A 63,195-nucleotide genomic window follows, 5' to 3' on the forward strand; every position below is an offset into this window, starting at 1 on the left:
TGAGTAATTAAATCATCAGGATCAACTGGTGAGCCCGCAAGAGCTAACTGATCAGCAATATTTTTCATTTTACTTAAATATTCCTCCATCTTCATGCCATTCTTCCTAGTCCGATGAAGCTCTGCTTTGAATACCATCACTCGAGCTCTAGTTGACGCACCTGAAAGTGAGCGAGCACCTTCCCAAAGGGCACGAGCAGACTGACAGTGGAGAAGTTGAGAACCAACTTCAATGGTCATCGTATTTCGGATCCATCCAACAAGAAGACGGTCTACAGCGTGCCATTCTTCAAACTCCGGATTAGGCTTCATTCCTGCACCATCAGGGATGAGACGAGACGGAATAACGTCGCGGCCATTAATATGGCCTTCGAGTTTGTTGCCTTCAATCAGAGGCAGTACCACAGATTCCCATATAAGATAGTTTCCTCTGTCCAACTTGACTGAGGTAGCAGTTTGGTTAAAAGAGCTAAACAGGGGATTAATCTTTGAGCCAGTATGAACGGTGATAGAGGTCGGCGAAGACGTATTGTCTGAGGAAGCAGAAGAAGAGAAAGAAGACGCAGCCATGGAAGCTGAAAAAGAAGCAAGAAACGCAAAACGAGCGAGTGTTGCTCTGATACCAAGAAAGAAAAAGACAATGATTGGCTATAGAAAATGTGCCAGACCTCAATGCTCGGTCAGGGCTGGTGCTGTATTATATATAGTACGAGAAACGGTTACAAAGGGATTCAAGGATGGTGACGTGTGGCATGAGAAATATCTCCTATACAATGGTAATGGCCACGTGTACACCTAAAGAATATTCTGGAAAGATACAGATAATTACAGTAATTAAGAAATTAGTCTCATGCTTTAACATAGATAAATTCTTCTCTAGCACGCTTGGTACTTGCAAGGGTATGATGCTCCAAAAATCTAGCCAACAACCTTTTTAAAGATTTAGTATTTTAAATTGATGTAATATTTTATATTCTTTACTGCAGCAATATTATTTTTTGACCCACTTCATATCCAAAAGATTACTTAACACTTTCACGATCTTGTCTTATGTTCCACACTAAAAGTGCTATATGTGTAAAAAGACTTTCATTTTACTTCAAAAAAAAAAATATGTATAACGACTTTCTTATAATAGACAGTCTATTACAGTTATAACCAATGATTTTACAATCGGACCATTCGACTAGTCAGACCATCAGCTACTCATGATAATAGCTCGGTTTGAGCCATAGAATCGTTTGTGCTATCAAATCCGGTTGGATCGCTTGAAACCGGGCCTTGGACCAAAAACTGTTAAAAAATCACAAACCGAAGCGATTTTTTTATGAATCAGACGAGTCAAAATTTTACCCATTTTTTTCACTTCTAGCCCTAAAAATCCCTTGCTTCAACTTTGGAGCTCAGACAAGAGCATCAAAGACGTGGAGTTCTGCTTTTGCTCTGCCGCACTCACGAAGTCATGATTCCACCCATCATCCGTCGTGCATTCAGCCATCATCCGTTGCGATTCCATCCATTGTCCTCCCTTGCGAGTTTTTTCTTCTTCTTGGGTCCAGAGAATCCACCCGAAAATCTTACAATTTTTGAGGTAGTTGTGCTTTTCCTTATATCGGGTATTACAATGGAAATAGTCTTGTCCTCAATATCAAGTTCACGCCTTTCTTTCTCACGGGATGCTTGGTTAGGTTCAGATGTTAAACTTACAACTTTATATCTGAATAACTTGGCTTGCGGTGATTGGCGTTTTTTGTGAATCATGTAACTTGGCTTTGGTTCTACAGAACTGTTTCTGTAGAATTTTCTACTCCAGCATAATGTAATCCATGGAAAGCTAAATTAATGTGTATGTTAAATCAAATCTGGAAAAGCTATTAATTATATGTAATAGCCATTCCATCCTATGAGTTCTACTCTAGCCAGCCCTCGCAATAATGATTTCAAAGATTCTTCACAAAATGCATAATGCTGTGAGATAAAATAACAAGCATCTTATTTTTTTTAATTTTATTTTTGATATATGTTGTTTGTGAATTAAAGTCTCTAATAATTTAGCTTGTCATATGTTAACTATTTGACTTCTTGTTGTTCATCATTCAATGTTCTGTTGTTTTATGTAGTTTGTTAACTTATAATTAACTTGAAATATTTGGTTTTATTTTGAAGTTATGTAATAATTTTATATTTATTTCTTATACCTATATCATTAAATATATACCTATATATAATATCTTTTTTAATTTAATTATTATGTCATTTGTTTGACTGTTAACCCATCGATTGGACCATGTAAACCATGAATTGGTAGCTTTTTCAGTTTGATGTCTAGTCTGGTTCTGTAAACATTGGTTATAACCACTGTTTTGAAAACCGGACCGGACCGGCCGGTCGGACACCGTCGACCGGTTTAGTTCAAAGGAAAAAATTGTTTTAAGAGTTGAGCTAGTTTGAGCCATTTCGAACTGGCAGTCGGACCGGAAACCGGATCCGGTTTTCAAAAATCAGATTATTCAAAAAAAACTTTTTTTTTATTTTTTATCAAATTTTTTTTAAAAAATGACTAATTTTTTTAATCATTTGATATTATATTGTATCATATGGCTTGTTAAGTCATGATAAACTTAAAATATTTGATTTTTTTAAGTTAAATAGCAATTTCATATGTATTTCTTATATTTAAATTATTATATACATATATAATTTTTTTTAATTTAATTATTACGTCACCAGTTGGACCATTGGTCCAACCGGTTGAACCATGCAAACCGTAAACTGCTGACTTTTTCGGTTTAATGTTCAATCCGGTTCTGAAAACATTGGTTATAACTATAATAATTGCATGGTATTTGACACACAAAATATGTGCTGATTGTCAGTAGGAATATAATACAAGATCGATAAATTAAAATACTATTTTCTTAAAAGAAAAAGAAAAACATATATTCTTTCATAATATTCTTCGAGATATAATTTCTTCACTGCTTCCTCCACCCAAAAAGTAAGTCTCACTTCAACACAAGGCTCGGTCTGCATTTAACTTCCGCGAGCTAGCTAGCTAGACCGGTTCGGTCAACTTGGTATGCATGCACAACTTTTAATGTAGCGCATGGTTATGAAATCACTCTAAACATGACCTATTCAGAGAAAATTTAATATGTAATAAATCACATCCACTTTTAAGATATTTGAATTTGATGAACTCTGTTTTTTTCCCCCTTTGCATACAGTAATCTGACTATGGAGTTACTATTAGGAATCAGCCATTATACAAATTTGGATTAGAGTTCTCACTAGTGGCTTGGTCCTTAAAGATTTTCTCCCAAATTTTAACCCCCAACATTACAGATAAAATATGTTTTAGGGCTAAATCTTGTGCCACTTTGCCAACTCGCCCCTTTTGAATTAATGATTTTTTTATATTTCATAACAAAAACTAATCCGATAATGATTTGATCTATAATTTATAAAATTATAGGATTAGATCCCACTATCAATAGGAGGATCTTGTTATAAGTATATGCTAACATATATTTGCACCCTTCAACTTTTATAATAAAGACTCGATGGAATTTTTTTTTTAATATATGTATAATTTTAAACCAGGTCAGAACCGGGGAAAAAATGAACCATAATATTAATTGTTATAGGGGATGTGTGGGTCCGACTCAAAATTGATGGTGGGGCCTGGCCTTCTCCAAGCGTGTTTAGAAGAATTTTCAACTTTGCCAGTTTACGACGAAGCTTCAAGCATGAGGTCCAAACCAATCAGCTTGTGGTCCTAATCATTTCTGGTCCCATATTCCCAGTATCAATAGAAAATTCAACGTACGGTCCGATATTCAACTTTCAACACAACTTTTCGCATTCCACGTTGGAGTCAACCCATGTTGATCACACCAGCGTGTTGTTCGAGTCTAATGCACTCACTCTCCATTTGTGTGCGTTTGTGTACATATATAGACCTTCACATGCAGATCCAGCAGTTCCAGATTCGAGTAAAAAAACATTCCATTCTTTTCCCTTCATCATCACCTCCGACAAAGCAAAGAGCAAGTTTACTACTGACAGATATTTCTCAAAAACCCTGATTTTTTTTCTCCTGGTATATTTTCCGATCAGATTATTATAATGGGCAATTACATCTCCTGCACTTTCATTTTCGTGCCTCCTTTGATGACGAAGAACATCGCAAAGGCTGCGAGAGTCATCTTCCCCACAGGTGAAGTGAAGCTGTTTAAAGAACCTGTGAGTGTAGCAGAGCTCATGCTTGAGTGTCCCAATCATTTCTTGGCCAATTCTCGTTCTCTGCAAATCGCGCATAGGTTTTCTCCTCTTGCTGCTGATGACGACTTGGAGCTTGGCAACGTCTACGTCTTCTTCCATATGAGAAGAGCCAACACCGTTGTCACCGCTGCTGACATGGCAGTGATCTTTGTAGCCGAGAGCCTGAGGGTTAAGCGGTTGACTGGCGGCGGTGCGGCGAGGGCCTGGGTCCACTGTGGCGGTGAAAATCAGTCGCAGCAAGAACTCGTGGTGGTGGAGAAGACTGTTCCAAGGTTGAGCTTGGACGGAGTTGACTTAGGGTTTCAGTATAGGATGAAGTGTTGTAGGTCAAGGAAGCCAATGTTGGAAACTATAAGGGAAGAACCATTTTGTTCTAGATGAACCAATTGTTTCGCTACAACAGATAGATTTGGTGTAATAATGATAAAGAATTCTAATGAAGTTAGCCAGCTTATAGGTTTGAATTTTTGTTTTCTTATTTGTCAAAAGAAAGAGTAAATTAAATTTAGGGGCTTTAGCATATATAGCCAATATTATGTAGCTAAATAAAACTAATAGCTCACCATTTTCTAAATTAAGAGAATGGCCGATCTACTAATTTTCCTCAGGACCAAAAGACGAAATAACCCTTAAAGACTACAATACCCTAATTGCCTTTCTCAAACGAAAAACTTGGAGACCTGGAGATGGCATTTCGCTTGTACAACACGAAGACCTGGAGGTAGTGCTATGCGTTTGGACTGTGGGCGAAGAAATTGATAGCATGCAACGAAATAGCTGCCGCCGGTGGACAAACGAAGTCAAAGATTTAGCAAGGACACCACACAAATGCTAGGTGAGGCAAACTGAAGCTCTGCATTCATATGGGAAAACACACAAATGCGAGGCAAGGTGAAGCGAGGCAGACTTGCTGTTATAAATTCAGTGCCAAAAATCAAAAATGCTGCCAAGCTAAGGAACAATTACTGCTACAGTTTCAGGGTGAGGAAGTCCGGTAACACTGTGTTATTCAAGCCAAAGTTCAAGCGAGGATTTTGTAGATATTCTGTCAATGGCGCCAAAGAGGAAAAATCATCCTACTTCATCAGGTATTTTCGCAGAATCCTTGATGTGGGGTTGTATATTAGATGCTTAGACCTCTTGATTTCTCTGTTATTCAGAGCTGAAAACACCCTACCCTATATCGAAGTAACGATTGTTCAAATCTTATTTTCCATCATAAGAAATTATGACATTGAGCATCCCCATATCTACAAGATGACATAGTGTTGGTAAGTTATTACTGATATTACTTATCAATGAGATACTATAGTATATTAATGATATACTAATGTTAATTAGAAATACGAAAATGCCATCAATGAGATACTATAGTATATCAATGATATACTAACGTTAATTAAAACACGAAAACGCCATACTCCTTCACCTAAATCAGATCAAACTAGGTTCAAAAAAAATTACAGACGTCTTAGCTGATCATAGAAATCAAATACCCGAAATAAAAAATATGAACAGTGAGAAAATAATATGTTTTGTATTCGAAATTCAAGCAAATTGCATGATCAATGACAACAAAAAATAGATTAGGAATAGATAATTTATTGATTCAATGGATATATTACTTAAATATATGAAGATGATGGAAATTCGATTATGAATGATTCTCTTCAACCTCTGGAAAAATGAATACAAGACAATTTCTATTCGATAATGCAGTTTTCTGTTCAATATGATCACAATGTCTGGGGAGAAGATAAACAAGAGAGGCAAGCATTATACAATAAGATATGTTCTGCGATCCCTGATGAAGATGGTGAAAATAACCGTCTGGATGAAGAAATAAAATCAAATAAAATCAGATAAAAATAACATTAGTTATTAAAAATAACCTAACGGATTTGAGGACAAAGGAGTAAAAACACATTGAATTTATTTTTGAATGGACCATATTTCAAAATATTCAAAAAATTCTTCCATAATTTATGAAAGTTGTATTTTTTGAAGCCATTGAGCAAATTTTCTCTTAAATTTATCTCAATTAAATTTTATTGAAAGCATATAAATTTTTTTATTTAAGTCTGTTTCTTCTATTTAGATTTACACATTGTCATCTAAAACTAAGAAAATATTACATAAAATTTCTCTAAATTTTATTAAATATAGGCAATTTTTTATTTTTAAATAATACACAAATATTCTTTAAAATTAAAAAATAGTCTTTGTGATTCAGGTAAGATTTATAAGATATTTTTCTAGTTGATTCTTTATTTTTTGAAAATTTAATTTGTGAGGGAGCTTTGAAAATAAATGATGAAAATTTGTGAAATTTCAGTAAAACTTTGGAAAAGAGAATATAATTTTGTAATGAATAAATAATAATCTTTCTGATACATATATATATATATATATATCGTATGTAATTTCTCAACATAATTTGGACAATGTCAACGTAATTTACTCAAAAAGTTAATGAAAGCATTGTGAGTTGACTGGTTGACTAGTGTGTTTATCTTTCTTTTTTTTAAAAAAAAAGTATTAATTATGACCTCCCTCGTCAAATTCATGATTGGAGAACACAACCATAACCACATCCCTTAAATAAACGTACATTTAGCCTCTTTTTTAAGATAAGCATTACTCCCTCCCTTCGTTAAAAAATATAAAATATTTTTAATTAAATTTTATGTTTTAATAAAATAGTTACTTATTTTTAACTAATCTTATCTTTTTATATTTATCTTTATTTAATAAAGTGTTTTAGTCTAAAATAAAAATAAAATAATTTATTCAATAAGGCACTTTTAAAAAAAATAATGATTACATATTAAAAAATTAAAAATATCTTATATTTTTTAACGTCCAACTTCTTAAAAAGTATTTTATATTTTTTAATAGAGGAAGTATATTTTTACACTTTTTTTAAGATTGATGGTGAAATTGTATATTGAAAATAAAAAGCTTCTATCAGTACCTTGTTCGGGCTATTATTGAGAAAAAAAATAAAAAGTATTCTAAAGAGAAAGGTACAATACATAATTTAGATTTCATTAATTTAGAAAATGTAACAAATTCAAAAACATTTTATAGATTTTTTCATTCAAAGAAAAATGTCAACCCGTTTCTATTTTATTCTTTAAAATTATTAAACCCACCCTATATTTTTCAAAAGTTCTGGGAGGTCACTGTTTTGAGCATGAAAGAACGGATTCGAATCTAATTACCTGCACAAATAATCTATTTATTCAATAAGTGTTGTATATAGCATGGTAACAACTATCAATTTCATTCGATGATTGTAAGCAATTCTAACATATAATACTCAAAAAGGCATTAATTTTAAAATTTTGAAGGGGACAACATACATGAACTCGTGAACTGTATTTTGATCTTGAGAGTTGTTTTGAAATTTTAGAAAAAATATATTTTCATGATTTTCTAATGTTGACAAAATTCAATGTTTATAATTAAAATATTTATTAAATGAGTGAATTTAAGTTACTTTCTAGATTCAAATCCTGAAAAAAAAAAAGTAACATTATAAATGACGTGGACTGCCATTAAAGAGCTACGTGTTAACGTATTATACCTCAAAACCATTGTTTAATGGTAATTTCCAATTCTTTTTTCCTATGACACATAGTCCATCAAAAGGCATTGGCTTAATGATTAAGATCTACACATACACACTTGTATGTTTGCAGTTTGCACACATATATGCATTTACGAATGCGACGCGCGCATACTGACACATAGAATTTTCGTATTTTATTATATTTCAAAATAAGTCATATTTTTTATGATTTATAGTAAACACCTTTATATATAATATATTGATATTTTTTGTTATTCAAATCATGGTGTTTGGTGATTAATTAATTAAATTATCATGTAGTGTGTTTATTTATTAGTTTCTGTAACGTCTAATATATCAACCGAACAAAAATTGTCCATACTTTTCATTCATGTTATCCTTTTTCCACACAGTAATACTATCGCAAGGATTTCATATATACGATTTTTTTGGCCAAGATTTCATATATACGATGAAACTATAGTTTTCTGGAAATTCAATTCTTTAACTAAAATGTATTCTTATATGAAATTATAGGCTAAAATATTTTACTTAAGACAAATAAGTGCCAGACCACTTTAATTAACTGTTGTTATTAATTTGATGGAATTATATTTTAAAAATATCTTAAAATTCTTAAAATATACTCCCTCCATTCAAAAATATAGGCATGTTTTGAAGAGTTTGATGTTAAAAAATATAAGACATTTTTAATTTTTCAAAATATAATCAATACCTTTTTGTTAAAGTGCCCTTAATGAATAAACTAATTTATATTTATTTTAAGATGAAATAGTCTATCAAATAAGATAAATATAAAAAAAATATAATTAATTTGAGAATAAGAAACTACTTTATTGAAAGATAAGATTTAATTAAATATGTTTTATATTTTTTAATGGATGGAGTAAATTTTTAATGTATGTATGTATGTATGTGTTCTCCCATCTATGTGTCTCTCACTCTTTCGATTTTGTGACTGAATCTCAATCCTTAAATAAAGTAAGCACTGATGCCATGTGTATTGAAGATTAAGAGTACACCTGGGTACCTTTTCTTATTAAATTCCTTAATCAAAGGCATAACAATCATAGGTTCATGTGGGCTCTTTTCATTTCTTTGTTTCATATTATATTTGTTAATCAAGTGATGTGACATCATTAGCTGAGATTTCACTCATAAATTAATACTTCTTTATTGCCACTTTTCCTATTTTTTATTCTAGTGGAAAAATCAAATCGAAATGCAATATCTGAAAAAAGATTTGTGTTTAATTATCTTTGGTTCTATACATTTATACCCCAAAAAAATTTTTGGATCTATGAAAATAAATAAACTACACTGTTAGTTTTAATGGAATATATAATTATCAGAGTTTATTATTCCTTATCACAAGCAATATATTCTTAAGTTTTATTTGAACTATTTTATATGCAGATTGTTGTAATAATACACATTTATATTTAGGTGACTTTTACTCCGATTCTCAAGTGAACAACATTAGTGAAATGAATATATTAAGTGATGAATCATAAAAATCACAAACACAAAATATATATAGGTTATCTCTTGTTATTGAAGTTAGCTAGGCATCGTCAAAACTGATCTGGTACGTTTAAAAATTATAATTTAATTTCAAACTTTGCGATGTTCATGTTCTTCAAATTGATTTGATGTACTTATTAATATCTTTTACATAATTAACAACTTTTCATATTTCAAGGCAAGCGTGTGATTGTATAAATGTATAGACAGGAATCGTTATGAGCAAGAGTCCAGCCATACTGCTCATGGCTTGCTCTCTCTCACCATTCTGTAGCTTAAGCCAAGCTTTTTGCAGGCACAATCTTTTCCACTACCCCAAAATGAGAGCCCAGAAGCTCAGAGATAATGGTAAATATAACAACTGCTAATCTCCAACAAATCAGATCTCCATCAGTACTTGATTTATTTCTGTTTTCTGTCTATATAACTTTCTGATCTTTTTGCAGGTGAGTCTGGAAATATTGTTGATGCAAACATGAGGGTTTTGAGAGAGAGAATGAGGCACGTGAAGAAGAAAGAGATGGCGATGAGTACAAGAGGGTGGAATTATAAGCAAAGTTATGATGATCACCATAATATGCACAAGAGAGAAGCTGTGATATCAGAAATTGCAGAGACGATGGGTTTGGCTTGTGGTGCAATTGGACTTGTGTTTCTCAGTGGTTCTCTTTGCATCTTCCTTGTGTCTTTCCTAATTTCTCATCATGTGTAAAAATTAATAATTTGTAAGTTTAGTACCAAACCTTGTATGTTTGTTTTGTTTGGATTTGAAGGAGAATCATCTTGATATTGTAAATTCTCAGAAGCCTGTGGAGTCTCATTGCTTATAAGGAGGGGGAAAAACAAAAGTAGAATCCTTTGGAGTTTGGGTTGATATATATCCAATGAATTCTCCGTTTTGAAAGGAGGCATATTATCATATTTGATTTCTCTTACATGAAGAAAACTTATTCCATTTGATTAATTTTTTTCATCCGAAAAAAAAGACCTTAAAATTTGCTGAGGGTTAAGAAAATAGATTTAAATTTTTTAAAGTTAAGATTACTGAATTTATGTGAAGTTTTTTTAGTATTTTCTCTCATTTTATTATTTTAATAAAACATAAAAATATTCTCTCTTTCTTAAAAAAATAGAGGATTCTCAACTTCTTGGATTTAAATCCTTAAAAAACATTTCATATAAGGATAATCTAATTGATCTCTCTTTTTTTTTTCATTCAATTTTTTTGGCTTTCTAAGGTATTTTCAGAGCTTACTGCTATACAATTAATCACTCCAAAAATTTGTGTCATTTAAGGAGTTATTCTTTTCAAAGTAATGCTTGCCATACACACCTTTACAAATCAAACTTTAAAATAATATTTAAGAAATCCAAACCACTATGATATGTGTTATACACTTAGTTTTTTCGTTCAAAATTTTAAATGACCAAAAGTATATATGGATGATATTTTGAACTTGGCTATGGCTACTTGCTTTGATTAAGTCAATGTTTGATTTAAATTTAAGTTCTAAAGAACTCAAGCTTTATATTAGGGAGGGGGATGAGCTGGGCTATTTGATATGCATTTCTTTGCTTCAAACTTGTCTCCCGTCTCCATACAATATAAATGTAGATAATTACCATTACCAATATCAATGACATAGGAGGATTCAGTCCTAAGACTAAAGAGATTAGCTTTAAAACTTAAGCCCGTTTGGTTCAATCTCTCTCTCCTTTGGAAAAATGCAATGCAATGTAATGGGATGTAAAGCGATCTTAATATCAGTTTGAAATGGAGAGATGGTAATGGAGTGCAATGAAGATTCATAGGAAGGGATATGAATAAGTATTGCCATCATTTTAGTAATGATGTGTAATAGTCATTACCATGAGCCTATTAAAAAGCTAAATACTTTCATAATGGTAATGCAATATTGATTACCATTGCACATGTCCAATGTCATTGAACCAAATACTATCATAATTCGTTGTGATGGTTCAATGTTTACAATATATATGGGCAAATATTTATAGATTGAATTCGAAGAGATTTCTTAATTTGAGTAAAAGAGATTTTCTAGAAGGTAAAAGTTATTTATTCTTAATGAATCTTTTGTTCTGATATATATATATATATATATATCACATAAATCCTCTTTTTCGCTTTATTTCTCTCCAACTATACGAAAATATATAATCACTTTTAGGACTACAGAGGCTTTTGGGAAATCATTTTGTTTTATTTACTTTTTTTAAAAAAAATTGAGATCTTAGTGTGGAACTGCATAGCTTTAAAATCATTTGAAGATAGAAAAAATAAATTTAATTTCATTCTACACTCAAATCATCATCATAGGAAATGCATGCATGGGTACAGCTCATGGTCTCTAGTATTTTATAGACCATTTAAAAAATATATTTAGAAAAATAAAAAATACCAAAATTTCCATTTACCCAGTATTATGTGCAATATTTTAGTGTGCACTACACGAGATGATCACGTTATTACTTATTTATTTCTTTTTCTCCACAACTTTAATTTGGCTTTTCTACACAGTACAGACCATGTCTCTCTCTCTCTAGTTCGTATAATGGGAGTATGATATTAAGAAAAATTCTTGCGTGGATCAAGAGCACTCCATGCTCTATTCAATCAAATTGCACAATAAGTTAATTAAATAAAATCATATGTACTGTTATTTTTAATGACTTTTTTTTCGTAGTAGAATGCTTATTTAATTTATTGTCTTTATGTGATATAAATGAGTGGTAACATATAAAATTAAATGAATTTGACATGAAATGTTTTTATTAAATACTATTCAAACTTGTTGCTCCTAGTCCATGCAATAATTTCTTACTTAGAATTTTTAATATTTAAATCTTGATGTACAAAGATCATAATTGTAGGAATTGATTTGTGGTAAAGTCATATTTTTCTCTCCGCTCACTATATGCCTAATCGTAGTTTATAACTGGAACAGGGTGACGACTAATTTGAAAGATATTAAAAACTATACCTATTTTTAGAGACTAATTATTAATTGAAGTTGTTATCAATTTTTAACATATTTATTGTAAGGTTTTCAAATACTCATTACTAGCTTTTGTGAAAATTATTACCAATAAATTACTTAAAATAAAACTGAAAACTCTTTTAAAATGCAAAGTAATAACTTTTCTAAATTTCGATTAATTAATAATAAGTTTCAAAAATAACATTAATTAAAAATTAAAGTTTATATATGATTTATCCAAAGCCCTTTAACTTAAAATTTGTAAGAATAGAAAATTAATGTCAAGATCTTATGCAAAAATTGTCCAAACCCATGTCCTAGCCACCATATTGTATATACAGTGAAATAATGGAGAAAACCCAGTAAGTGGAAGAATGTTGATAACTCTCGCAAGTAAAAGTGACATGCACCTATACTCACAATAAGGTGGTAGAGTACAGGTGAGAACCAATCTCATTAGGCCAAAAAAACCATTTAACTTTACATCATTTTCTATTATATTTAATTAATTTTGTTATTATCTGATCAATATTTTGTTGAATGATATGTTTTCATAATACAAAACGAAGAAATAGGGGTTTAATTGTTACTTATACAGATCAAGATTTATAATGATTAAGTGATAAAACCTCCAAAAGCATGAAGAAAAAGAGAAGACTTTGACTTTATAGGTTTAATAACCTTTTATTTATTCTCTTAGAATATATTGTGAAAACTATTGAAAGTAAAATCATTAAATGAATGGTAAGAATGCATCTATTAAATTGTCTTAAGCTCATAATATCATAGATATTCATTGTCAAACATTTAAAATGCGTCTATGCTAAAATGTCTTATCCATGCTTGTTCTATCATGAGCACATGTGTGAATCAACCTTCCTTGTGCACTATAAGATTTAATGCATCCAATTCAAGCTTGAGTTAGAACTAAAAATCACTTGAATTAGACTTTAGAAGCATTGCTCAACATTGTAGGTCAATCCACGTGTGTCCTAGACTGGTCTTACTTGTGCTTAAGCCATTTGTAAAGGCAAGTCTTGTCTACATCATGGTTGACTCTAGATTGAGATCATACTTGAATAAGTCATTAAACTTATACTTGCTTCTATTAACTAATTTTTGTTTGAGTTAGTATTTTATTCATGCTTAAATTATCCTTATACAAGCTTGAAATGTTCCTTAATCCGCGCGTGACACCCTAATGATCCGTACTTAAATGAGTTCTTACACCTAGTTTCTTTTAAGCCTGATCTAGAGAATCTTAAGCCTTAACAATATAATTCAAGATTAATTCAAAAGTGACTCAATCGTGATTTGAATCATAGTGAGCACATTCCAATCCATGCTTAATTCAGTTCTACCCACACGTGTATGATCTCACAGTAGAAGTTAGGAGTTTCTGAACTCTAAAACATACTTGAATCATAATCACACTTGAACTAAACTAAAGTGAACCAGATCATTAAGCCTTAAGTTAATCCACAAATGTTCCCTTACTCATCGATGCGTGAATGATATTCTAACAAGCATTTAATGCACTTCGTAGAATAAATGCTTTTTCTTGTAAACTTTACTTTTAGACATCTTCAACAGCCATTTCACTTATCCTGAGTATTTCTAACATCTCTTTTAATCTAAACTATAAATAAGACATCATTTAAGTGAGTGGGTAGTGATTGAACATGTATTGAATCCCATATCATTGAATTCTTACCTAATTGCATTCATTTCTATGTGAAACTTACTCTCATCAGTTTATAGGCTTTACATGTATTAACTACTCTCTTGAGAGTTTTTTAAAGCATGCCCAAACTATTCTTATTATCTCTTTGAGAGAAAAATCTTTAGGAAAACACCTTCATCGTGAATTAAGGAAATTGTTCCCTTATCTTTATACAAAGAAAAGTTTTCTCGATGAAGGTGAAAAGAGTAAGAAAGAGACTTCCTTGTAGACAAGTGAGGTTGTTCTCTTGTGTAAGATACTCATCGGTATAGTGAGAAACTTGTAGTGATTTACAAGTAGTTAAATCAAATTTATGATTTGTACTATAGCAGCAAGCATCTATTGAAATTTGTGTTCTTAGAAAGGAAATTTCAAAAGTATTTTGAGAACTGAACATAGGTAAGTGATTGGACTAAACTTGGATAAATTCTTTCTCCAGAATATGTATCCATACTCCTTATATTCAGCTCATTATTACATTCTTGCACACTCTCTTGGTTCTTTGTTTATAAACTATCATTTACTTTACTTCATGGACAATATTTTGACAAACTGATTTTATCTTCAATATTTATTTTAGTTTTCAAGAGTTTAAGGATATCTTGTAAAAGCTTTTCAAGATCTTTGCCACAAAAGTATTTGAAATTATTGCAAACTTATTTGATAAATTTCTTGTTGCACCATATGTTTCAATTAAATCTTGAGAAAAGTTTTAATTAGTTTGAAAATTTACTTAACACCCACTTCACCTCATGTTTTGGATGTAGTTTCCTGATCTTATGCATTTTCTTTATGAAAAGTAGTAGGGATTTTCTCTTGAGGTTTTTTTACGTGAAAAGTGAGTATTTATAAATAAATCTTACCAAGAAGCTAGAGTAATTTCAAATTTCAGCAGTTATTATTACTTGTCTCAGATCTAGGGCCCATTTGTTTTAGTTATTTTCATGAAAAAATCATTTATTTTTTTAAAAAATATATTTCATGAGTTTTATTATGAGCCAGTTTGTTTTAGATTATTTCATGAAAGAATAACTTATTTTTTTAAAAAAAATTATTTTGTGTTTTTTTATCTCTACAAAATAAATTTTTTTTATAAAATCTCTAAACTATCTAAAAATTACTTATTTTTAATCTTAAATAAATGTGCGCCTAATTAAGAAAGCTTTTTTCCCCCACTATCTAATATGCTTTTACCATAATACTAATGAACAGAAAATGAGAGAAATAACCACTTTTAATTAGACCCGACTATATTTAAATTTGGTTCAATCATGCACATAGCTATGTGAAAGTACTTTTATAATAAAAAAAGTAAATATGAAAAATGAGATGTCATGAATTGATTCATCGGCAGCTTTCAAGTGGAATGAGTACAACATACATAGATACACACACGATTTGTGGCTCAGGATTACTTTTTAGGCAGAAATCCATACTGCCAACTACATGCCTACCTGGCAACAAATTTGTCGACTATGGCATCAAAATTTCTATTTGTTGATCTGCTATTTTTGGGGAAAAAACATGTCATGATGATTCAAGCCACCAAAGGAGCAAAATTAATCCATATTATAATACTTTCTTTTAGTTTATCATATATGCCATCACTGTAGATTTAGAGCATCAAAATTTTATAATCTTCTAAAGATTTATATGTTGATAAAATTAGACACACTTTTTAACATTATACGAAATTTGAAATGATTTACAATTTATAAATAGCTAGATAGTGTATGTGTGATGACCTATATCTATCTATCTATTTGGTAATAATAAAAGGACAGGTATGATTAAATGATGATAATAATATGACAAATAGTGTATAGTCTGCTCATGTCTTCTTCTTCTATAAGCCTGTTTTCTTCATTTTTATTCAGCTTTTTTAGTTATGAATATTTAAGAGTAAAAGAGTAAATAGGCTCTTAAACTATATATTTAAAAATATTTAAAATCCTAAACTTATTAAATGTACAATGTTCCCTTTTAACTTTTAAAAATAATACAATCTAACTTGATAGTAGCCCCCATCATTAATAAAAATTAACTTTAATTATTAATTAAAAAATAAAAGAAAATCAGATCAAAAATTAGAACAAGGATTAATAAAAAAAATTTGGTTATTTTCTGTATTTATTGGATCTTTGTTTGTAATTTTTGAATCTTTTTAATTTTTTTGTCATTTTTAATCAATTAATTATTAAAATTAATTTTATTAACAGTAATATTTATATTACGTTTTTTTAAAATTGAAAAAAATTATACATTTAATTTAATGAGTTTAAGGTTTCAGATTTTATCTATAATAAAATAAAAATATAAATCCCTTTTGCTCGTACGGGATTCGTTCCGAATCTGATAAGGGGGTACATCACTTACAAGTGTCATCAAGCCATGCACTCTCATCACTAAGAAGTCCATCCCAAATCTTATCCTTCATTTATTTATAATGATGAGTCATTATTAATGGTGAGAAATTCTTCATCAAAAGAGAGGGATCTCACTGCCTTTGTTCTTTCTCAATCATTATTTTGTGTAACTGTTGACAATGATATACTCAATATAATGAATGAAAATTGAATCTAATATAAAAGGAATTATTTTATCACAACACAATAAATTAAGGTTTAAATTTTAGATGAAAAATATGCTTATATTTAGTATTTGATGGTATCTTCAATAAGATTATTTTTAATAGGAAGATGTATGTGGATAATAACAAAAAAAAATGATATGCTCGATCCATAATACATAACTTACTTTTTACTAATTTTATGAGAATTAATAAAAGTAGTTAAAATTAGTTAATACTCTCTTTGAATTATAATATAAAACATTTTTTAACATTATTTGGTCCAAAATATAAAATATTTGATAACTTTTATATTTCTTTTTTTAGCTATACCTCTACTTCTTTTGTTATTCTTTAAAAAAAATCATACATTAAAATTTTAATTACTATTATCAAGGCTTTTATATAAGATATTCAATAAGGGTATAAATGAAAAGATGCGAACATTTTTACGAATTTAAAATTTTAACTAATATTATTCATAAATTGTAAATTAATTAACTATAACTTATATTGTAATCCAGATAGAGTATTAGTTAATATCATTAAAATGATAAAAAAAAGTATGACTACTTTCTAATGTTACCTTCCAATTAAAATCAATCCATCTTACCTTTTGTCTTGTTTCCCTTGTTAATTAGAAAAAAAAAAGGTCAATCTGTCTTAATTATTTTAATTTTAATGCTTTTTCTTATATAATCTTTCTCCACAATATAATTATTAATAAGAGCATTAGTGAAAAGGAAGAATTTAGTGCTACTGATTTTTTTTTAATGATAAGTGCTAGTGACTTTTTTTTAACTGTCTCACTTTTACATATTGGACCAACACTAGCTAGCTAATAAAAAAAAAATGCTTAGTGACACTAATACTTATGTAATTAATCGACAAAAAATTTAAAGTCAACATGACCCAAAAAATTAAAAAAGAATAAAAGGATCAAAAGACAAACTATACAAGGAACCAACATTTGCTTCAATGGGAACCTATGAGAAATTGGCCATTTTGCTACTCCTAATACAGTTTTTTTTTTTTTTTTGATGAATTGGCGGAAGCCAGAATAAAATGATGAAGAAGAAAAATAGTTGTTTTGATTTCTCTGCCATTTAAATTGTTTAAAACAACATTTTCATTAAATTTAATTATGGAATAAGAGTGTTAATTAAGGGGAGAGGATGAAATAAATTAATGACATACTCTATTAGAAAATTTAAAAATAATTTTAACATGTTAGTTATATTTCTTAATCTATGTATTAAAAATAGAGTAAGAAATAATTCAAAAATATCATGCAGATCATTATGTAATTAATCGACAAAAAAATCACACATAGCCCATACCATATGACCAAATAAAAGAAATAGCTTATCATTTTTTAAATTTTAAAAATGAATTTTTTAATATTTAGTTGATATGTAATTTATAAAATTGTTCTTTTAGAATTATAACACTCTACTTTTTGCAAATATTAGAACAAACTCAAAATGTAAGAAATCAAACAAATGAAAGAGATAAATGCGAGCTATAGTCATGATAGTAGAAATAAGTAGATCAAACTCGAAGATGGAAGAAAGCAGAGCAGTGTGAATGAGCCACAATCACGATAGTGAGAGACAAACATGGGGCTAGAGACATCAACAACACTTGATGGAACAAAGCATGTTGGCAAGGAAATATAGCTACAGAATTTTTTGCAAACTATGTTTGATCCATTTTGGAAAATGATTATGTATTTTCGTGTTACTAATATGCATCCTACATCATTTATATATGATTACATATTAATAATAAACAAATTTATGTTTAATTGTCTAGTTATGTTGATTCGCAAGAGTATAACAGTGACATATTATTGTATATAACTGATATACTATCATAAATTAAAAACACAAAAATAACATAGGCATTTGCCTAAAATAGATTAAACTAGATTTGTAAAAAAATTCTAGACATCTTAATTTATCACAAAAAATTAAATACCAAAAATAATAAAATAAAAAATTATGAACAATGAAAGAATAATATTTGTTTTCTGTTAGTAATGCAAATAAATTTCATGATTAATGAAAACAGATAATAGATTATGAACAAATGATTTATTAATTCAGTGAAGATATTACCCAAATAAATGAAGATGATAAAAATTCGATGATAGATAATACTCTTTAACTTTCAAAAAAAAAAATACAAGACATTTTCAATTTGAATCTTAAACTATGCAATGTAGAATGCAGAATCTAATGATGAAGTTTAGTCTTCAATGTCAAATTTTAATTTCGTAATATACTAGGAAAAAACAGAGACGGCGAGAAGAAAAGTATTGACATATATAAGACTTCCCTCCTCTACTGTGAAAGAACAATTGTGAATGTACAATTCAGTCAATTAAAAATTAGTTACAGGAGATATATTATGTTTTAATAATGTATTTATTCTGACGACGAAAAAGAAAAATCACATCTAATAAATTTTATGAATGAGCCATATTTTAAAATATTTAAAAATCTCATTTATAATTTATGAGAATTATATTTTTTAAAGTCATTCAGCTAATTTACTCAAAATTAAATTCAATTTGACACCAAAAAATTAAAAAAGAATAAAAGAATCAAAAGACAAACTATACAAGGAACCAATTTTGAAATAATGCGCCCTTTCATTTGCTTCAATGGGAACCTATAAGAAATTGGCCATCTTTGAATTAATCAATGTACCTTCAAACAGCTAGGATTTAATTATAATTATAATACATATTTTATTGAGATAAGATATGGTTTTAGTCATTTTCATTAATTTTACTTTATTTTTTATTCCCTAAAATTTATTTATCCGTCCTCTATTTTTTGAAATATAATAAAAAAATTTCTTCCATTTGACACTATCACAATGATGGCATGGCACGCTTGCACATATGGTTAACCCAAATTACTTTAGGATTTAGTCATTTAATTACTTATTGCTAGTTTGTTCTATCCCAATAATTTCTAATTTTTACCTCTATTTACCCCTCATTTTTCTCCTATCGGTATTTGTAATGTTCTCATGTTAAGAATGAAGAGCAACTGGCTGCTCAAAAAAAAAAGGGATGAATAAATGGGCGATGGGGAGTGGAGGACAACACATTGACTCAAGTTGACTCATAATCTCTTCATCACTCCATAAGTTCTCCATATAGAATATGCCACAAACACAATTTCTACTTCTACAATGAGGGCTAGAAACGGGAGAGAAAACAAATCAGAGAAACCGTAAAAGACACTACACTCGCTCCACTCTAAAATAGAAGCAATTTTTGGGAAAAACATGTATGCCAATTATTCTCATAAAAATGTATATTATTTAGTCCCAATTATCAATGCACTATATATGATGAATAAAAAATACATTTACACAAATATCTAGGTTAATAAATATAAAGGGTAAAATGAAATTTTTTTACATGTATTAGATTTCTTTTGTTTTGAACCAAAATTAACAAAGGAAAAATGCTTATATTTTAGACTGGAAGAAGTATTTTAATTGAAAATTATTTAAGTTTATTGGTTATTCCTACGTTAACTTTATATGTTATACTTTTCACAGCCCGCATATATAGATCCACATAGTAAAGATGAAACATCAAGTCCTTACTTATGCAATTAGAGCTAGTCATATTTTAAGCTTCAATGATGGGATACACACAAGTTCCTCTTACAATAAGGTGCAGTTTCATGTTTTGCAATTAGTGTCAATCCCATTTTAGACTTTAATGATTAGACACATGCAAGTCCCTAATGTAGTCAGGGACAATACCACTTTAAGCTTTAAACTAAACTTTTCTCTTGAAAAAAAAAAAAAGTCTTGCACAATTATAGTCTTCTTTTATTTGTTTCACAACCTTTTCCATATTGTAGCATAATAATAGCATGAAGAAATTTGTCGAACCTAACCAAACAAACAAAGATTGCTTTTGAAAAGAATTCCAAAAGATGATATAAAATATTCAATTGAGACAAGGTTTCTATAACTTCACCTAGTAACCCTAATAATAATTAAGTTCCCAATAGAATCTAGTCAAACTGCTTATAAATTGATAATCCAAAACTTAAAAATATAAAGTACAAGACTTGTATACTTAACCTTATATATTTAATATATTTATATCCAATGAAATCATGACAAGTGGATCTTAATATGCTATTGAAATGGATAACAAGAATTTATTATACAATAAATAATCTATAAAAGATCAATGTATCATGATTTAATTGGAAATAAGCACATTAAGTATTTGAGTTTTTTTCCAAATATAATTAAATCCCTATACAACTAACTAGTGCCATTTATTGATTCAAGCCATCGTTGGCCTCGACATAAATGTAATGCTTTTTGATTTAAGTACAATGATCAATATATAAAATATAAACATATACTTTAATGATAGCTTCCAGTAGAGGCATCAAAGATCACAGTGGTCATTGGCTATTTAAAAAAGGAAAGATATGCATAGAAAAATGAAACTAACTAGTATCCTTTGTTGATTCAAGATGCCATTAGCCTTTGCATGTATGTAACCCCATTCAATTCTAGCACTTCGATCAACAATTAAAAAAATTCATTAGAATAGGCTCTAGTAGAGGTTAGAAATCACGGTTGTCATTGGCTATTAGGAAAAAAGAGATGCAAATCAACAACATAAGAAATATATACATATGCTTTATAGGAACAGTTTTCAACTAAGGTATTAGGTATTAGGGATCACAATGGTCACTGGCTATTAGCAAAACAAGATATGCATAAAAAAATGAAACTAACTAGTGTCCTTTGTTAATTTAGACCACTATTGGCCTCTATATAAATGTAAACCTGTCAACAATATAAGAAACATATACATATGGTTTATTAGAACAACGTTCATTGGAGGTATCAGGGATCACAATGGTCATTTACTGTTAAAAGAATGAGAGATGTAGAGAAAAATAAAACTAACCGATGTCCTTTGTTTCTTCAAGGCACCATTAGCCTCTATATAAATGTAACACCATTTGATTCTAGACATCAATCAATAACATAAGAAATATATACAAATGCTTCACTGGAACAGCTTCCAATAGATAAACCAAGGATCACAATGGTTATTAGCTGTTAGAAGAACAAGAGATGCGGGGAAAATTAAACTAACTGGCATACTTTGTTGATTCAAGGCACAATTGGCCTTTACATAAATGTAAACTTATTTAATTCTGGTACATCGATTAAGAAATATACACACATGATTTATTGGAACAGCTTCCAGTAAAGGTATCTAGAATCACAATGGTCCTTGGCTGTTAGAAAATCAAGAGATACATATAAAAATAAAACTAACTACTGTCCTTTATTGATTCAAGCCACTGTTAGCCCCTGCATAAATGTAACCTTGTTTGATTCTAGGACGTTGATCAACAATATAAGAAATATATACATATGTTTTTTTGGAACAGCTTCCAATTGAGGTATTTGGATCACATTGGTCATTAGCAATTAGAAAAACAAGAGATGCATAAAAATGAAAATAACTAGTGTCCTTTATTGATTCAAGCTACCATTTACCTTTGCATAAATGTAACCCTATTTGACTTTGAGACGTTGATCAACAATAGTAATATATACATATGCTTTATTGAAACAATTCCCAATGGAGGTATCAAGGGTCACAATGGTCATTGGCTGTTAAACAAACTAGAAATGCATAAAATAATGAACCTTACAAGTGTTCTTTGTTGATTCTAGCCATTGTTAGCCTTTGCATAAATGTAACCCTATTTGATTCTGGGATGTTGATCAATAATATAAGCAATATATACATATGCTTTATTAGAATAGTTTCTAGTGAAGGTATCAAGGATTATTGTGGTCATTGGCTACTAGGAAAACAAGAGATCCATAGAAAAATGAAACTAACTAGTGTCCTTTATTAATTCAAGCCATTATTGGCCTCTACATAAAAGAAACTTCATTTGATTTTGGTACACCAATCTACAATATAAAAAATATATGCATATTCTTTAATGGAACAACTTCTAATGGAGATATCAAGGATCATAGTTGTCATTGGTTGTTAGACAAACAAGAGATAAATAAAAAAATGAAACTAACTAGTGTTCTTTGTTGATTTAGGCCACTTGTTGGCCTCTACATAAATGTAACCCCATTTGATTATAGGACACTGATCATCAATATAAGAAATATATACATATGCTTTATTGGAATAGCTTCCAGTGGAGATGTCAAGGATCACAATGGTCATTGGCGGTTAGAAAAACAAGAGATGTGTAAAAAATGAAACTAATTGGTTTTCTTTATTGATTCAGCCCACCGATGGCTTTGCATAAATGTAACCTTGATTGATTTTAGAATGCTGATCAACAATATAAGAAATGCACACATATGCTTTACTCGAACAGCTTGAAGTGAAGGTATCAAGGATTACAGTGGTCATTGCTATTAGAATAATAAGAGATGTATAGAAAAATAAAACTAACTAGTATCCTTTGTATCATCAAGGCACCGTTGGCCTTTGATTCTAACATGTCGATCAACAATGTAAGAAATATAGCGAAGAGAAAGCCACCAAGTTTAAGAGTTTTCCATTTGAAAATTAGTCATAAAGAGGGAACTTTTCAACATTCTAGTTTATACAATGATTAAAAAACTATTATCTTTTCTGAAGTTGTTTCTATTTATCAATATTTTGTGTTACCGGGGGAAGGAAATGAATGTGCAATCATTATAGGGATGTCACAAAACCAAAGCTTTTGATTTCGGGTTACATTGGCTGGCTTTGAATTTTGTTTGGCTAGGTAGTAGATTTCGCATTTCCTGGCGGATTCTTTCAAGGTTTTTTCTCTTTCGAGATGGATTTTATTCATCAGAAAAGGATGGTGCTTTCAACCTAAAGGTTTGGTAGTTGAGTTTTGGTTGATGCTTTTCTTCTTTGGCTTAGGCTTGTTTTTTATGAGTTTTACGTTTTTTGAAAGGGTGAAAGTTCCTAGATATGTTGGCTGTCTAGGCTCTTGGCTACTATCGGTGGTTGGTGTGTCCCAATTGACTACAATGCTTCGATTTTTTGGATCTTGGCTTTTGGGTCGCTTTTGGTTTTCTATGTAGGCTTGGACTGGATCCTTCCAGTTGCAATTCAAATGGTAGTTTAGAGAGAGCTGGTAAATGTTGTCTAGGTTATTGTCTTCACAGATTTAGGCTAGGTGTATACTTCTAACTAATTCTTTAAGGTATCTTTCTTGGCTAGATGGGTAAGGATGGTCAGCCATATTCTTATTAAACAATACAAAAGTATTATTTTATAAGCTAGGCTCATCTAATGAGTTTCAGGGTGGATTTGAATTCGCCTATGTTTTTTGCTATTTTTGAGATCCTTTCCTTTTTGGAAGAAGAAGACTCAGGGGCTTGTCTATGGGCAGATATGCTAGAGTTTGGTAGTTCAATCTTAAAAGGTTCTCTAAATGAGAGGGTTCTTCTGTCGTCTTGGATGATTCGACTATGTGTCAGTTGTCGCATAAGGGTTTTCCTTTTGGGTTCATCTAGGTGAATCAAGGGTTTGAAGAGTTTGTCTATACAGATCTTGTTGTCATTTTTGAAAGTTATGCTATGGTGACTATTGGTAAGGACGTAGTTGATTTTGTAGGTGACTGAGAATGGATGATTACCAGGGTTCATCAGGTTGGTTCTACAGAGTTTGTACCAAGGGTTATGCTTTGGGAATGGTCTCAGTCTTGGAGACAGATTCCATTTTGAATGTTAAGATCAAACTTGATCTTTCCTTCAGAAAGGTTTCCAGATCCTTTGGCTAAGATGCTTTCAGAAAGGTTTCGGATCCTATCATCTCTGAGTTTGAGTTCTATAGGGGTGTCTATTCCTTCGGTGAAGTGCTTTTGAGAATGATTTGCATGGTTGAGACATGAATCCAGGCTATCTTTGAGGCTTTAGTTTTTTTCTATTTTCTGGAGTCTTTCTAAGATGGTTTGGACATTAATAACGGGTATGACTACATTACCTTTGGTTTGTTCAATAGGAATGGGTTCTTCACCATACATAATACCATAAAAGATGACATTATTACAGTTAAGGATACCACAGAGCTTCTTCATGGTTGGGATGCTGAAATTATAGGTTTCAGACAGATTAAAGTTGGAGTTTCGGATCTTGGATCGGTCTACAAGGATATCAGTAAAGAATGATGATGCAGATTCATGGTATGCAACAGGTATAATATCTTCAGATGATTCAAGATATAAATCAAAGGATTTAGAATGCATTGCAAGGGCAGAATTCATGATAAACACACAAATTTTATTTAATGATAAAAGATTACAAAGAACATAAAGAGTACAAGATTAAAACAAGATTACAAGGAATAAAGAGTGAAAGGATAAAGAGTACTCAAGACTAAACAGAGTATAGCTACCCATACTCAACAACCCTCCAAAGTATTACCTCAAGGCTAGGGAAGGGAGACAATCGTCTCGACCTTAAGCTGAGCTTCCAAGCTACAACTCTCAATCTTTTCCAATTTCCCCGAGTCTTGGGCATTCGCTTGCTATTTATAGACTCATAGAAAGGGCTTCGGACTCTTACATTTCCCCTATTACCCTTACATTATTGCAAAAGTAAAGACTACAGCTGGAAAGAGTTGTTGTAATAGTAAAAAGTGGGTGTCGACAGCCACTTTCTGACTTCTCCATGTGCTCCTGTCTTCTGCTTTCGGTGCGTGGGTCCCATTTTTAGGTGTTGGTAGCCTCGGGTTCTTCGTAAATGATGTCGTCTTCTCCTGCGTCTTTACTATTCGGGCAATAATCACAAAAGTGATTTTCAAAAGGCTACAGCAATGAGCAGAGTTCTTGGTTGATTTCCAGAAGAAGTGGGGCCAAGATTCCTTTCATGGTTTCGAAGGGTTCTTCGAATTTGGCAAAAAAGTTGGATTCTTCCTTAGTTATTTGCCTGTTGATGTGTCTATAGATGATAATGGTTGGACTGTAGTAGGCGACTTTGACATCCATTTTCTTTCCTGGGACTCCTACTTGGCGAGAGGCGTTGTGTGTGCCTGAGAGTGTTTTTGTAAAGAGTTTTGGTGTAGGGACGATTTTTGGAAATTCATCTCTACAAGGATAGTTGATGGCTCCATTAACGCCCAAAAATCCTATACATAACGATGAAACTAAAACTGAAACATCTTTAAACACAAGGTAACTGCTGCAGGTTCTTAAAAAGAGTTCACGGCCTTTTCCAAAGTTTTTATCATATGCCTTGAGTGCTTGTTGGAGTCGTAACAGGAATTCACTGATCATATTTAGATTAAAGTAAATAGTATCAATTAATCCATGCTGGAAGTAGTCGGATACTGTGATGGGTGTTGCTCCTACGAGGAAGACTACTTTTGGGAGGTCTTGACCACAGTTCTTGGGGTAGAAACTCATGGTTGTTTGCAATTCTCCATAATTAATAATAGAATCCCAATAGCGTTTGAATTTTGGTTCGGAAACCTTCTTCATTTCCACCCTCTCAGAAAAGGTTGGAATGTCAGTGACTTTGATTGGAGTTCTTGGGGGTACTCGTTCAAGTAACGTCTTTCGGTTTATGGTTTTGGCCGGTAGAGAGTCTGTGGCTACAGTTTTGAATCCTTCCTGCTTAAATGCATCTTGGGCTTCTTTCAGACTATTGTAACTCTTGTGAATTACATTTTTTCCATTGATGTGTTGGGCTGCAATGGACCAGTCTGAATAGACTCCTTTGAAGGATCCAGTGAAGATGACATAGTACTTCTTTTTCCTAGAGACTTCTTCTTAGGCTTCTTTTTGCTTCTGAGCTTGGGCTTCTTCTTCTTTTTCGACTTCTTTGGCCCAAGTAAGCTTCTTGGGTTCTAAAGGGGTTTCTTTTGGCTCTGCACATTCTTCCTTGAATTCTTCTAGGATGCTGACATGGCAGTTTTCAGCGAGAATTCTCGTAGTGGTGAAGAGCTCCTTTTCTTCGGCTTTGATTTTTCGCAATGTCTCCAGAATCTACTTCTTTTGATTCTATTTCTGCTTTAGAGTGCTCTGCATTTGTTTGATTACGGCTTCCATTCTCAAGTTAATGTATCAGCAAAACAATTGTTTTCGGATTTGATGTAGGATATATATGGCTGGAATTGATGGAGTTTGAGTTGCCACCGAATGAGTCTTCCTTTGCCATAGTCTTCCTGTGATTTGTATCTCCAGAATCCTGTAACATATTTAGAATCAGTTCGGAGTTTGAATCTTGTTTGAAAAAGATCCAACTTCCATTTTTCGAGTACACATAGACAGGCTAATGTTTCGAGTTCCTGAATCGTGTAGTTTTGTTCAGTTTTCGAGAATGTTCCTGAGGTATATCAACATAGTCAAATACTATGTTTATACTCTCAAGAAATCTCTCTGTTGGATGATGATAACATCCGGCAACTGTTCAAGACTTCAGTGCAGGCTTCTGTGCTAGCATTATCCAATGGATTATGCTTGACTTCTGTGCATTTTTCAGAAATTGGATTTCCATACTTGTCTAGCCCAAGTGTGTGTTTTCCATCAGGTAATGCCAACATACAGCTTGCCCATACTTCTTTCGAAGCATCGGTTTCGACTAGTATGTAGTCATTCTCTGTTGGGTTGTGCAGATTAGGTAGATTCTGTACTGATTCTTGAATTTTCTGAACCAGTTCAGTATCTTCCTGTGTCCATTTCCAAGGGATTTTATCAGAAAGTTTCTTTTGAAGATTTCATCTTTCTTTGGCTAGATTTTTTATAAATCCCCAGTCTGCTATATAATTCAAACAACCTAAAAACCTTTAAAGTTGTTTCCTGTCTGAGATTTCAGAGGGAAAACTTTGAAGTTTTTCAGATATGTGACTAGCAAGATCAAGTTGACCATCTTTAGATATTTTAAGTCCAAGATATTCAACTTCTTCTTGACAGATTTTGCATTTGGGTTTTGAAATGATGAGTCCTTTTTTCCTGCATCGTGTTAGTACAGATAAGAGTTTATCATAATGGTCTTCCTGTGAGTCTTTAGTAAAAAACAAGAATATCGTCAATGTATGCAAGGCAAAAAGATTCTAAACCCATAAGATTATTATCCATGAATCTCTGAAAGATTGAGGGTGCCTATTTGAGTCTAAATGGAAGAACATTCCATTCATAATGCTTCTGAGGTGGACAGGAGAATGTGGTTAGTGGCTAAGTTTCTTTTAAGAGTCTAAACTGCCAGTATCTAGATTTGGCGTCTAGAGTTAAGAACCATCTACATCCCTTGATTTTCTCAAGTATGTAGTCCTTTCTCAGGAGTTTATAAGAGTCTCCAATCATAGCAAGGTTCATCTCTTTATAGTTTATGACCATTCTACATTTTCCTCTTTTGACTTCATTGTGATTTTTAACATAAAATGCGGGTGCAGAATGTGGACTGTGACTTGGCCTAATAATTCCTTTTTCAAGCAAGTCTTGGCATTCTTTGGTGAATTCTTCCACATCTCTAACAGAATAGGGGATTCTATTTAGGACATTGACTTCCTTTTTTAGGTCTTTTAACCTAATGGTGACTTCCATTCCATTAGTTGAATCTAAAGGGTTATCACTACAGATTCCTTCTGGAGTGGCTTCTATGTTGATGTTGAATAGAACGAATCCTAAGGCATCCTTCATATCCTTATAGATCATTCAAAGGACTTCTTTTAATCCTATGATTCGGGTGGTGACCTTCTTTCCTACAATGCATTCTAAATCCTCTGATTTATATCCTGAATCATCTGAAGATATTATACCTGTTGTATACCATGAATCTGCATCATCATTCTTTACTGATATCCTTGTAGACCGATCCAAGATCCGGAACTCCAACTTTAGTCTGTCTGAAACCTATAATTTCAGCATCCCAGCCATGAAGAAGCTCTATGGTATCCTTAACCATAATAATATCATCTTTTATGGTATTATGTATGGTGAAGAACCCATTCCTATTAAACAAACCAAAGGTAACATACCCATTATTAATGTCCAAATCATCTCAGAAAGACTCCAGAAAATAGAAAAAAACCAAAGCCTCAAAGATAGCCTGGATTCATGCCTCAACCATGCAAATCATTCTTAAAAGCACTTCACCGAAGGAATAGACACCCCTATAGAACTCGAACTCAGAGATGATAGGATCCGAAACCTTTTCGAAAGCATCATAGCCAAAGGATCTGGAAACCTTTCTGAAGGAAAGATCAAGTTTGATCTTAACATTCAGAATGGAATCTGTCTCCAAGACTGAGACCATTCCCAAAGCATAACCCTCTAGTACAAACTCTGTAGAACCAACCTGATGAACCCTGGTAATCATCCATTTTCAGTCACCTACAAAATCAACTACGCCCTTACCAATAGTCACCATAGCATAACTTTCAAAAATGACAACAAGATCTGTATAGACAAACTCTTCAAACCCTTGATTCACCTGAATGAACCCAAAAGGAAAACCCTTATGCGACAACCGATATATAGTCGAATCATCCAAGATGATAGAAGAACCCTCTCATTTAGAGAACCTCTTAAGATTGAACTACCAAACTCTAGCATATCTACCCGAGGACAAACCCTTGAGTCTTCTTCTTCCAAAAAGGAAAGGATCTCAAAAATAGCAAAAAACATAGACAAATTCAAATTCACCCTGAAACTCATTAGATGAGCCTAGCTTATAAAATAATACTTTTGTATTATTTAGAAGTATACACCTAGCCCAAATCTGTGAAGACAATAACCTAGACAACATTTACCAGCTCTCTTTAAACTATCATTTGAATTGCAATTGGAAGGATCCAGTCCAAGCCTACATAGAAAACCAAAAACGACCCAAAAGCCAAGATCCAAACGATCAAAGCATTCTAGTCAAGTGGGACACACCAACCACCAGTAGTAGCCAAGAGCCTAGACTGCCAACATATCCAAGAACTTTTACCCTTTTAGAAAACGTAAAACCCATAAAAAACAAGCCTAAGCCAAAGAAGAAAAGCATCAACCAAAAACTCAACTACTAAACCTTTAGGTTGAAAGCAACATCCTTTTCTTATGAATAAAATCCCTCTCGAAAGAGAAAAAGCCTTGAAAGAATTCGCCAGGAAATGCGAAATCTACTACCTAGCCAAACAAAATTCTAAGCCAGCCAATATAACCCGAGCCATAGGAAACCATGAAATCACAGGAAAATACCATCATGATTGGAAGACAATTCGGATAATCTAAGACAAAGCCAAAGAAATCCTAAATAGGTTAGACTGTTAGCCTCAAACTTCCGCACACCGTTTTCTCTGTCTTAGGTTCAAAAATATTTACATATAGGTTCAATACAACGTTATATGTTCAATAAACATATAGTTTTCTCAAGGTTGGGATGGCTAATTTTTTTAAAAATATATTTATAAATTATATTGAGAATTTATATCAATTAATATTCTTAAAATATTTTATAAATTTATAATTGTTAAATAATAAAATTTGTATGATTATGCATTATTTGTAAGAAATTAAAAATGATACAAACCGAAACTATATGTCATGTAATTTTTAAGGAAAAAAATCTGATACATTATTAATTTTGATAAAGAATTACTGAAGGTTTATATTTTTGATACGTTTCATATATTATCACATTTTGAATATTTGGATAGATATAGTAATGTGTAAATTTGAAAAAGATTAAATATTTGACATGTTTAAACTAATCCTATAAATTAAAATCATAAAAAGTTAAGAAAAACTAATCTATAACATTTTATAATATTATAAAATTATAATATTTTAACTAAAAAGTATAATATGTATAATATAAATAATTATTCTCTTTTACCACGAAGATAATTGTTAAAAAATAAAATGAGGGGTGTATGTGGGGCTGAAGTGGGGGAGGCGGGCAACATGCTTGAAATGAGGGGCTGAAGTGGGGAGACGGCCACCTTGGGCTGACGTGGTTCTGCCTCTCGACATTCTAATGCTTCACGTAATCATTTTTTATTAATCTTGTTGATTATATTAAAAAATAAATAGCTGAATTTGTAGTCTCAAATACCAACTATTCATGCTATATAAAACTATTAAAAAGAAAAAAAAAAGGATAAACAGTAAAGTAACATGATACATACCGTAATGCCCAATGTTGGGATTATTAAAAGACAATGCTAACTTCCACTTAATTGTCGAGCATGTGCACCATATAAGTATTTTCTGTGGCCCACAAGAAAATGAAGAAAGTTACCACCTTGAGTTGTGAAGGCAAATAGTGTAGTCTATCGCAGCCGTTCTGGAAGAATAATTGTAGAAGTAACTCAAGTCAAAAACACAGCCATTAATCAATTATAAATGTGGACAGCTGGGGCAAAGTATAAATGTGTGCCTTAAAAGGGGCATGCTCTTCTTCAGAAGCCAAGGTTTCCTTTGTCTGCAAATTGGGAAATATTTCCAGTAGTGCAGCCATATTTTTCTCAGCACATTTATATCTTTCCGGATCCTCTAACCAATATTGCCAGCAGAATACAGTGGGCATTGGAATGCAGGATGCCTCTAATTTGGCTTCTCAATGATCGTGGCCTATTTCACAGGCTTGGTCAGCCCTCACTAGCTCATTGTGCAGTTTTGTGTCTCTTAACATTTGATGCAAAAAATCCTGATCTTTTTGAAATAATTCACTGATCTTCAACTGTTTCCTGCACATTTTGATGAGTCGCCAAATGTTATGGTCTACGTAGAATAGCAAGAATTTCTAGGTGATGGGAATCAGAATAAATGGAAAATCACATATTGAAGTGATGGAGAATCTTGGATCTGTTTAGGGGGAAACCCAATTAATAGTGCATTTACGATTACTACCTACCATATATTAGCATTTTCTAAGGAAACATGAAATAAATCTCCTCCAGCAAGCAGAATATCTATATCATTCACAATATTGACAACGATTTACGTGTACAGAACAGGCAATATATATTCTCTAATTGGCTGTGTGGTCAGCTATTATCACAAATATTATATACATGCCTGTATTAGGGAAAGACAGATACCATACCTGTGTTCTTAGAGAAACCCATGTCCCTAAGCATCAATCCAACCTGGAGATGGAAGAACACATCAACCATAATTTTGAACAGCACAATTGAAAGGAAAATTTATTAAAATTTGCTGTCATGACAACAACAGGAGGGACATGAAAGTAATGAAATAAGAAAAGTGACTTCCAGAAAGCTTTGAAACTCCTAACAAGACTAAAAATCTTCCAAGATGAAGAAGAGAAGGGTTCCCTTCATTCTTCCAATATATTTACATGGACCAAGTGACCAAATTTACAAACACACGCGTGACACATGCTTACATGATGTGCTTTTGCCAATAACTTGATGCATCTGTATGGTGGTTAGAAAAAAAGTTCATTTACTTTAAACCAAACAGGTTTTTTTTTGTTAAAATGGTCTTTTACAAAACCTTTAAACATCAAATATAACATGCGACGATGCAAAGATATCTTTTAATAATTCTTCTACTTTCTGGTGTAAAATTACCTACTTTTCCAAAGCTTAACCAGTTGGCAAAGAAATGTTACTAATTTTTTCCAAAGCTTAACATGTTTTCATATTTTTCATGGTTGGGGCCAGCACAATGACTTCTTTTCAAGTGTCAACAAAAATGAGATGAGATATGAATTTATTCTCCTACCTCTAAAAACATGGCCACTTAGATCGTTTGACAGTTACACATCATGCTATTATATACTCCCTCCATTCAAAAATGTAAAACATTTTTAACCGAATCTCAACCCCAAAAAGTAGTTATCTATTTTAAACTAACCTTATCTTTTCATATTTATCCCTATTAAACACTTTACAATAAATATAAAGTTATTCATCAATAAGGGCACTTAAAAAAAAAAGGGTAATAATTACACCTCGAAAAATTAAAAATACCTTACATTTTTTAACATCCAACTCCTCAAAAAATGGCTTACATTTTTTAATGGAGGGAGCATTACAATTAGAAATTCTTACACAGTGATCATAAACTCACCTTTCTTCAACCTTGGGAGTACTGCGTCTTTGTAGTACCCTATAGAAGACCATGCTTTTATCCTGAATTTGTGAATGCTTGAGAGGTTGCTGCCAAATCTTTCTATCAGCTACTCAGGAATCTTATTGACCACTCGAACATCATTTTTCAAGATATTGACAAAGTATTCTTCCTCATAAATATCCCTAATTTGCTCTACACACAAAACACAATAAACTTTTATTGCTTGGGGAAAACTTTGGTAATTATTAGCATTAATATCAAGGAATCATTATTTAAATACTATCTGCTATTAATTAAGCAAATGCATAGATGATAATGATATCACTGATATCAGGTTCTCTCAGCCAGAAGAAAAAAGAGCAAAAAAGAAGGTTCAAGTAATATGGATGATTAAGATTTTGCAAGGGGGTCTCTTTCAAGAGATTTTCAACAAAAAGATGGTATATTCAGTTTTAAATCTTTTCAAAAGTAACATCAACAAAATGCAGGCCTTTGTTAAATATTAGAGGAAAGGGAGAGACAGAAAATGGTGTTTTTATTTCTTTAATTGCAAATGAATTAAAATTATATTATACTACACCTTCTGAAGATTTGTTAACACGCTGTTTCCGCTCACCACATTTGTCGGAATTCTTTCATATTGTTGATATCTGAAATGAATTAAACTACTAATGTCAGTAAACATGACAAATATGTTAGAAAAGCAAATCGGTACACAAAATTATATAGAATATTAACAATAGTAACAAAGATGAATTCAACTAAGCATATGTTTTTGTTAGTAGACATTTCATTTACAACCATTATTCTTCGATTGAGAATGCTCAAGGGTGCAACAAATCAATAGTGGAATGGTGGCAGAAGAAGATAAGGCTTGAAAGGGGAGAGAAAATCAAAATATCTAAGTGGAGTCACGCCACAAGCCCACAACGTACAGTCGAGATACTCAAAAAGTTGCTTCCAGAAGAATATATACTTTGTCGTGTTACCATCTTTGTCAAAATAATTCCAAATCTTTTGATTGCAATACTCAACAATAAAATTGGGCCAACCTTCTTCCAAAATCAACAACTGAGTAACAGAGAGCAAATGCAGGGAAGAGGAAAATAGAAACTATTACAGATTTGGTTATATTATAATTATATAACATTAGAAATAAACTTCCTTTAATGTCAGAAAAATTAAATCTATATGTAATCACTATATACTCAAGGAGAAGTCAAATATAAACAAAAGGAACTGTACCTATGAACGTTGCAAAGCTAATTGCAACAACAAATATGAATCAATAGATTATGCTGATTCTTCTACTATAGCAGCCTTAATTTACATCAATAAATATGAATCAGTTGCAGATATTCTCTATAGCCGATGGAAAAGGAAAAAGAACTCATGTCTTCAAAGTGCTTTATATTATTTCCCAAACTTTCAGATATTAAATAAACTAGTTTCAGTTACAATAAAATATTTCAAGTTTCAAGACTATTTACATTATATATATATATATATATATATATCAAGAAGTAAAAAGCAGTGAAGAAATGAACGAAAGGCAAACAAAATGGCTCTCTTTCTTTTTTTCTTTTTTTTCCTTATGATTGCACAACACAGATATGAAAACATGGGACATCCTTCTTCCAAAACAACCGCCGAGAAACAGAGAGCGAACGCAGGGAAAGGGGGAAATAGAAAATAGCAGAGAAAGAGCAGGCAAACGGAGAAGAAGAAACAGCACCATATAACCAGCAACGACAAGAGTAAATGGGGGGAAAAAAGCACCTTGAGCAAGCAGACAGAACGTAGAGAGGCAGAACCTGGAGTGAGAACCGGTGGCGGCGGCGACTGGGGGTGGAGGCGAAGACAATTGCTGGGGCTGGTGCTGGCAGGAGTGAGCAATGAAGCGAGGCAACGATTGGAACGGACGGCTCAACGGGATATCAAATTAGGGCGTCATTATTAGAAATAGTATCAATATCCAGAAGATTCAACCAGATATCCTTGAAAAGCACATGAAGAAATAAAAATAAAATTACAGAATTCAAAATTAAGCAAAAGCAGAAAAGTGAACAATTTGGCTTAAAAGGACAGAGTAAGTCAAGTGATATGGGTAGAAAATTACAAAAGAAATAAACGTAACTTCATTCTAGAAGCATTTAAGCAAAGACCTATTAGATGTGGTTCTGGTTTCATTAAAAAACGCATAGGTCTCTCTGGTATAAAAAAAAAATGCAAGCAATAGCTCCATTCCCTATTTAAAACAGAATCCCAAATCAAAAAGAACACGGAAATCTGGAACGTTTGAAAGAAAAAAATGGAAAGCATCAATAGAAGTGATGGAATTCCAATGGAAGAAAGACACAGAAGAATTGAAGACGACGAGAGGCCTGGAGAGAGTCAGCGATGACGAAAAAAATCCTGCTTGATCCATTTTGATCCAGTTGATGGCTCTTTCGTCCAGAGAACTTTGGTGAACATCATCGAACTGGTTTTTCTAGCTCGAAGAAGGCGAGATCACGAGAGAATCGAGCTGCTGGAAGAGAGTGAGTGAACCGAACTGTATTGAAGAAGAAAAGAAGAAGAGCGGGTATCGATGCTCTGAAAAAATGAGGAGCGTATTTTGTAACGGCTCTGTGCTCGGTGCTCTGAGGCTGAGACGCGAGGAGCGTAACGGCTAGAAGAGGGCATGCCCGATCACTCCTTAGAGCACTGTTACCGGACCGCCTTCGATCGTTTAAATCAAAAACCGACCAGTTCAGTTACACCTTTAGCTGCTTTTCCTGGAAACTGCTCATGTGCTGCTCAGCATCCAAATTCAAAACCGGTAAAACCGGCGAAAAACTTAATGAACCGGCATGTTATTTTTTAATTTTTTTATTTTTAATTTATATTTTTAAAATATAATTTATACACATTTATATCCAATAAGTATGATGGAGTGAATAAAAATGCAAGAAATATATATATGAATTATGTATATATGTTTATATTTTAAAATTATAAATTATAAATTATAATATATATATATAATAATTATATATATTTTGGATGAAAATGATGTAAAAAATTATATATTATTTTGTTTGAAATTTACATATTTATTTTTATTATTATATATGATTATTTAATTTTACTTTAAATATATAATATTAAAAATTAAAATATATCAATTTATTTATAATCAATTGAACCGCAGGTTATCTATTGAACCATGAACTGATATCTCAATTATTTTAATGATCAGTCCAGTTTTCATAATATTGCCTTAGAAGTTAAGATTGGGTAACGGCTAGTTGAATCTTTTTCCCCTATTTCTTAATTAATATTCATATATTTTTTATTTTTTTAGAAGAATTAACACATTTTTAATTTAATTGTCAATGAATCTTTTAGTAATTAATTTTCTTGTATGAGATTTCAATATAATTTTTCATAATTTATTTTTGGCCAAATTCATATATTTATTATTCGGGCTTTTAATTATACATCTCTTATTTTATGTTAGTGTCAAAAAAATTAAGAGGGAAAATTGGCATAACCCCGGTATGAAATACTGTAATAAAAATTTGTATTTCTTCCCATCAAGAAGGCATTTTCGTAACATAATATATACTTTTCATGGTTTTGATAAAATTATATGGATTTTGTAATAAAAAATAAAATTATATAGATTTATTTATTTAGTATATAAGAAAAAATTTTTAATACAAAATCGATCATATATGTTCATCGAAAAAAAATCGATCATATATGCTCCTACTGGCCCATTTAGTAACGTGATATTTTTTTGATAAAATTTATACTCTTTTTATTAAAAAATATAAAATATTTTTAATTAAATCTCACTTTAATAAAGTAATTACTTATTTTTAAATTGACATTATTTTTTTATATTTATTTCTATTTAATAGAGTTTTTCATCTTAAAATAAATATAAAGCAATTTATTCAATAAGATTACTTAAAAAAATAATTATTATATCTTAAAAGACTAAAAATGTCTTATATTTTTTAGCATTCAATCTCTTAAAAAATATCTTATATTTTTAAATGGAGGGATATATTAATGAAGTCTCGTTAAATACAATTAATAATATTATTTTCTTTCAATAAAAATATGAATTTTTAAAAATACTCTTCATTTAATATAACCTCAAAATTTTTTTTAAAACATTAGAGAGAGAAGATAATTAAGAGGGCTAAATTGTACTTTTGAACTTTTAATTTTATACAAGCTTTTAGTCTAGTCTCTTAATTTCGTAAAATATCTTTTCAATCCTTTAATTTTAATACTCCTAGGCCCTGTTTGGTATAAGGTATTGAATTTTATGGGATTAGGATTGGGATTGGGACTGGAATTAGAAATAAGTTTTAAAATCATGTTTGGTATAAGATGGAATTAAAAAAAGACTCAAGTTTAACCCAAAAAAATAGCTAAAAGATAATGTTGCCCTCATCTTCTCCATCATCGTCCTCTTGCTTGCAAGCTTTATCGGCACCGATGGATGGCAAGGAGTCGCTCAGCCTTTGCCATCTTTGCTCCTATTTGCACCTGTGTCGACATCATTGGTGAAGGGTGGCTCCGTCTTTGTCTCTACTTACTCCTGTTCTATCCTTGTCAAACTATAAATCAGAAACCTAGATCTAAAACCCATGAACGAGAAACTCAGATCTTAAAGGAAAAAGTAAAACAGAGAGTCAGAGGTTAGCACGCACACACCTTGTCTTTCATTTTCTTATTGCTTGAGTTTCCAACAATCCAAAGCAAGAAGAGTGAGAGAGAATAGAAACCCTCACCTCCATCGTTCAATCTCCATCCTCTTCCACCATCCTCAACGTCATTGGCGTGGTGGGGTGAGCACGTCTGCCGCTGCTAAGAGGTTCAGAATGAGATTCCTACCTTTTCTCTGTTTCACGCTGCCAATCATTCGTCCTTGCCAGTTACTGTTAAGCTCATTCTTCCATTACCATCGCTGCTGGAGTCGCTGTCGTCTGTCACTGTAAGGAGTTTCGTTCAGGTCATGAACTCTCTTATCTCTGCGTTGCTATCGATCTGTGCCCTCCCTGTCTTTACATTGCGGCAGTGCTCTTCCGTCGTCTCTGCTCCTGTTCGCACTTGTGTCGACGCCGTTGGTAGACAATGGCTTCGTCTTTATCTTCCCTTGCTCCTGTTCTGTCCCTATCAAGCAATGATAGCCATCCTTGCGTTGTTGAAATCATCTTCAATGGAGCGTGCAAGGTTGAGGGTGATGGAGGAGATCCATGTGCTATGATGGAGGAGTAAGCTGACTAGGTAGGTTTTTGATAAGGGCATTTCAATCATGAAAATTTCAATCTCAAGATTGAAATTGCAGTACCAAGCCGGGGAGGTGGTATTAGGTATTCCCACCTAGATGGGATTGGGTTTGAGAATAAATTTGTAATTATCACCTAACAAACATAAAAGCTTGGTATTACTCAATTCCAAACCCAATCCCACTTAGCTAGTGCTGCGTACCAAATGAGCCCTTAATTCTAAACGATTATTTTGTGCCAATCATTATTCTTTTTTTAAAAAATTAAAGTTAATGTGTTAACATTTAAGAATGTCTAGTCAATATTTAAGAGTTTAATACATGAATTTTTTGTTGATAAAACTAATAGTGTTAAGATTAAAGGATTGAAATGACATTTTATAAAATCAAATATTTAAAATGAAATATTGTGTAAATTAAAAGATTAAATATATAAATTAACTTAATTAAGAGTGAATGATAGTATTGGAATAATAATAATTAATGAAATTTTATTTCTTTCAAAACTTGCATTTTGAAACACCAAAACATCTAAAAATGTCTTACAAAATAAGATGAAGTAGCTTTTATGATTTAGAAATAAGATGCATCATGTTAAAACAGTTAATTTTGCTGATCTCTTGAACGAAATTGTTCTATGCTCATTGTTGAAATTCAAGGTCTCCTATTAGAAAATAAATACTAATCCCTTTATTGGATCACTGGGAATAAAATTGAAAATAAGAGTTAGGTTGGTCAATTAAGTCTATTTTTATAAAAGTTTGGACCTAAAAAATGTTATTTTTTATGAAAATTTAGAACCAAATAGGCTGCTCATTGAAATTCATTTTTATAAAATTTTAAACTTTAAAATGACACTTTTGTTTTAAAAAAGTAGGGATTTTAAAACTTAGCCTAATAGGTGTTGACAAATGGACCCGAATGGCTCGTTTGGACCCATTTTTATTTTATCCCTAAAAAAATATTTTTAATTTCAAAATTAAATTTAAGATTTAAAATAAATGTTTATACTTTAAAATTAAAATTTATAATATTTATTTTTAATTTTTAAATTATTACAATTTGTATTTTTTAAAATGTGAAATTTATAATTGAAAATTTTAATTTTTAAAAATTCAAACAAAAATAAAAATAATAAAAAGAGCTTACGGCATAGCTCTAAGCCTTCTATATAAGGATCAAACTTCAAACAATAATTAATTTTAGAGTAACCAAGTTTATGGGCTTAAGTATCTATGAGCCGAGCTTCTATAGGTTCAATTCACTTGTTTTTCAACTATAAAAAAACTGAATTTTAAAGCCTGATTCTAATGAGCTTTGAAAAATAAGCCTAAGTTTGAATGTCTTGTTTTTGTTTTACTTTTAAAATTAAAATATTTTTAATTTTTAAATTAAATTTAAACTTTAAAGTATATATTTATATTTTAAAATTAAAATTTTTAAGCATGCAAATCCCATTTTTGAAAGTAAGCTAAGAAATCTATGCAACTCCTCTTAGGGTTTGTTTAGTTGGAGAGAAGGGAAGAAAAAAAGAGAAAAAATTTTAAATAAAGAGAAGGGAGCGTCTTGTTTAGATGGGACAAGGCAAGAGGAGGAGCTCCTCTACTCATTTGGTAAGGTTTAGGGAGGAAAAAATTTTTAAAATTTTTTCTTTCCTTCCCTCCAAAACTTCCTTCCAAATTGGAGGGATCCCCTCCTCCCCTCTCTTATGTTGGGGGGTTTTTAGAGGGGAGGAGAGGGGAAATGCTTCCCTCCCTTCATTTGGTTTAGAAATTTTGAAGGAAAAAGGAGTTAAAATAACTTTTTATATTGCTCCCCTTTAAATTGAGATTTTTTTGAAAGGAAGCTAATTTTTTTAACTATTTTGTCCTTATTTAATTTTTAATATTCTAAGTATACTTATAATTAAAAAAACTTTTTTCATATCAGATTGTACTTCACTCTCAAACTTTGATTGATCTCATTAGATTTTTTTTAAAATTACATTTCATCAAATTTGATTATACATTTCGTTATTTATTTTTTTATAAAAAATTGTTATCATTACAATTATTGGTTTAATTTTTTTTTACATATTGACAATATGATAGGATGAGAGTAAATTTTTAAAAATCATGCAATTTAAATTGAGGTGTAAAATTATTTTTCTACAAGAAAAAATTAATTAATATATAGGGATATAATAATTAGTTATTACCTTTCCTCTCATTTCCTCCTAAATAAAAAAAAGGATCATTAAAAACCATTCCCTTCAGATAAAACCAAACAAAATAATATTTAAACTTGTCCCTCTCCTCTTCTTGAACCAAACATGCCTCCCCTCCCCTTAAATCAAACACACCTTTAAAGCTATGTTTGGTGGAAAGGGAGAGGAGGGGGCCCCCAATTTGGGGGGAGAGGAGAGTAAAAATTTTCCTCCCTCTCTTGTCCAACCAAACATGTCTTAAATTTCAAGAGTTAGGAAGTTATGTATATTAACAAAATATAACAATATTATATATACTCATTAATTTTTTAAAATCAAATTTATTTTATTTATCTAATATTAATAAAAATATCTTATGAAAATATAATTTTCAGACAGATTTGTTTCAAAACAATCATTTTCAAGCTTGACATTTTTCTTTTGCCAATTAATCCAAACATAATTTAAGAGATTCAATGATTCATCATTTTTATGGCCAGATTCATTGATTTATCATTAAACGAAGTTAATTTGTGACGTGTGACCGAATGTATAATCTTACATTTCAATATTTCAATTACAATTATAATTTTGGTAGTTTTTTGTGTAATCTTGCAATGAACTTGTTTTTTTGTTAGCATTCATGAAGTTTTGATGGGCATCATGGCCCAAAAAATCAAAGTTCAGACCCAAAAAAGAGGCACGATTTTCTTTTACGCTGAATCAATCCTTAATGGTTGGCCAAAATTAAAATTTTGTTACAACAACAATAACAACAAACTTTTATCTCATTAGATGAGGTCAGTTATATAGATTACAAAATATCATTGTGATCTATCATTTATCAAGTTTTTAGAAATATTATTAATTAAGAGATCGTGTTTAATAATTTTCAAAAGTATTTTTATTCTTTAATCTATATTCCAAAATTTTTTTAATAATATAAAATTTTAAATTTTAAATAATGAGGATAAAAATTTAAAGTTTGACATGTAGAAAAAATATAAATATTTTAATATACATTAATATCAAATGACATTTCAAAAGTTAACTTGCAGTTTCTTCTTGTATAAGAAATCCGTCCACATGATGTATCAAAAACTTATCTACAATGTTTTTAATAAAATTGGGATAACATGATTATATCAAAAATTTAGGAGAACACACTTTAAGATTATATTTCAAAAACCAAAGAAGATAAAGTTGAACAAATTCACATTCATTAACATTTTAAAGTGGGTAGGTGTTATAAGTTAGGTTGTTCCAAATCTAATCTTTTAATTGGTAAAGCAATTGCCGGTGAAAAGAAAAAGAAATGTTTATAGAAAAGTTAATCATCATTTAATATTTGGTTAAAATATATTTTTAGCTTCATAATTTTATATAATATTTTAATTTGATCTCTTAATTTTATAAAATATATTTTTTATCCTTTTAACCATAATATCATTAGTTTTAAATAATTACTTTTTAAATTAATTATTGTTATTTAAAAAATTATACTGAATATCTCAATATTTAAAAATATTTTTTTGATATTTAAAAGCTTAATGTAAAATTTTTGTATGATGAACAATGTTAATATTAAAAGATTAAAATTATATTTTATAAAATTTAAAAATTAAAATAAAATTTATCTTGTATAAACTTAAATGATTAAGTGTACTTCCTCCATTTAAAAATATATGACATTTTAATTGAATCTCACCTTTTAATAAAGTAGTTATTTACTTTTCAACTAATCCTATTTTTCTAAATTTATTCCTATTAAATATCTTATAACAAATAAAAAGTTATTATTAATAGGGGTATTTTAAAAAAATAATAATAATTATATCTTAAAAAATTAAAAATATTTTATATTTTAAATATTTAATTTTTTAAAAATATTTATATTTTGAAATAGAAGAAGTATAATTTAACATTAATATTTCCATACTTTTTAAATACGAGAAGCATTAGACGCACTCTAACGAAACGTTGAAGGAATTTCAAAGTTCAACGGTGTTTTGGTTTGATGGCATTTGGTAACTGGACCCTCTGATTCTGTCATCTCGAAGAAGAAACGTAATTCGCACCCGTTGGTCATCTTTCCCTTCCTATCACAAAAGCTTCAAAAGCTACGCGAAATTTCTTTTTTTGACCTGATACACGAAAAGTTGATAACTAGAAGATACTCACAGTAATAGATCCATTTCTCTCTCCTAAGCATTTTGAAAAATTTCAATTTCTTCCGGATTTCCAATCAACCCACTAAACCCTATTGCTTGGAGATCGTTTGCTGCTAGGTTCATCTCTCCCGCGTTCTGGGTCTGTGGTTGATCATTTCCATGTCTCGGATGTATACATGCCTTGGTCTTATTTTGAGCCTGCTTTGTGGTACTGTGACTTCGACGTCTTCCTCATTGGGATCAGCTCGTTCGATCCTTCGGGTCGTGAACGATAATAATAAAAATGATGATAATCGAGATTATGCTATTGATTTGAATGCAACGAGTTTCAGTAAAGTTCTGAAGGATACACCGGCTGCTTTTGCCATTGTCGAATTCTTTGCCCATTGGTTAGTGATTGTATGAGAAACAAAATTTCAATTTTATGCCCTTTTATTCTTGGATTGATTTAGTTTTCCGTTGGGTATTGAATTTCTTAATTATTATTTTACTTTTCTTAATGGATATGCTCTTAATGCTATGGGGGCCCTATTTATTCGGGTAAGTTGAAGGAAGTTGATAGAACATTTGATCGGCAAAATAGATCTGCTTGTAAATAATGAGATATGAATTCATGCGACAAATATTTGTATTTTTGAAGCCGCAATGATAGCAGATGGAGTATTATGATGCATTTTTTATGCTGTCCTTTTATCTAGCATAATTTGTAGTTTGATGTAAAAGTCATTGGAGATGTGGCAAATATTAAGAGCTAAAGGCTACCTGCTTTCTTTAACTGAGGTTTTTAACAGTAGAGGTGAATGATAAGAGAAAAACAAGTGGTTGGATAAATCAAAACATCACTTGTATCTCTGGAAAAACTGCCATCTTATTCGCTTCATCTTGCCTTCCTCCATTCTTTGCATGTGGGCAAAGACTGATTTTATAGATTAATGGCACAATTGTTACCATCAAGTTCAACGTATGAAGCATGTAAACCACTAGATTTTTATGCTGTTATTGTTATGATTACTAAACTACTTTGTTGTATACTTGCAACATGCTTCTGAGATGCTGTTGGAGTACAACTGTACATTTATTAGATACACTGATAGCTGAATCTATTTATAACTTCAAAGATCATGGTATTAATTATAGTTCTTGTTTTCACCCTAACATATTAAAGCAATACAGAAGCCCAAAACTAGAAAGCCCAAACCAAAGGAAATTAAACAAAGCTGAGCCCATTTCTTTATCTGTACATTTTGTATATTATGTACTCTTTACATCTTGCATACGTGGCTTCAGCTAGTGTATTAGGGTTGTATTATCTGTCTATATAAGGAATACATGACCTTGAGGACTGTGCGCCTCTATTCACAATTTCTTTTTCTGTGTAAATCTCATCTCATATCGACCTATTTTATAATCTCTTTGTTTTCAGTTTAATCAATATTTTTCACTTGATTCAACTCCTAGTTGCTGTCTTCCATTTTATATTTTCCATTAATGCTTTTTCTATATTATTGCTTTAATCTGTGATACAATGTTTCCTAAGAAAGAAATAACTATTATAGTGATATAATTCTGGAATTTTCTGTGATTTACGTGCTCTATGTTTGTCCTAGTCCATGTTCCATATTTATGTATATTGTAAATTCCTGATGAGATGCTACTATTCGAATTTGTTAAAGCTTTTACATTTACTATGCTTTTCCCTAAATTCTTAATTTTTATGTATCTAAGAAGTATATGATCAGTGTATTCATATTATAGCTTATTCTTCAAATATCAAAATGACATTGAATAAACAATTGTCTGCCTGCTTCACTCTATGATTTATGAATGTGCTATATTTTATGAAAGAAGAATTGACTTATTGAGTCGAACCCAAAACAGTTGTTGAATTGTGTTTGTCTGTTGACCCCCTCCCCTAAAAAAGAAGAGTCTAGTTTTTGCATATTAAAGTGAGCGAATATTGTCCTTCAATGAGAAAATATTTATTTTTCTCTGCAATCCAATTTGTTTTTTTTTTATTTTTAGTTTGGAAGTTATATTCTGCTGTTTAAGTATTTAGGGATGACAGCTTAGGGCCTCATAAAAAAATAGTTAAGTGTATTTGCTGATGTCCTTTACTTTTCTGGCAGGTGCCCTGCTTGTAGGAATTATAAGGTATTAATACCTAAAAGTTCTAGTTTATCTTTTATGAATTTTGCTGTCCATCATTTCAGCTCATGACTATCTGCTCTCTGAATATATATGGCAGCCGCACTATGAAAAGGTTGCAAGGCTTTTAACGGACCTGATGCAGTGCATCCAGGAATTGTATTGATGGCAAGGGTAGATTGTGCCTTGAAGGTATGCGCATCACCTATTATTTTCTTCTCCAGGTGTGCTTTTATATTTATGCTAATTTCAGTCTCCACCCTCTAGCTGCTAGGTATTTTTCTTCTTCAGAAAATATTTGTCTTTCAGGATAGTCTTACATGCTTTGAGGCAAAATAAAGTGAAAATCTTGGGAGAAAGGATTTCGTCTGCCAATGATAGAAGATAAAAAAAATTAGATGATCCAAAACTCGTATAAATCGAAATGGATATCATTGCTCATAAGATTTAATGAGGAAATCATGTTCTGGACTAAGAATGTAATTTTCAGGGCAATTAACTAATGATTTAAGATTATGGAAACATATAATTGCATTGTGTATGATTTTACCTGAGATGATTGGGTCTTCATTTAGAATTTTTTTCTATATAGAGTATATTGCATAACTCAGACTTACATGATAATACAATCAATAACATTTTTTTGAAATTTTTCTTGATTTAATAATGTGCTTACCTATCATATAACAATTTGAGGATTGACATGTTGCTTCTGCTTCACCTGCAATCATCAATTTTCCTAATGGGTTCTTTGTATGTAAAACTTGGGAAAAAAGAGAAGATTTGCTGCTGGCAGCAAGCATGCTGAGAAAAGGATTGTTATTATTATTTTTTTTTTTGGGATTAATTAGAATACCAGAATAAAGAAAAGCTTTCAGCATTGAGATATTCAATCTTGACTACTATACATCTTATTTTTTCCCTAGAAAATACTGGGAAATTTAAAACAAATCTAAGATTCCCCCACTTCATCTCCTCCAATTCTGATGCATTCCCTGAAAATCTTATTCAATCATCCATTTATTGTGAATACTTTTTGATCGATCAACTCTGCCATTTTTTTTAATTTAATTCTTACTTCTCTAAACATCTGGTACTTAATTTTATACATTGGTGACACATACCTTGGTGATTTGTCCTTCTTTTAACTTCTTTGGCAGCACAGATAAATACTAAACTCTGTGATAAGTTTTCTGTTGGTCATTATCCTATGCTTCTTTGGGGCCCTCCTTCTAAATTTGTTGCTGGTGGTTGGGAACCAAAAAAAGACAAAGTTTATATTTGGATGATTGATGATGGGCGCACAGCTGATAGGCTGCTTAATTGGATCAACAAGCAAATGGGCAGGTATGAGGTACACACGCATTATTGTTAACGTAAGCCCGTCACCATGCCTACCAGAGGCTTATATTAAAAAATATTCTAAAATTTCCTCTTTTCCTGTTAACCTCTTAAGCGTTGTGATAAGTTTATTTGACTAGAAATAGTCACCACATAAGAATCAAATGTTGGCCGTGCATCTCAACAAGTGGGGGAAGCCATCTAGTTGGTGGGTCAATTGACTGCTAGTTATTAGTGGAATTTTAGCAAAATGTATATATGACCAAGATTTAGGGCCTCTTAAGTCATTAAATAATTAATAATACACCAGAGAGGCTTGAGGTTTTTTTTTTTTTTTTAAATATTTTTATTTTTAATTAGGGTATGCAATGTCATGGGCAGTAGGATAAAGATTAGTCATAAAGAATTCAAGACCTACTGACTAAGGAGTATAAAATAATTAAACTATATAAATTCAAGAGTCTAAAAGCTTGTGGGAACATTTCACAGGGCATCTGACGGGACATAAATTTAGTGCAATACATTTTTCCAAAAAATGGTGTGAAATTGACTTGTACCAATTTTCTTGTCTATAACTTTTAATGTTCTTAATGTTGCAGTTCATTTGGCCTGGATGATCAGAAATTTGAAAATGAGAATCTTTCATCCAATGTGTCAGACCCTGAACAGGTCCTTTGACAATCCAGACAAATTTTATTGGATTTAGTTTAATTATAATTTCTTTTTTATTTTTGTTAAAATATTTACATGCATGCTGTATATGATGAAAGATTGCAAGAGCTGTCTATGATGTTGAAGAGGCAACAGCCATAGCTTTTGACATCATCTCAGAGCACAAGGTGATTTTTTCCCCATGACTTTCTCCTTAATGTTCTTATTTGCTTTGTTTTTGTAAGTGGATGATACAGCACATGCTCTCTGGGATGCAGATGATAAAGCCTGAAACCCGTGCTTCACTCATAAAGTTTCTTCAGCTTTTGGTGGCTCATCATCCTACTAGGAGGTATGAGGAACCACCTCTTAATGTGTTCTGCCTATCCAGGTTTTAGCATAAATTTCTTTTCTTCTATTCTGAATCATTTATTTCAGATGTCGGAAGGGTGCTGCTGAATTACTTGTGAGCTTTGATGACTTGTACCCAGCAGATTTGCAGTCAGCTAATAGTCAGGAAGGTGACGGTGGAAATGTTGTGGCAAGGAACTTTCAGATTTGTGGAAAATATGTACCTCGTGGGTACTGGGTAGGATCAATAATTTCACTTCTGTTCTGTTATTTGGTGAAGTATTGGTTTTTTTGTCAATTGTGTGGCCCATGCTTATGTTTATAGCCGGTCTCAAGCCCGAGTAAAGGAGGAGGGTTGTGTTAGGCCATCAACAGCCAATGTAAAAATTTGTTGAATCTATCATGAACATGGACAATAGACGTTATAATGTTAATGCTAGGTCGTTGCCCGTAAGTAACGCGCTGCATGGCTCGAGTACAGTGATAAGTGAGTTAGAGCCGCTGCATCGGCGCCCGGATGTAGTGTTAAATGAGCAAGGGCTACCGCGTCATTCTGGACGCACGCGGCTAAAGAAGTTAGTCCATAAGAGCAAAATTAGATTTGGTACTTGGAATGTTGGGACATTAAATTGTAAATCTGTAGAGGTTGTAGGGGTTATGATTCAAAGGAAAATCAATATCCTTTGCTTGCAAGAAACAAAATGGCGTGGAGAAGAAGCTAAGGATATTCAAGGTTTCAAACTTTGGTATACAGGAAAAGTAAGTGCACGCAATGGAGTAGGCATCATTATAGATAAGGAGTGGAAGAAGAACGTTGTAGAAGTTAGCAGAATTGGAGACAGAATTATTTCTTTAAAAATGATAATTGGACGTGAGACTGTTAATATTGTTAGCGCTTATGCGCCGCAAGTCGGGACAGAAGCCAGTCTTAAGGAATTATTTTGGGAGGATCTGGAGGGGTTGATTCGACACATACCACAGAGTGAAAAGATTTTTATTGGAGGAGACTTTAATGGGCATGTCGGGAGGGAAGCTGGTCAGTATGGGAGGGTGCATGGTGGTTTTGGTTTTGGAGAGCTAAACAATGAAGGGCAAACTCTTCTTGATTTCTCATTGGCGTATGATTTTAAGATTGCCAACACTTGTTTCAAGAAGAGAGATGAGCATCTCATCACCTACAAAAGTGGAGCCTCAAGGTCGCAGATTGATTTTCTTTTGGTTAGGAACACAGATAGAAAACTTTGTAAAAATTGTAAGGTGATCCCTGGAGATGCTGTAACGACACAACATAGGGTCCTAGTCCTTGATGTGTGTATTATGAGTAAAATCCAAAAACGTCGACAAGTAGTAACACCAAGGATTAGGTGGTGGCAATTAAAAGGTGAGAAGCAAGATATTTTCAAGCGAAATCTTTTGGATAAAGGAATTTGGGATTCTCAGGGAAGTGCTAACATCATATGGGAGGATATGGCTAAAAAGATACGGGAGGTTGCAAAAGTAGTTTTGGGAGAATCGAAAGGTTCTGGTCCGAGAGATAAGGAGTCTTGGTGGTGGAATAATAGTGTACAGGACAAAATCAAGTATAAGAAGAACTGTTTTAAAGCCATACATTTGTGTAACAATGAGGAAAATTGGGAGAGGTACCGTATGGCTAAGAAGGAAACTAAGAGAGCTGTGGGTGAAGCTCGTTCTAAAGCTTTTGAAGAATTTTATAAGAACCTTGAGACGAAGGAAGGAGAGCAAAATATTTATAAGATTGCCAAGAGTAGGGAAAGAAAATCAAGAGATCTAGAACAGGTAAGGTGTATTAAGGATGAAGAGGGAAGAATTTTAGTTACAGATGATGAAATTAAAAATAGATGGGAGACTTATTTTTCTAAACTTTTCAATGATGGAGAGGATTCATCTAGTAACTTGGAGGATTTAGTAACTGGTGAAGGAGAACAAAATTTGTCATTCTATCGAAAAATACGTGATAAGGAGGTAAAGGAAGCTCTTAAGAAAATGGCAAATGGTAGAGCTAACGGACCTGATTGTATATCTATCGAAGCGTGGAAATGTTTAGGTGAAGAAGGGGTGAGATGGTTAACTAAGTTATTTAATGTGATTTTACGGTCCAAGAAAATGCCTGATGAGTGGAGGAGAAGTACATTAATTCCTATTTATAAAAATAAAGGAGATATTCAGAATTGTACTAACTATAGAGGGATTAAACTCATGAGCCACACAATGAAATTGTGGGAGAAAGTAATTGAGCACAGGTTGAGATTGGAGACAAGTATTTCTGAGAATCAATTTGGTTTTATGCCAGGTAGATCAACTACAGAGGCGATTTATCTACTAAGGGGATTAATGGAAAAGTATCGTTGTAAAGATAAAGATCTACACATGGTTTTTATTGATTTGGAAAAAGCTTATGACCGTATACCAAGAGAAGTGCTTTGGAAAGCGTTGGAAAAAAAGGGAGTACGGATTGCTTATATTAAAGCCATACAAGATATGTATGAGGGGGTAAAAACTAGTATAAGAACGCCTAGTGGTCAAACAAAGGATTTTCCTATAAAGATTGGACTACATCAGGGATCATCTCTGAGTCCTTATTTGTTCAACTTGATTTTAAATGTTTTGACGGAACATATTCAAGAGGAAATCCCGAAATGTATGCTCTTCGCGGATGATATAGTTCTTATAGCAGAGACAAGAGAAGAGGTTAATTGCAAACTTGAGTTATGGAGGAGGACATTGGAGTCGAAAGGTTTTCGTCTGAGTAGAAGTAAGACGGAATATTTATATTGTAAATTTGATAAAGGACTATTCGAAAATAATTTGGAAGTGAAATTGGGAGATCAAATTATACCTCAAGTGGAAAAGTTTAGATATTTGGGAGCCATTATTCAAAATGATGGCGAAATCAGTGGAGATATTTCACATAGAATTCAAGCTGGGTGGTTTAATTGGAGAAAAGCTAAAGGAGTTATTTGTGACCGTAAGGTGCCTAATAAACTTAAAGGAAAGTTTTATCGTACTGCTATCAGACCGGCAATGTTATATAGTAGTGAATGCTGGGCTCTAACGGGACAGCAAGAGCATAAAGTTGGAGTAGCAGAGATGAGAATGTTACGATGGATGTGCGGACATACACGTAAAGATAAAATTCGAAATGAGCACATACGTGAAAAAGTGAGGGTGGCACCTATTGAGGAAAAAATGGTAGAAAATCGGTTGAGATGGTTTGGGCATGTACAAAGAAGACCAAGGGAGGCACCAGTGAGAAGAGTGGAACATATAACTTTGAGTCCGATTAAGAGAGGTAGAGGAAGGCCTAAGAGAACACTCTTGGAAGTTGTTGAACGTGATCTCTTAATTAATAATATTTCTAAAAGCTTAATAAATGATAGAGCACAATGGCGTCTTGCAATCCATGTAGCCGACCCCACCTAGTGGGATAAAGGCTTGTTGTTGTTGTTGTTGTTGTTATGTGGCCCATGCTGTGAGCTTGATTTTTTCTTTGGGTGAAATAAGCTTGGATATTTTATTTAGTTAAATTTTGTGTGGCCTACTGTTGTCATGTGCATTAGAAAAAATATATAATTCGTTAGAAGTATAACTAGCTAGTGCCAGATGAGAAGAAAGAATTACTTATCATCTTAGTAAATTATGTAATGATCATTTGGGATGGAGGGCTTGTATTTGGATAATTGAAATAATTCAGATTCAGGCTGATTATCATACTATTCATTCAGGAGTATTATTGTCAGTAAAGGTGTTTGAACTTAAGGGTATCTGATGTTACCATGTTATTGAGATTTTGTGCTGGAGATTCCTTTGATATTTGTGTTCCTCGTTCAGGTTTGCCTATGAATATGCTTATAATCATCAGTCTTAAGAGATTACCCTTCATTATTATGATTTATTTGAGTTGAGTTATTGTTTTACTTATCTTCACATTCTGTGTCACTGACATACTATTTTCTGGGTTAAAATATATGCCTATGGGTGGTGAATGCTATTGGTTATTGATACCAAGTGGAACCCATGTACCTGTGTTGAAATATCTATATATAGTATTAAAACTCCAACAAGTCTCACTATTCATGAGCTATTCATGCTCCATTGCATGGAAAACACACTAATTTGCATTAACAAGAAGTGGGATCCATGTACTTGTGTTGAAGTATTTCCAGTAATAATGGTTCTTACCCTGTCTACTGGTATTTGTTCAACACACTGAAGTTTTGCTTGCCTTAAGTATTCCTTCAGGCTGCCTTTTTTTTTTTTAAGTACGCTTTTCAAGGTATTATATAGTTGCTCTTACTTTTGTATCGCAATTCTTGAAAATATCTAGCCTTGTTATAATTTATATGCTTAACCAGAATTATTATATTCTTTAATCCTATGCTGTCTGACGTGAAATTTCTGCTCTTGTTCTTGTTAAAATTGCCAGACTTTCCCAATTTTTAGGACCTTGGATCTTATGTTATTTAGTCAATTTTTATTTTTTTCTGTGGCTTTCCTCTCTTTTTATCAGTTATTTTTTTAAATAAGTTTGTGCTTGTTAATGGAAATTTACTTTTTTTTTTCCCTCCTTTTAGAATGAGAACGTTTCTGATTGCTTTGGTTTACTTGGATTGTTCTTCTGTAGATGTTCTGCCGTGGCAGCAAGAATGATACCAGGGGCTTTAGGTACTGCTTTGCCTTCTACATTCATATTTACGTTTTCAGTTCCATATCAAATCATGATATTTAACTACCCTTGTTTACATCCAAAAGTAAGTTGGAATTTTGTTCAGTAGCTGTGTACTCTTCTTGAGAAAAACAGATGCTGTATACACTCTGTATTATTCGATAAAACAGAATAATAGGTTTTATAGGCTTGGCTCCCACATAATTTGCCAAAATTACATGCTATAATCTGACACAACAACAAGCCTTATCCCACCATGTGAGGTTAGCTTAATACAACAACAATATCAGTAAATCAGATTAATGTTTGTTCCTAATATAGATGGACCTAATTAAATGATAATATTAAGTAAGAACTAATAAAAACAATTGACGGGAAAATAACTAAGTAAAACAGTGTTTTGGGCTTTGGCCTTGGATCTTTCAACACTCTCCCTCAAGTTGGGAAATAGATATCAATCGCTCACAGCCTGCTTTGTAATTCTTCAAATTGTTTTCTACTGAGTGGTTTCGTCACAATGTCTGCCACTTGATCTGTAGTGTGAGTATGAGAGATCAACGATGCCCCCTTCAATTTTCTCCTTTATGAAATGTTTGTCAATCTCAACGTGCTTCGTGATGGGCAGGGTTTTTTGCCATATCAATTGCAGATTTGCTGTCACACCATAATTTCATAGGAGTGTCATAGGGAACCTTTATTGGCAAGATAAAAAGTCATAGGGAAACCTGGAACTCTCTTAACAGCTTAGTGATTCATATCCCTCTGCAAACCTAGAGCAAAAGCTCTTAGTTCAGATTTAGCACTACTTGAAACCACTTGTTGCTTCTTGCTTCTCCAAGTTACCAGGTTTCCCCACACAAAGTGGGGTACGCAGTGGTGGATCTCCTATCCGCTAGAGACCTTCCCCAATTTGCATCTGTGTAGATGTCTGTATGTCTTGTTCTTCTCTTCTCAAAGAAGAGACCTCTCCCTTGCTTGAATTGATGTGTTTGTACTAATGATTTTAGTAATTGTATTGATGACGATACTATTTTGCATGTTTTTCAAAATAATATGTACTGAGTGGCTTCGTCCCTCTCAGTAATCTTGGACTCTGCATAACGTGACAAAGTATGTCATAGCATCTTTGAACAAGGTGCCCTGTCTTATCATTCTTGTGTCCTCTTTATCAGCTGCGGTTTATGGGTTCTCCTGCATTCACTTTCAGTGAGAATCGAGGATGGAGAAAGTCAGTTTGCCTTTAATGGTACGTGTGATTTTGTGCACAACTTTTTCATCTGTGAGGAATGTCGGCAGCATTTTTACAAGATGTGTTTAAGGTAAATTGAATCGAGACTACATTTCAGTTTCATCATTTAAGCCCATAAATTTCCCTTAGCTTGTGACCAATCAATAATGTTAACTTTTAGTGTGTCTAGTCCAATCAACAATGCTTGTGACTTCGCTCTCTGGTTGTGGAGTGCCCATAATATGGTTAACGAAAGGTTGATGAAAGAAGAAGCATCTCTGGGAACTGGTGATCCCAAATTTCCGAAGATGACATGGCCTCCAAAGAAGCTTTGTCCTACTTGTTACCAAGACCTTGGCCGGAGGTCCAGCAGAGTTGAATGGAACAAGGATGAGGTTTACAAGTTTTTGACACGATACTATGGAGAAAAGCTTGCATCTCTATATAAGAACAAGGGCATAGGTGATAATGATGGAACCGAAGGAGCTGTTGAAGATTTAATAGTATCAAGTAATGCACTTGTGGTGCCTTTGGGTGCTGCATTGGCAATTGCTATTGCTAGCTGTGGTTTTGGAGCACTCGCCTGCTACTGGCGTTCCCAACAAAAAGTCGGAAGTATTTTCACCAACTACACTCTTTAAAGAACATATGAGTGGAAGGGTAATGGATTCTTTCAAACTTCTTCCAAGTCACAGTATTTTAAGCTTGATGTATTGAAGTCATTGTGGCTAATATGCTTTCATTTTTTTTTTTTTAAATTGAGGGTAGGCTTCTAGTGATCAAATTCCTTACTTAATGGTTATAAAAGATTTGGTACTATACTAAAGCTAGCTAATCATAGATGTTCTAGAACCATGTCAGTGACAATGTAGGAGATGAGTTGAGTTTCTGTTTCATGTTTCAGGCCAAGGAGAATTGGAAGTAGAATTAGAAGAGACGGAGTACAGAGAAATGCAGACAAGGTGAATTGCGGCTCTGGTCACCAGAGAGAATAGCCAAAGTACTTTTTGAGATGTGTACAGAATAAGTTTCTTGGTTACATTTGGACTAGATTATTATTGATCTTACATCTTATTTTCACTAACTTTCCTTTGGGCAATGGTCACATCTAGTTCAGCTTAGAAAAAATTGGGGATGAAAGAGTATCAAGGTGCAAAATTTTGGTTGAAATTAGTTCTGAATTCCTTGTTATGATCAAAAGCAACTTGCGTAAGTCAAGAGCAAGAGATTACATTCTTGATGGTTCGACATTTTATACCGAACAAATGAATGGATTAACATCGGCCTTCTTGTTATTTAACTTAGTGGAATCGGTCATATTCCTCCTTTCTTTCTGGTTACATGTATCTTGTACATTCTGCTAACAATTGTTCTAGATTCCAATATTGTGAGATCCACAATAGAGATAACTCTTAATATCATTTTTTATCAACATGATTCAAACATCAAACCTTGCTATGGGAGTAGCTCTCTTGATATTTGTTCACATTTCACATTTCATTTTATTTAACGTACAATTAACTCGATAGTTCATGTCTTTTTCATTTGTTGAATCTTGCGATTCAAACTATGCTAGAAGGCGACATGCAAGATATTTGAATCTATAATATATATATATATATATATTTCGGACCTCAATCCACAATATATTGATACGTTGCAATTCCACTTTTCCATCCGTGTCTCTGACTGTATCCTGCAACGTACTTGAACATGTTCAAATCTGCATGCAAGGCTTCTCATGAATTATGAGCACCCTTTTTTTTTTTTTTTTTAAATCGAAGTGCAACTATTGGATCTTCTCTCTCCCAGTAATTGGGAAACTGATCTATCTGAATTGAATCTCAAAAACAGATTAACATTTACTGCATCTGCCACAAACACTATGCTTTATTTCTGGGGCAAAAAAATAAAAGAACTATACAGGAGCGACTTGTGGCTGACGTTGCAAAGCCTGTTGGTCATTCTGGTTGCTGTATTGACTACCAGATGCAGTACGAGGTTCCTGTAAAAAAGAACACAAATGATATCATTATAGTAGCTAAAAATCTTCTATTAGGCTTAACTCATGTTTAGTACCCAATAATTTTAATTTTTCAAGTGCTGGGGAACGAATCTACTGAATAGAAATTCGAGCATACCAAACACGAAAAGCATAAAATTTACAGTCTAAATGATACAGAAACGTAGATTTTACATTCTTGAGAAGAAGCCTGTGTATCAAATGCATTCTTAATTGCGGGGTGTGAGAGAGAGAGAGAGAGAGGTAGAAACTCACCACTAGTCGTTGTTGCCGCTGCTGCTGCACAAAGTTCACAGTTCTCCGCATGACATAAATAGACAAAGTCACACCCAGAATCCGTGCAAGCAATAACTGCAAAAATTCAAGCAAAATACAAAGCCTTGGCAACTGATCATCAGCAAAATGTGCTAACTAAAATTCAATGTTGAATGAAGCATACCATATAGATTGGCAAGGAATATTCCACACTTCCAATCATTTCAAGTAGCGAGAGAGCATGTTTCAGTATCAGTATAATCAAGATCTGCACATAACGGATATGATCCAAAATTCAGCGTCAGTGGGTGAAGCAAAGGGAGCAGAGAGAAAAAGAGGGTGAGAGAAATTTACAAAGATTGAAATTGAACAAAAGATAGCAGATGCTGAACACTGATCACAGGTAAAATCGGCAAGATTCTGGTCAGGCGAGACAACACGAACAATTTGAGTAGCATTATGCAATTGCAAGTCTCTTCTTGATATTTCCCAATTTCTCCTGCTAAAGATGGCATGGAAAGAAAATTAGACAAGTGGAAAGGAAAAAAAGGTTTAAGAAGCAATTGGTCGCAGAAAAAAATTGCAACATACTGCACAAAAGTTACCTGAAATTCATTCGAAGACGCCCTAATCGAAACAGTGGAGGGGGAGCAGTGTAACCGGGTTTAAATTGCTGAAACTCATAATTCAATGTTAGTTTAAACCTAATTTTATTTTGTTTTGAAAAAAATCATACAAGTTATACCACCAATCACCGACACATAAGAGAAGTAATATGATACATCCAAAATGACTCCTAAAGGCTGCAGATGTTATTTCTTTTCATAACTCCTGAAGGCTGCAAATAAACAGTATATATTAAAATGGAAACACTTTTAAGTACCTGGAGGCATATCTCACATGTGATGTCTCCTTTCTCATTACACCACCGCTGTATGCATTGTCGATGGGCATACTGAGAAAAAAAAATTGTATATATCTTAAGCATTGAAAGTTTAAACTGTCAACTACAAGAGTGCAAATGAGATAAATATGAGCAAGATATTCAGAAATACTGATGATAAGATAGCATCATTCCAGTTGAAAAGAAAAAATTGAGTTTGGTAAAGCCAAAAGAAAAGAATATGATTACATAAACGACACAATTCCTTCAGAAGCATGCAACTTACAACTATTATCCATACTTAAATTGTATGGCCGTGCAAATGAGTTTAGTAATGCATGTTTAGTGCACTTTGACCAAAACATAGAGACTGGAGGTCTGTATATCTCGCCTCGCCTCATACTGACTTGCATGTATATAACAAAATTCTGCTCATATAACATCTCGCCTTGGTCAATGCTGCTCATATAACAAAATTCTACAATTTCATTAACCTTTATAAACATCTTATAATGTTGATTAAGAAGTCTGTCTGGTCAAACCAAAGGGTTGCCCTGGAGGCATAGCTTCAAACCCTGATCAGGCCACCAGACTGCAAGGAATGTTGCAGAGATTCCCCTGGTCCAGCCACCCTTTAAGCGGACCAAGAAGACAGATTACATAAAGTGCATGTAAGCTAGGCTAGGCATCACTTAAATGTGCAAAAAGCAAAAGCCCAACTAGTCATAGGATGTTAGACTATTAATCATAGGAGATAGTGTAACACACGATGCCAACTATTTCAGAATCTTGAGCAAAATGACTGCTTTAATTGTAACATTCTGTAAATGTATTCAGAAAAAGATAAATTATGACAGCAAAAGCTTCTATTTGATCCAACTCCAGCCAATCTAATCTTCCGCATGTACCAAAGTAACGACATACAGTAAATACAGATGAGTGTAAAGAAAAGTGAGCTACATTATAGTCAACAATATTCTGAATCACTTTCCCAACTACGCTTGACTGTGGAGGACACAATTTGTATTCTAACAGGGTATCTTATTTATCCCTATGCTATCTGCAAGGTGCCCAAAGACTTAGGGTGTTTTTGTGGCTTGTAATGGGAGGGAACCAGCTGATAAACACAGAAAGATGCAGAAGACACATGAGCCACATTGATTTATGTGAAAGATGTGGCCAGGAGAGAGGATATTAACCATGTCTTCCAAATATGTGAAATTTCTATACATGTTTGGAGCCATCTAATTCCAAGAGAGCAGCTAGCAACATTTTTAAATAAATCATTTGAAAAGGGGTTTGCTGAAAACTTGGAATGATTCTAGAGAATCAGGATCGCAAATGGAACACCAGTTTAGGCTTAACATGCTGGAAAAGGTTATAGGATTAAAGGAATAAAACGTTTGCAAATGAGAATAGAAGTTGGTGAATGTCTTTAATGAGATTTTCATCATGATTCATTACGCAACGGAAGCTGTGAATAAATTGCAGAACTTATCTGGATCTCATAAAGTCATTACTATGAGGGATATTGATTGGTGCAAGCTAGCTCGTGGGTGGATGAAAACCGTGATTGACCATGGTTTAGCAGGTGCTGGTGTGATGAGAGACTCTGATGGGAGTTGGCTAGTGGGCTTTTGCAGGAACATTAGAATTGCACTGTTATTCAGGCTGAGCTTTAGGAGATCATGGATGGCCTTGAATTAGAATGGAGAAGAAGATAATGAGCAAGTTTGTATGGAGGTGGACAGCTTGCTTGCTCTGTAGGCACTTAACAAGTCTGTTCTACATGCTTGTAATATTTCAAGACTGATAAATGGGAATCAAGAAACTATTGGATAAAGATTGGAGAGAGGAATTTAATCATGCACATCAAGAAGGAAATAGAAGCGTGGACTTCTTGGTGAGCTTCACTCTTATGCTGCCTTTAGGTTTTCACGCTTTAGATCAATCACTCACAGAACCTAAAGTCATTTTGGAGGATGACATTCTCAGGATCTCGAGGAGGAACAGTGTGCATAGCCTAGTCACTCTTTGCTGTGTCCTTTCTTGTCACCAGAAAGACAAAAGTAACATGCAGACAAAATTCATTTGATAAATGAACTTGCCACTCTAAATCCTATCAAGATATTTACTCCCCTACACTAAACCAAAATCCTTTAATTACACAGAAGGGTAAGCATATTGATTTCTTCTATTTCATACCTCATCAAGTATTAAAAGCTTATAGTCCTCATATTTCATACCACGTGAGTCACAATAAAATGAAAATTTTCTCAACTTTTCAACAAAACAACGATGTGATGGTAAGCAATTCACAACAAAGTCAAGGTATCTATGAGAATCCACATTGTTCTTCCATCAAATTCAAGACCATGATTTCACAGATTCATGCCTCAAAAACTTTCAGATATATATATATATATTTTTTTTTGGGGGGGGGGGTTCATAAAAGAATGCCTCACCTTCAAACTACCAGAACACAAACAAGGTGTCTCCATTGTGGAGAATTCATCCTCATCATGGCATATCCTGCACTGTACCAATTTCCCCTGAGATCTCATGTCTCCAATATCCATATTCACTACAGAGACGTCAACCTCTGTATCTTTCACAGCAGAGGATGCCACCTCCATTGACCGTTTTTGGCTTTCCAGAGCAGCTTCTAGTGTGGACTCAGTAATCAACCTATCTACAAGCAAGACGAAGTGATCCCCCATAGTCAAAATTTTCTCTCCCTTAGATCCAACTTAAGCATATGTTCCCAGAAAACTTGTTAAACCTCTTGGATAAGCTGTTCTGTGAAAACACAAAGATAAAAACATAACCATGTCAGCGATATCCGGAAGCATATTCAGAAAAGGACAATCGTCATAACCATGTCAGCGACATCGAGAAGCATATTCAGAAAAGGACAATCGTCTTGTCTGCTCATAAAATGGGACGACCTTTAACTTCAGAAATAGTCTAATTTCCAAAGAAGAATACAATCAAAACAATTATAGCGAAGTTAATAGATTTGAACCGGAATGCCTAAAAATAACAACGAAAACGACAAAACGAATTGATGATGCAAAAGCGATTCATTGGTAAGCTTATCTGAAAAATGATTACGAATTTAGAGTTTAGCCTAGTGTTAACTAAGTAAGGTATCTTCATGTAAAACTAGAGAAGTGTGTGTGTGTGTGTGTTCCGCCAATAAATTCAAACCTTCCCAGAGACATTCCAAAGGCATAGATAGAGACACAGAGAGAAAGGACCCAAAGGCCTCAAGAGACACTGTTTCTCAGGCTCAGAAGCAAATAGCAAAACAAATTCGAGCACAATCGGGGAAGGGAAAAGGGAATCAAATGGAAAAGAGAAAAGTACCAGGACAAAAAGGAAAAAGGTCGAAGGAGCACAAGGAGTATGACGCAGACCTAGATGAAACGAACAACAAAAGAAGAGGCGAGAATCTTGCACAAAGAAGCTCGCATTTTCCTTTAGTCAAGTGAGGAAAGCTTGTAACTTTCTCCACAAACTTGTTATGAAGATTGGATCTTTCTTGCTGGATTCCAATTGTTGGGAAATCTCTGCACTGGAAAATGGGAACGAAGCAAGAGCTAGAGCGCGAAGCAGTTAACCACCAAGCGCCAAAACATAAAGCCTTGTCATTTGTCAAGCGTGCTCTATCATAGAAGTTATGAAATAATGGGACTTTTACACGCATAATTCATATTATAAAATTAAATAAAAAAATAATCTATTCAAATAAAAGAGGTAGTTTTTTTTCTTAAATTTAGTTGATATTTATTTTTTTTTCTTTAATATTTAGTTAATATTTAATTTACAAAATTGCTATTTTAAAATTATAATACTTTACTTTTTGCAATGTAAAAAAGGCTCAAAATGTGAGAAATCAAGCGAACAAGATAGAAAAACACAAGCTATAGTTGTGACAAAAGAAATAGTTCAAAGACAGAAGAAAGTAGAGTAGTGTGAGCGAGCTACAATTACGGATACAAAAGACAAACACGAGGCAAAAGGCATTGACAATACTCGAGGGAAAGGAGCACGCCGGCAGGAAAACGAAGCTACAAATTCATGATTTTTTTTTATTTTATTAGCCTAGGTATTTAATTTTTTGTGATAAGTTAAGAGTCTAAAATATTTTGTGGACTGTGTTTGATATGTTTTGAGAAAATAATTATGTGTTTTTTGTATTATTGATTTGCGATACTACATCATTGATATACGGCTATCTGCATGTTAATGATAAACAAATTTATATTTGATTGTCTGTTTATATTAATCTGCAATAGTATATCAGTGATATACTATATATTAGTTATATCAATAAAACTCACCCACTTGTTTATCGTTGATATACAGACAGTCATATATCAATGATTTTGTATCTCGAATCAGTAACACAAAAAATACATAATTATTTATCCAAAACGAATCAAATACAATCCATAAAAAAATTGATGTTATTGAGAGATATGAAGATAGTAAAAATTCAATATAGATCCTAGCCTAGTCTTCTGCTTCTAGAAATGAAAAGCCAAGCCAACTTCAACCAGATAATAAAAAATGATTTTTGGCAATGTGGAATTCTACCTCTAAGTTGTTATTGTTATCTAAAAAAAATCTTACATTTTATTTTAAATTGTTAGGTGCATATAATAAGGAATTCTAAATCGTGGACTAGTTATGTGGGATATTTTTTTTCTCTATTTTGGATATATAGCACCAAAAATTTTATATTTGTTGAGGGGAGTTTTTGTTGGGTAAAGAAAGAATATCACATTCTAATTAAATTTGTGAAGGGCCATGCTCCAAATTTTTATAAATTCTATCCATAATTCTTGGGGTATATATGTTTTAGGACCACTGTGCCAATTTTCTCAAAAATTTATTATCATAAATACTTTCTCTGTTAAAAAATGTAAAACATTTGTAAGGAATTAGATGTTTTAAATGTAAGACATTTTTAATCTTTTGAGGTGTAATCATTGCCTTTTTTAAAAAAAAAATGCCTCTATTAATGATGACTTTATATTTATTGTAGGATATTTAATAGGAGTAAATATAAAAAGATATGGTTAGTTGGAAAGTAGGTAACTATTTTATTGGGATGAGTTTCAATTAAAAATGCCTTACATTTTTTAATGGAGAGAATATAATATAACTAAATTTATTCCACGTGATGCACATGAATGTTTTAATATTTAAAATGTAAAAATAAAATATAAATTTAAAAATTTAAAAATAATTTAGTTTAGTCTATATAAAATATGTAATTTATTTCAATTAAATATAAAAACAAAATATTTTATTATATTTGAAATTTTATTTTGCATATACATATTAAAAATATAAATTTTATTTTATTTAATTTTAAACTTCATTGGGGTGAATTTGTTAGTCTCCAATACTTGTGCTCTTTTTTTTAAAAAAAAATCTCATTTTTTTGATAATAAAAGGAGATTTACAAGAAAAAGAAAAAAACATCAAGCTAAATTTTACTCTTTCCGTTAAAAAATATAAATTATTTTTAACCGAATTTTATCCTAATAAAGTAGTTACTTACTTTTCAAGTAACTTTATCTTTTTATATTTACCTCTTTTAAACATCCTACAATAAATATAAAGTTATTATTAATAGGGGCACTTAAAAAAAAAGACAATGATTACACTTTAAAAAATTAAAAATGTCTGACATTTTTGAACATACAATTCCTTAAAAAATGTTTTATATTTTTGAATTGTGGGAGTAACTTTTAACAAAAAAAAAAGGGAAATTAGATAGTTCAACAGAAACGTTCACTGCGTTCAACTTCAAGAGAGAGAAAATACTTTCGGTAACTAAATTACATGGAGAATTCCGTAGCTCTCGTCTTCCATTGTGAGGATGAGAGATCCTAAGTCAGAACAATCCCCCAGATGTTCCACCGTGAAATTCTTGATCTAGCACAATACACCTCGGATACAAGCAACCACAGATGATTCCCACAGCGAAGTTGGAGATCTTCCAAAACAGGAAAAGTGAAGATCCTCATGATCGAGATTGATATTGACATCACATAAAATATTCCTGTTTCTTAATTGTTTCTAACTTCCTGTTTTCAAAATCTCAGATATGAGTAATTAGATTTCGAATATTGCTCAACATTTTGTTGAATCAGAAGTCTTATAATGTATCGAGAAGCATTACCAAAGGATGTCCATTTACAGACTTCCTTAAGAAATTTGAAATTGCTTTATGGAATTTCAACATAATTTGCGTGGGAGAAAACTTGCGGTCTACATGCAAGCTGGCCTCATTCCTTTTTTTGCCAAATGAGATGACACAAAGTACATATATTTTCTAGTATGTGAAGTTGATTATCAAGATAGAGATTCCTAGAGGTTAGCTGAAGCCAATCAAGAAAGTCTTGATTTCCGTTGATTGTGGATTCGATAGAAAGGGAGTCAAACCAAGTGGCTTTTATGAGAGGACTGTCACAAAAAGGGTCTTGCATAGTCTCTCTGCACAGTCACGTCCTAAAACATATGAAATAGAGTTATTGAGACAATGTGACCTCAAAACATCCCTAGTAGGTGGAGCTTCATGCACCAGCTTCCATATGAATAAAAAGTGTTTTCTATGGAAGTTGAAGACTCCAAGGTGGAGTCCAAAAACTAGAGTTATAGCAGGAATACTGTGGTATCATTATTGAGAATGTTAAATCCCTTCGTTACAGTATAGGTACATTCTCCCCATATTAACTTACCAACAGGATTAGTATAGGAAATAGGTACCTTCTCACCCTGTTGAGAACAACTCTAGCAAGGACATCATCATAGACCCCCTTCACAAGAGGTCAAGAGGAGCATTACATGTGACGACAGTTCAAGGATTGGATTTTCATTGACCAGATCTGCTACCTTAGATATGTTTAGATCCCGCACCAAATTCATGTTGGAAGAAGCCTTCCAATTTTTGAGTATGTTTGGATAACATGCCAACTAAAGTTGGGATGATCCAAACCTAAGTTGAGACATTAAAAAAGAAAAGTGAATTGGCATTGGAAGAGATTGGGCATTTTGAACAAAGCTATTGGGTAGAGCTTTTCAACTAGCATTCAGGAATGGGGTGGACGTTGGAAGCATTTATTGAGTTTTTACCAGTTTTTTCTCTCTTCAGTATCTTTCAGAGTGCCCAACTTTACCCTCTTCACCCACTTCTCACTTC

General features: G+C 32.4%; 3 protein-coding genes, 1 long non-coding RNA gene and 1 pseudogene across 8 annotated transcripts; 3 read left to right on the forward strand and 2 right to left on the reverse strand.

The window, feature by feature from the left end:
• The first annotated feature begins 4,003 nt into the window (after window positions 1-4,003).
• On the forward strand, window positions 4,004-4,706 carry LOC129321558 (uncharacterized). The gene has a single exon (XM_054967358.1). It carries the CDS (start codon window positions 4,128-4,130, stop codon window positions 4,662-4,664), a length of 537 nt encoding a protein of 178 aa, XP_054823333.1. The 5' UTR covers window positions 4,004-4,127; the 3' UTR covers window positions 4,665-4,706.
• Window positions 4,707-9,457: 4,751 nt separating this feature from the next.
• LOC129321742 (uncharacterized) lies at window positions 9,458-10,255 on the forward strand. The gene is made up of 3 exons (XM_054967636.1): window positions 9,458-9,466; window positions 9,609-9,750; window positions 9,849-10,255. The coding sequence occupies exons 2-3, from the start codon at window positions 9,621-9,623 to the stop codon at window positions 10,112-10,114; spliced, it is 396 nt and encodes a 131-aa protein (XP_054823611.1). The 5' UTR covers window positions 9,458-9,466; window positions 9,609-9,620; the 3' UTR covers window positions 10,115-10,255.
• A 20,763-nt stretch (window positions 10,256-31,018) lies between these two features.
• LOC129322220 (uncharacterized) lies at window positions 31,019-35,504 on the reverse strand. Of its 2 annotated transcripts, none has more exons than XR_008596226.1 (5): window positions 34,584-35,504; window positions 33,350-33,419; window positions 32,767-32,961; window positions 31,775-31,817; window positions 31,019-31,415 (listed from the first exon to the last, which is right to left on the reverse strand). It is a non-coding gene; the product is annotated as an uncharacterized LOC129322220 (long non-coding RNA). The 2 variants fall into 2 exon arrangements; XR_008596225.1 differs by having other exon boundaries at window positions 34,549-35,503.
• A 6,735-nt stretch (window positions 35,505-42,239) lies between these two features.
• Window positions 42,240-54,119, forward strand: LOC129321205 (sulfhydryl oxidase 2-like; annotated as a pseudogene).
• Window positions 54,120-54,627: 508 nt separating this feature from the next.
• Window positions 54,628-59,633, reverse strand: LOC129322898 (uncharacterized). Of its 4 annotated transcripts, none has more exons than XM_054969357.1 (8): window positions 59,396-59,633; window positions 58,442-58,775; window positions 55,977-56,048; window positions 55,699-55,766; window positions 55,448-55,595; window positions 55,278-55,361; window positions 55,094-55,189; window positions 54,628-54,820 (listed from the first exon to the last, which is right to left on the reverse strand). In XM_054969357.1, the coding sequence occupies exons 2-8, from the start codon at window positions 58,694-58,696 to the stop codon at window positions 54,734-54,736; spliced, it is 810 nt and encodes a 269-aa protein (XP_054825332.1). In that variant the 5' UTR covers window positions 58,697-58,775; window positions 59,396-59,633; the 3' UTR covers window positions 54,628-54,733. The 4 variants fall into 4 exon arrangements, with proteins under 4 accessions (XP_054825332.1, XP_054825334.1, XP_054825331.1 ...); XM_054969359.1 differs by having other exon boundaries at window positions 55,448-55,592; window positions 59,346-59,633; XM_054969356.1 differs by having other exon boundaries at window positions 59,346-59,633.
• Between the last annotated feature and the right edge of the window lie 3,562 nt (window positions 59,634-63,195).

The sequence above is a fragment of the Prosopis cineraria genome, unplaced genomic scaffold, assembly GCF_029017545.1.
Source record: "Prosopis cineraria cultivar Desert tree isolate PC_DT_omini unplaced genomic scaffold, ASM2901754v1 PC10, whole genome shotgun sequence".
NCBI lineage: Eukaryota > Viridiplantae > Streptophyta > Magnoliopsida > Fabales > Fabaceae > Prosopis > Prosopis cineraria.

Excerpts from the sequence above, each read along its gene's own strand:
- LOC129321742 (XM_054967636.1), top strand. The coding sequence starts at position 9,621 with ATGAGCAAGAGTCCAGCCATACTGCTCATGGCTTGCTCTCTCTCACCA. Across the intron at positions 9,751-9,848 it reads CCAGAAGCTCAGAGATAATG|GTGAGTCTGGAAATATTGTT; the intron begins GTAAATATAACA and ends ATCTTTTTGCAG.
- LOC129322898 (XM_054969357.1), bottom strand. The coding sequence starts at position 58,696 with ATGGGGGATCACTTCGTCTTGCTTGTAGATAGGTTGATTACTGAGTCC. Across the intron at positions 55,767-55,976 it reads CATGTGAGATATGCCTCCAG|CAATTTAAACCCGGTTACAC; the intron begins GTACTTAAAAGT and ends TATGAGTTTCAG. Across the intron at positions 55,190-55,277 it reads ATTCCTTGCCAATCTATATG|TTATTGCTTGCACGGATTCT; the intron begins GTATGCTTCATT and ends GAATTTTTGCAG.
- LOC129321558 (XM_054967358.1), top strand. The coding sequence starts at position 4,128 with ATGGGCAATTACATCTCCTGCACTTTCATTTTCGTGCCTCCTTTGATG.